Genomic DNA, 72,089 nt, shown 5'->3' on the forward strand with positions numbered 1-72,089 from the left:
ATTTTTTTCAATTTGAAATATTTACTAATTGATTTGTTTTGTTTCATCTTAGACGAATCATTTCATAATACAACGACAGGAATATGAAAAAAGTTGGGTTATCACTTCGACTGTTCTTTATCTATGTTGAAAATGCCTTTTTAAATTGTATTAAAGTGTAATATTGCTTATTTTATAAATTCATGACGTTGTTGAAGAATTTGTTTATTGGAAAAGTCTGCTACCAAGCATGCTTAGAAAATAAAGTAATTGCTAGGAGATTTCTCGAGCGATTGCTTCAGATTTGGGCTTTATTCATACCGAACTAGCTTGTTCTAAAAGTAAAAGCTCCTGACTGAGAAAACAGCTGTCAGAAAAAACTTTATTCATATCAACCGGAGCAATTGCTTTCTGCGACAGCCCGAATGCTCGATTTAGTTTAGCAAAAGCAATTGCTAGGGGTTTTTCATACCACCTAATGTGTTTATGTTTTTTGAAGAAAATTTCTTGGAAAATGTCATACAAGACTTGCATTCGATGATCCGTTCACTATTTTTAATTTTTTTTGCTAGGATTTGATCCCCAAAGTATGCAAGGGTTCATCGTAAGATGAAATTTTATGGTTGCAGAATTGTAGCAGAGCAGTGGGGTTATCTTTTCGAATGATCATGAATGAACAAGGTTATAGTACAAACTATTAGATAACCCAATGAAATATTTACTATAACGTTCCGTAATCAGAGTAATTTCGCAAAACTCAAGAATATTTCCACTCTTCGTTCCGAATCCCTTTTTGAGCTTGCACTTGAGAGTCAAGCACAAATTACCTTCGATAGTGATCAATTATGCCATTGAGCCACTTTTCAAATTCTCACAACAAGTGGGCGCTTCCGCTTTTGCAGCTGAGCACACAAACTGCAAAATCACAAACGAAAATTTTCACAGGAAAGGCCTGGATTTTCGTTTGATTTGCCCGGATATGGCCCGGTTATTTAACTGAAAATTTTAAAATTCAATGCCGGATTGTGCCAGGTTTTCGGGTAGCAATGCTCGGATTTACTCGGCTCAAATACGCTCAGAAAAATTTCTGGAAAGGTTGGGAATGACGTTTATGATAATTAAAAATTTATCATGATTACTTTACAACTAATGAAAAGAGAAAAGTCAGAGGCTGAACCTAATTCGTTTTTGGATTATTCGAAGGAAAAATAGTGTTTGATGTAATGCTGACAAACCACACTAAACCCGATAAAACACTTTATTGAAAAAAAAGAAAAAAAACAGTAACGTATATTTCCTTTGATTAAGCAATATATTAGAATTTTGTGCTACGAAGCATTTGAGAATATTGCTTTTGTGCTCTTTAATAACTGTTTGGAAGTTTATTGCATACTTGCGCTTTCCGGGCTCACTATAAATGACGATTCAAAGGTTATGAAGGCATTCGGGAAAAGAAGAGTACGGCCATCTCTCAATCGAAAACGAGTACATGTACTCTTAAAAGAGTACGTACGGTAGGGTGTCCCAAAATTGCATAACTTCTGGGAATCTGGGGGCTCACCCTCCAAATGGTAGATTAGGATGTGCAGAACAAACTTTTATATGGGGCCGACTAAAAAAAAATCATGTTTAGAGGTTCCGCAAGCGCGATCTTTAAAAAAAGTCCACTTTAAAAATATTTGATTTTTAATAAGATCTGGGTCCAAAAATTTTCATAAAATTTATATATTTTATATTTTTTTAATTTGGTTTGAGTTAAAAACTACACGTAAAAAATATAAAATGAACCGAATTTGTATCAAAATGTAAAACTAGCATGCTATTTTCAAGAAAAAAAAATTTTTTGGTCCAAAAATTTTGAATTCAACTGACCAAAATGTGTACCAAGTGTAGAATATTTTTAATACCAATGCCATCAAAAGATGCGGATTTTTGTGCACTTAAATTTTGCTGAACAAAACATGTAGTTTGTATCAACGTGTGAACAGCTATTCACGATTGAATGCTTAACAAAAATCACAATTTAGGATATTTTTTATTTAATTTATCAAATTTGCCTTAATAAATACCTACTTTAAAATCAAAATACTTGCAAAAAAAGACTTTGATGGTTTAGGGGAGTCATCAGAAGGCCATACGCCAAATTTGAACGGAATCGGACAACAGGAAGGGGTTGCACTAAATCTCAAGTGTGAAAGGGATTCTGAGACAAAGAAGCATAAAAAACTGGTTTTTAATCATACATTTTTGTCTTTATCAATCGATTGCTTGATTATGTAAGTTTTATTAAAATTTCAATTAAGACTAACATTTCACCTGAAGACTGCAACTCGATTGGACTTAAAACAAAAAAGTTATGGCTGTTCAAAGATTGTATTTTGGTTACAAATTGTCCTGTAAAATGCAATGAGTAAAAAGTACTCATTGAGTGTTAAACGACAATTTGCCACAAAAATACAATCTTGGAACAGCCATAACTTTTTTGTTTTAAGTCCAATCGAGTTGCAGTCTTCTGGTGAAATGTTAGTCTTAATTGAAATTTTAATAAAACTTACATAATCAAGCAATCGATTGATAAAGACAAAAATGTATGATTAAAAACCAGTTTTTTATGCTTCTTTGTCTCAGAATCCCTTTCACACTTGAGATTTAGTGCAACCCCTTCCTGTTGTCCGATTCCGTTCAAATTTGGCGTATGGCCTTCTGATGACTCCCCTAAACCATCAAAGTCTTTTTTTGCAAGTATTTTGATTTTAAAGTAGGTATTTATTAAGCAAATTTGATAAATTATATAAAAAATATCCTAAATTGTGATTTTTGTTAAGCATTCAATCGTGAATAGCTGTTCACACGTTGATACAAACTACATGTTTTGTTCAGCAAAATTTAAGTGCACAAAAATCCGCATCTTTTGATGGCATTGGTATTAAAAATATTCTACACTTGGTACACATTTTGGTCAGTTGAATTCAAAATTTTTGGACCAAAAAAAATTTTTTTTTTGAAAATAGCTTGCTAGTTTTACATTTTGATACAAATTTGGTTCATTTTGTATTTTTTACGTGTAGTTTTTAACTCAAACAAAATTAAAAAAATATAAAATATATAAATTTTATGAAAATTTTGGGACCCAGATCTTATTTAAAATCAAATATTTTGAAAGTGGACTTTTTTTAAAGATCGCGTTTGCGGAACCTCTAAACATGATTTTTTTTAGTCGGCTCCATACAAAAGTTTGTTCTGCACATCCTAATCTACCATTTGGAGGGTGAGCCCCCAGATTCCCAGAAGTTATGCAATTTTGGGACACCCTAACGTACGGTTACCCCAAAACAGACATACATTTTTCTGTTATTGTTTTGTTTAAGCGTCCTTTTTAAGGTGGTCATTATGCCCTTATCTCTTCTATCTATTCCCGTATTTTTGTAAGTTTGCGAGGCAAAAAATAGAGATATTTCGTCTTTTTTTTTACTTGCTAGAGAACTCAATGACCCACTTCGGTACGTTCAGATGAGAATTGCAATATTTATAGGACTAAAAAATCGTACTTTTTGAGGAACTTTGGTGATGATCGAAATCTTATAATTTTACAAATCTGAACGTGGGATTTCGAAACTGGTTCTAAATACTGATTTTTTAAGTAAATAGACACGGCGTAAAGTTCTCGGTCTGAAAGTGATTGTATTCCTATTTTTTCCTGATTTCTGATTCGATATCTGGAGGTTGGTTTAAACAATAGATAAATAAATTCTGATTCTAAATTTGAATCCTAAATTCAGATTAGATGTTGATTTATTTGTTACAAGAGATGTACCGGCGCCGAATACCGCTCATAAATACTTATACCGAATATTCGGCCGAATAGGCCGAATATTTGTTTTAAAAATTCATACAATAACAGATTTATCAAATTTTTCAAATGATATTGGATTTTTTACAAAATATCCATAAGTAACGTTGAAAAAGCTGCACAATCATCAAAAACTTATGGTTTCAGTTCAACATCTTAGGTGTATCTGTATATTTTTAAGTGTAGATCATACAGGAGAATGCTGACAAGTATCGCTTTATACTTTTATTATCGTTTATTCCATATTTTCTTGAAATATCTAAGCTTGCCCATAAATCCAATAAAAAATTCGAGATATGTAAAATCTGGGCCTAAAGGTGACCAGTCATCTGATGTCCTTTCAGTTATTGATGACATTTTTTAAATCTGAGAGACCCCTACTAGAAAAAGATCTTGTATCATCTGGTTATATTATCTGATTGAAAAAAAAAATCGACTCAGGAACACGAGGGGCATTAATATGAAAGGAATAGATGGAAATTTAAATAATTGCTTTTGCATTTTTATAAAAAAAAAACCTTACAAAATATTCAACCGAATATTTGTTTTACCGAATAGTTGAAAAGGTCAATGTTCGCTCACTATTCGGTACATCTCTATTTGTTACCTTATTTTTAATACGACGCGGACTCCAAGAATCCCTTATGATTGGAGACTCTATTCGACTATGGAAATTTGTAAAACGAAAATTTGTGTTGGAACTTTGTTTGCTGAAACAATAAACTGGGGAAATATGTTTCAAAATTTTCGATGTTCAACATGAGAACTTATTTTATTACCCTTCTGAATGCATTCTGCTGATTCAGGGATCAAAACGCCATATGTAGCTCAATGTTATGGTAATGATTGCGAAAGATCTGCACTTTATCAAACTATAGTGGCTGTTTATTGCAAATGCTTCAATGCGTTGAGTCATTCTACGATCGTATGCTGTCTGCAGGAATCAAATGCCAAAGGTAGGAAAACATTTGGAATGATCTTTAAGTTGCAACATACTCAGATAGGCCTTCATCTGGACACTGTATCGAAAGTCCATAAAGATTTTCAAGCAAATGGTTTAATAGCTGAACCCCATCCCTATAAGCTAAACGAAACGAAAATGCAATCAAAAACAAACAATTCTGCACACATTCACAGCAAGTTTTTCTGGATTTTCCCCTGGTTCACGATGGGGCCGAAAACTGCTGATCATCATCACACTTCGACGCTAAAATCCCTCGAAGATTACCGCTGATCTGGTATGGTTCAGCACTGAATACATCGAACTAAGAGCAAAGGCCGAACGTACCCTAAAAGCATCACACCAATAAACAAACAAACTGCATTTTATTTCGTACATCCCCCCGGTGTCCGTTCGTTTGGATTTTCTCCTACGGGAGGGTTTTGGTGCTTCCAAACAAATTAAAAGTCCTATGACGTCAGCTACTTTGGGGTAGTGCGATTTTCTTTCTGATCCGAAAACAAATATTTTTACTTTGAGACAATCTCTGGCCAAATTTATTGGATTCTAAAGTGCAGAGCAATCCATAACATTCGGTACAAACTTTTGAAAATTGCCAACGGCCAAACTGTCCTGAGTCTTGGCCCTAGTGCGTAGATTTTTACGCACGTTGCTTCCGAAAATGTCAAAACACGCAACGTGTTTAATATTATTTCACAAATACGCAATCCGCTAAGCCGGTAGTTTGAACCCCTTTTTTTATCTTCTAAGTGTAAGCAACACACCAGCAACCCAAACACATTTCTATGTAGAGTTGTCTTTGGCTGCCTTGGGATGATGATGATGATGGCGATGATGAGAAATTGGGAGCGGAAAAGGCAAATTGCTTACCCGCGTGCAGTTCTAAAAATATTCCCGATGAAAATTGCCGCTGCCACCACGGACGGTTCTCTGTCGCTCAAGAAACCCCCGTCCCCCAAATCATTTGGGAACGAAATATTGAATCGGAAGGTTTTTTCAGATTCATTCAAAAGGGGGAATTATTAAAATAAAAAACAGCAATAACAAGTTAACCCGCTACTGTTGGACTGAATCCATTGAAAAAAAAAATTTTTTTTGTCAATGGAAATAACTTTATTGACCTCTCTGACTAAACAATGTATGTCAAAGAAAAACATTTTTTTGTATTTTTAAATATTCAAATAGTGTAAGAAATAAGAAAAAAAACTTATTTTATCCAGGTTTCATAATTACTAATTGAATTTTGATGCATTTAATTGGTTCAAATCTTTAATAGTAGGGAGAGGGAGGTATCGTGGGCCATGGGGAAATGTGGGCCACTCTGAATATCTCAGATGTGTGTTGAGATAAAAATCTCAATCCAACTGTCATCGTCGTAAGCATGTTTTTCTATATGTTGTTGACTTAAATACGCATCAAATGCTTCTTTTATTTATCTAGCTTAAAAAAGTTTTAAAAAATGTATATAATTAAACAAGCACTAGCTGATTGCATCGATGGGGAACCTAAAGTAAACCCTAATGAAAATATGCTCATACGCTTATAACCTTAGTATTGTCATGTTCTTTCGCGTGAAAAAGGATTTTTTGATGAACCATCAATAAGTCACACAAACGCAACCATTTTGCAAATCATAGCTTGTGGGGAATCGTGGGCCACACTTTGTGGGCCACCTATATTTTGGTGTTTTATACACATTCAGAACTTAAAATACGTTTTCCCTATCTGTGAAGTTATGCCAAATGAAGAGTTATGAAAAATATTTTGTCCATCCTATATAAGGAATTTCGCCAAAACTTTCGCAAGCCAGGTTTTTGAGTCTATTCGATCATACACAACTCTCTTTTTTATTTTATCATCTGAAGTTACTTTAAAATAACGAAATGAATTTTAAATTACAGTTTTGGGTCAACTTGGGTCAATTTTGCATGTTATTTCATATGTCCATATTAACTGTTCATTGTTTTTGCGATATTGACGTTATTCTTTATATGTACATTGGATTGAGATGAAAATGTGTGGATAAGGGTTTTAAGGGACGGACAATTTATTTCAGGTATTTAATTTTGGGTCACTGGTTTGCGAAAGGGCTCGTTCACATTAACTTTTCACTGTTTTTGCAATACATTATATTCATTTTTAAACAGTTGTTGTGTAGGCGCGTCACGGTGTCTCTGGGAGAAAACTTTATTTTCGAAAATTAGCATCGCTCGATAATTTTGGCACCATTCGAAAGCTGGGTCTTTCCCCTTTCATTTGAGCCCAAATTTGAAATAATCCATTTTTTTTTTCAGATAACCAAATTAGACCGCTTTATTAAAATAAATAATGCCAAAACAAAATTTAACACCCAACAGAAACACTCCGCTCCGGCTCAGCTTAGTCGAAGTATTTCTTGAACTCGGCAGCTCCGGCCTTGTTGATGGCCGTTCCGAGGGCTTCCTTGCGCAGCCGTGCGTACCAGCTGGAAACGTTCGAGTACTTGGCCAGATCGACCTTGGCCACATCGTAGGTGGAGATCGTCGCCAGGATACTCAGATCGGTGATCGCCGGCCACGTATTTGCCCCCGGCCAGGAAGGTGTTCAGGAACTCGAGCGCTTCGTAGATCTTCTTCTCCAGCTCCGGGTTGGCCGGCTGCTTGGCGAAGACCTGCGGGTAGAAGTAGTCGGCGAATCGCTGATACAGGGTTCCCTGGTCGAAGTACAGTCGCTGGTTGACCACGGCCCGCTTCTGGGGATCCTTCGGGTACAGGGAATCGTCCTTGCCGTACTTCTCCGCCAGATAGGCACAGATGGCGCGGGATTTCCACAGGGAGAACCCATTATCGACCAGGGTTGGGATGCAATGCTGGGGGTTGAGCTTGAGGAATTCCGGCTTCATGTGCTCCCCGGCCATCAGATTGGTGAGCTTCAGGTTCAGCTCAACGCCAACGGCAGCCGCGGTCATCTGGACGGCACGACATGGAGCAGATCCTGGCAGGTAGTAGAAATCCATTTTGCTCTTTCAGGGGGGAGATGATTAGGCACAAAATTAGAAAGTAATGATCACACTTGGGGAGGCACAACGATGATAGATCGATCCAGCGATTCGGCGAGATCTTCAACCGGTGAAGTTCACAAACAGACTGACGATCCATCAGGGGGTCTAGAACAATTTATTTTTTTGTGGATTTTTGAACCTTTTGAATGTTTTTTTTTTTCAAAAAGAAAATCATACTAATCACTGTGAAATCACTCGTCTTACTTTTAGTGTTAGACCAATCCCATATGCTAATAACATAATTTAATAGGAAATTTCCTTTGCTACAATTTTGTAGAATTGATGTCTTGTCTGTGTCTGTGATTGTCTAGTGGTAGAAATTAAGCGGAAAGAGTTGTAATGTGACAAACAGTTTGATATTTTATTTACATTAAAAAAACAATCTTGCATCTTCCATGTTCAGGATAATCTGAAGTAAAGAGCATTTGAAGGATTTATTCTGAAAAGAGTGTCTCCTGCTTTTCTTGAAAATTTAGTCATTTATATTTTAAGCTAAGTTAGTGTGTAGAGATGTACCGAATATCGCCGAAAAACTGTTAAGCCGAATATTCGGCTCACCGTATAGTTGAGCTAAGTATTCGGCCGAATAGGCCGAATATCTACTACAAACTTGTAAATTTTTCAAATAATTTTGGATAATTTATAAAATATCCAAAAGTAATGTTGTAGAAGCTACACAATCATTAAAAATTTATGGTTTCAGCAAAACATCTAAGGTGTATGCGCGTATCTTTCATTGTAGATCTTACAGGAGAATGCTGAACGGTATCGGTTTATACTTTGATTATAGTTATTTTATTCCAGATTTTCTGGATATATTCAGGCTTGCCCATAGATCCAGTAAAGAATCCAGATAAGTCAAATCTGGCCGAGATGTCCAGATATTGTTCAATTAATCCCGAGTTTTGCTCGGGTTTATTCAAATTATTTGCTAAACCAAATAAAAAAACTCAAATTCCTCTTCAAAATTTTTTATATTCTGTGTTCAATTTTTCAAAAATTTCAAAATATACATAAATTTTGCCCTTTTTTATTTTTTTTCAAAAATCGTTCTAAATGCTTGACCGTCAGGATACGTGTGGTTGAAAGTATTGTATGCTTAAGGCTTAAGGTTAAAGATCATCTATCTTTTCAACAACTATTTTAAAGGTATCTTGCTAAAATTCGACCTTCATTTAATTCAATATCAGAGAAGCAATTCCAAAACGCTTGGCACCTGTTTTGACGTGTTTTATCCCAGATTTCACAGGAACGAAATCTCTTTGTGTGATAAACGCCCTAGAAGCGACTAATCATCTGATGTCTTTTCAGTTATTGGTGACATTTTAATTTCAGTAAGACCCCTACTTAAAAATATCTTGTAATACATCATCTGATAATATCATCTGGTTGAAAATAATCGACTAAAAACATGAGGGGCATTAACATGGAAGAAATAGAAAGCATTGGAATAATCGCAAAGGTTTTTTCATTGAAAACTCAATAGAATATTCAACCGAATATTCGGCCGAATATTCGTTTGGCCGAATAGTTGAAAGGTTAATATTCGGTATTCGGCCGTTCGCCGAATACCACTATTCGGTACATCTCTATTAGTGTGAGAACTTCATTAACAAATATTTGGGACTAGGAAACAAATTAGACTAACTTCTTACATTTAAGCCCAAATTTTTAATAGTCCACCTGGATTTAAAAACCAAATAGCTTTGTTGAAAATCTTCATCCTTTTTGATGATTTCTGAAGGTTTTCATACTTTATACTTTTAATTGATTGTAAAACCTTAGACACGGGTACCACAAGAATGATAAAGTGTCATTTATTGAACTAAAAAAATCAACCTATTGTTTATGTTTGATTGCATAAATCAGTGTTTTTGGAGGCACAAGCTGAACCTAATGTCTTTCATTGAATTTATTTCGATAAAAAGTAATAAGAAGATTACAAAATCTCAACATCAACTTTGTTTTCAACAATTTCAAGTGGTTGATTTTATGTAATCCTATTATCTGAAAATATTCTTTCAATTAACTAAAATTTTGCATTTGTTAACATTTATGTTTTTCAAATTTCCTAGACAAAAATAAAAATGGGTTTTTATCTGGTAGTATGGAACAATGAAAACATTTGTCTGTGGATTTCTGCATTTTTGGCTTCCCCCTGGAATGTTATTTACTTATTTCTGTAAAAACAAAATATAACAGCGTGTCATAAACAGAATTTAAAGCAGTGTCTTGAAATGCTTAAAATAATTTCTCTAGATTTATTTTCCTAGATTCTGCACATATTCAAAATGTTACATTGCTCAAAGTATGAAATACGAGTAACAAAATTTTCAAGTAAAGCAAGTGCTATCTTTTTTTATATGGCCGGAACCTAGGTCAGGAAAATAAAAATTCGCTGCAGCATTTTTGCACCTTTTTTTTTAACTTTTCGGCAAAAAAACTGAGCACTTTTTGAAAAGAGTTGTAATCGTTTGAGATAAAAACTCGTGCCGAAACCAAACAAAATAAACAAAACTGTTGTTTTATAAATCAGGTATGCTCAGTTTGGTGAAATTCGTAAACCAGTTCCATGCAAAACTCTCTTAAAGACTTAAAAAAAGTTTTAATAATGACTGAGCCCTGGGCCGGAACAAATTTGAAATCCATCTTTTGTCACTTGGAATTGAAACATCACCAGAGGAAGGGAAGGGGAGGGGGGGGGGGTCGAATAGATTGGAAAACAAATGGACAAAAGCTGGCTTGCAACAATCTTGTATACAATCTACATTGCACAAAATCGAAAAATCGAGAAAATTTAGATCCATCATTTGAAACAAAATTTGTAAACAACAGGTGATATCACTCCCATCTTCTACGGTTTTGCTTTCGTTTTTTCAACTGTTTGAATTTTCGAAGAATGTATAAAAATTTTGTTTAAAATGTCTTAAAATTTATTTATTTCCCATATAGGAATTTTGAAAAAATCGGAGTGACAAATAAGAATTTGATATTTATTTAGAAATAATAAAACCCCATAATTGCTCATTACTTCAGATAATCCTGATCAAATTTATGTTAAAAATTGATTTTTTTTATGTAAATAAACCATTTGAACATTTATACACTCTACAATCCATAACTTAGCTCGTAGAATACTATTTCTGGTTAACACAATCAGTGATGAGAAATTTTATTAGAAATTCCAAATGAAATAATAATCACACTGTTTATCACATTACAACCATAGATGAATAACAACTCTTTTCGCTTAATTTGTATCACTGTGATGTCTTCTAAAAAACTGTAGCCAGGGAAATTTTCTATTAAATTATGTTATTGGCATATGGAGTTGGATTAACACAAAAGGTAAGACTAGCGTTTTCACAGTGATTAGTATGATTTTCTCTTTGAAAAATCATTGAAAAGGTTAAAAAAATTAATTGTTCTAGACTCCCCGATGATTTATTTCAAATTTCGGCTCAAATGAAAGGGGAAAGACCCAGCTTTCGAATTGTGCAAAAATTAGCGATGCTAATTTCTATAAATAAAATGGTTCCATCAGAGACACCGTGACGTGTAAAAAAAGAAATAGTTTAAAAACGTTATAAACCGGGCAAAAATCAGTGCGCATTTCGAGAAAAGTGGCCAACTTGGAATTCAGTTGATTTTCAAATAATATTTTGGAATTCGAAAGTACACCTAGATCCTCCACAACGGAAACTCGTTCAAGAGTGGAATCTGGGAGAGTGTAATTCCAAGTCAGCGAATTCTTTTTCCGATTAAAGCTGATTTCATTGCATTTCGCCACACTGACCGTTAAACAATTCAAATTACACCACTCCAGAAATTTACTCAACATTTGCTGCAACTCCAAGCACTCACTGTAGCTCGCAATTTTCCGATCAATTTTCAAGTCATCAGAACCTGCGCATGACCCTCATTAGACCGGTTGTTCTTTACGGGCACGAGACATGGATATTGCTCGAGGAGGACCTGCGTACACTTGGAGTATTCAAGCAACAAGTGTGGAGGCGAAGGAAGACCCACGAGCTCGCGTGAATCCATGGTGAACCCAGTATCCAGAAGGTGATGAAGGCTGGCCGAATACACTGGGCAGGACATTCAAAATTACGAACGACTGTCCTGTAAAACAGGTGTTCGCAAAGAATCCGGTAGAAACGAGACGAGACATTAAACCACGACATTTTATCAGCGTTTTTCCAGTAATAAATTTTTTGTTTGTAAAGAAAACCATGTAGGAAGCGTTACCTATTGTTATTATTTACTCATGGGACTCTTGTGATATCTCGTTGGGAAAACGAAAACGATTGTTTTTTTTTTAAATTGGTCGTATTGTTATTATTTTAACATTAGAAAATAATTATAATTTTCCAAAAAGAAATAATATAAGTATGTACAGAAATTTACACAGCATTTACGGAGTAGAACTTTTTTTGTTTTTCTTCTTTTGTTTTTTCTTCTTTAATATATTTTTATATTTATACTTTTGCAACCGCTTTCTTTTCCTCTCGCGCGCTCTCTCTCTTTCTCTCTATCCATCTTTCGACTGTTTGTTTTTTTCTCTCCACCATCATCATGTTCATCATCAATGTATGTATGTATATATGGGTTACATAATTGATCATTTTCATTGTAGTTTTAGTAGTTTTTTCCTTCTTCCATTGCCAAAGCTACACATATTGTTTCTGACGGTTTCTGTTGTAAACATTTTTCTTCTCAAAGGGAACATTTTCAGTTTTCCGTGCATTTTTGTTTTCGCTATCTTCCTTATACTTCTTTCTGTGTTTTCTTGCGGGGATGATAAGTATTGGTATCGGGATGATTTTAGGGGACTGGTTTATTTTTTTATCGGTTTCGGTTTGTGTCGACAAAAGGTTTCAACTGTGATAAATTGAGTTTTGTTTATGTAAGTTTTTATTTCATGAAAATGTGGCTTGTCTTCAATTTTTATCAACCATTCAAACAAGAGCGATGCGCAAGAATTATTAGAGGAGTTTTCGTGGGAGTATTTTTTTTATTTATTTTTTGCTTACTTTCAATGTGTATGTAACCTTTACCTTTGATTTTTGTTTGTTTATTTGCAACAGCTATTATAATTGGATAAGAAACTTTGTTAGAGGCTTTGTTAAGAATTTAAATTTGCTTGACATCATCCTTGATTTGCTTTGAAATTTCGTTTATTTATTTTTATTTTTAAAAATATAACAGCTTAGGTACAGTTGACAATGTAATGATTCCACTTTTATATCATATAGCGCTTGTTTTTTTTCATTGTGTGTATTTATGTTTTATGTTTATCCTTCTTTTTATTTGTGGTAATGCTGATAAGATTCTATATGTGCTTTCTTGCTGTCTGACATCGAGATTTTGGACATTTTTGCGTGTTTTATTTAGCTTCTCTTTCGACTTTTACTTTTTTATTCTTGATAACCTTAAGAAGCGAATTTGCATCTGTATTGGAACCAAAATAGTAAACAGAAAACAATTTTTTTTTCGTTTCAACAAATCGACTTTTTTTCCAAAAATATGTAACACTAGATTCTAAATTTTTGCTTCTTTTATCCTTTATTTTCAGTTAAGTTTAGTTTCTCTTGTTCTACAAAACACATCTTCGATTCGCAAAAGTTCTTGAGTAGCGTTCAACGTTTTAGGTTTCTCTTTTTCTCTCTCATCTCTAATAGTGTACTTTTCTCATATTTTCAGTTACATTTTTTTCTTCCTTCTGCTAAATTATAATGCACGACTAGATAATACTGGAAATTAAATCCTACACGAAATCATTTCATATTTCCTTTCTTTTCGACTTGCGATTTGTTTTTCCATTCCTATATAATCAATTGTTTTGTTGTTTGTCCTACAAAATTGAATTTGTTTCGCTAAAATAAATGTTACAATCAGGCGCGCTTTTCCACACTCTCACTCACTCACTCGATCGGCAACTACTATAGTGTAATCCACACATCTACGGAACGTCTTGTTTCATCTTATTCTTGATCTACTACTACTTCTTCTTGACTAAAAAGGGAAAGAAAGGGATAAACTTGCGAGGAAACTAGATGATATCTGATTTTATGTTCCAATTTCGGACGAGCGCGAATACATAAAAATTCATAAGTTCTGGTTTTTTGGTTTTCTTTGTCTTGTCTTGTTAATTAGCTCAATAAGGCAATTCAGTTTGATGTTGTTTTTTAATTTTATTTTTCGTCTCTCTCTCTCTTTCTCTTTTTTCATTTTAAGTTTTTTTTCTCTACTCATAACAAATCACGTCTATAAAATATATCTGCAATCTTTGTGTTTTTTTATTTTTGTTTTTAGAATGATTCAAAAAGATTTATCTACTGCCTTATTCAATTTGTTTTCTGGTGTATCATTTTCGTCTAAGGATTTCTAATAGTTTACTTGCTAAGGTACGTTATTTTGTTCTGCTTGGCTCGATTTGTTTTTACCTTATTTGTTTGCTTTTTTTAATGGTACTTTTGCTACATCAAAGTTGATTTTACCCATCGACACAATCATCAGCTATATGTATGAATAATAAATAACGAAATGTACTCTGAGAACATTTTTATATTGCTGCTTCTTCGAAGATCTTTTTTTTTGCTTGGGCCACGTTTTGCGACTTTCAACGCTACCAACAACTAGCGTCAGATGTTTGTCACCGCAGTTTTTTTCCCTGCATCGCGACGACCATCATCAGGGTCTTGTGAGTGCACGTTCTGCGACGACGAAGACGACGTTAAATTTAGCACTAACAATTACAACATCCGTTTTATTTTCATCAAATTCGAATAAAACTTTATGAATGAATTTTATTTATAAGAGCGCCCGAAAAATGAAAACACACATTCACAAGCATCGACGGCAGAAAACCGGGACCGTGTCCGTCGATTCTCGGCGCGCGCGTTCTTGGTGCCAATGAGCGCGGAAAGTCGAGTCGAAGGATGATGATACAGATACAGACCGGGGTAGGTTAACGGAAATGTGGAGCGGAGTATTTGGAACAAGCGGCGTCCTCATCGTCGTCGTCGTCGTTGAGCCGGGCCACAGCTCTTGGGGGGAACACAGTTTGTGTATTTTGGCAATCTCGGGCAACAAATTTAGAGCAAGCAGCTTAATGTCGATCGGTTTCAAATGAGGAACCATTTTTTAAGGGGTAAATTTAGCTACCGAGCGATTCAAATCTAACGGAATCATGAGTTTTTCGGCACAATTTTTCTCCATTCAGAATTTTTATCAGTAACTTTTTTTTTTGTTTTTTTTTTCGAGATTTCCCAGTACTTGGAAGCATGGAATGCTCTCTGAACCGATTTATAATTACGGTGCATCACTCGGATGTATTCAGGGTTAAGCTGAACATGCTGTAGTCGGTTCAACTTTGAAATGGACTCCAATAAGCTGAAGTGGTGGGACCGAAACAATCATCAGTTTTTTTTTTGCTAATTTCAAGCTGTAAGACCTCTGTAGAACAGAATCCCCATCTCCCGATTATTTTTGGAAACTGACCAAAACTTTAACAACGATTTGGACCCAAACCTTTAAAGCAACGGTATTGAAATTAAACGCCTGAATCTAGGCAACGCTAAAATGTGCGACGAGCGAGGGGTCCCATTCATGATCATAAGGACACCCACATAGTCCAAGATACCTTCTGTAATTTAAGTTCGATTAATAATCTCATGTTTAGCGCTTTCTACCTCTTTAGGTATGATCTTAGACACTAAGCCAGTCGTAGACAAAAAGTAGAACGAAACACGATCAGTGCCACTGCACTCGTGTCTATATTTTTCCCCACTCAATTTCTAGTTCTCTGTACCGATTCATGTCACGCGAAAGCGAAGCGCTTGGCGACACCAAGATCAAGTAGTAAATATTTTTCAAAATTTGCGACGCAATTTTTCCTTCCCTTGATCCGTGGTTATCCAACTATAGTGTGTTAGCCTAGGTTGGAGGCAATAATACATGTGCGGAGTATTTTTTTTTTCTCTGCTGCTCTCTACTAATGTCAAATGGTGTCGTCGTCGGCTCTCGAACGATCCGTGTCACAAGCTCACAAAATGGCGATACGCACTTTTCTGGCAGAACACGACACAAGTTGGCATTTTAAATGAATGAACATGCCAGTTGTTTCCTTCTTTGGCCGCGATCGCGGATACACCACCCTCAATTTCGTAACGGGAAATGCATATGCGACGGAGCAAAATTCTAAATTTCTCCAAACGCGATTCAGGCGTTCTCAAATGACGCCTCATTAATGGTAAATCAAACCTATTACGAAACAAAATTTGCAAAACATTCTAGGTATCATCAATCGACCGGTTTCCCAGGAATTTCGATGGAATCATCGATTTGTTTACGCATAAAGCCGTACCTATAGGATTTTTGGAACCAGGAGAAAAACTTATGCAAGATTTTTTTCGAAAAAAAAATTGAAAGAAGAAAAGATCTTTGTCTCTCCGGTCTCAACCGGTAGATCTACGGAAAGGGAAGACGATCGATCGCCGCATGTTGCTGCTACTCTCGTGCAGGCGGGCGGATGGATGGATTGGATCGAACCGGATCGGAGAAGGAAGAATCTTCCATCCATCCATTACCATTATGCTTCGCATCGGGATGACCCTTGAAAGTATTTCATCTCGAATTCCAACAAAAGCAGCAGCATCACACACTTCCCTCCCGAGAGCTGCTTGCTAGTGAACGAGTCTCGTTCCAAGACACAAGGCCTTTTGGAAGGAACAAAACAACGCGCAACGCACACACCCGACCCGAGCAACCAAAACCGGCAGGGTGAAGAAGAAAACTATTTTCCTGTGAAATAAAAAAACCCTCTTTCAAGACTCACAAACTCGCATAACAGATGGTTTTGATTTTCGTTCGTTTGGTTGGTTGGTTTGTTCGTCCTCATCCGTCTTCCCACTACTCCACCCTGCGGACCATCTTGGTCCAGGGGCAGCGTGTGTTTTTTCCTCATGTACGGTGTCAAGCTTTCATCGATTCGTTTAGGCCCGGCCCGGCACGATTCATACACTTTTGTGTGTCAGGAAATGAAACGAAATGGTTCATAGTTGGTTGGAAAGAAGAAAAACACATTGAGTAGTGCTGCTGTTGCTGGAAGCTTCTCAATTTCCTGGAAGAAACGATTCCCGCCAGCCGACAATGTGCCGATTTCCTCCCGTGTAATGTTGGAATTTTGAACCGTTTCGATCATAATTTCTACATCATTTGTGTAAAGGTTAGACAACGAAGCCACGTGGTGACCCTCATAAGAAGGCAAACGTAGAGGTTGCACAAATTTCACGATCTTTCTCATATCGGGACAACATCAACCAAAAAAAAAATGTCAAACACGACCAGTACGCGTAGTTATTACCAGTCAGTCAGTAGTAGAACCAGTAGGTACTAGGTCGCCGTCGCCGTTCGATTATTATCGCTTACATATTTGTGTTCTCCAGCCCCAGGCGTATAGGTTATCATCACTTGGCCGGGCTCGGATCGGCGGCGTCTTACGGCTACTTGCATGTCTGCCCGTCAGACTATTTGTCGAAAAGAATCCAACGCGCGAGTCGAAACTGGGAATTTAAAAACTTCTCACTGAAAGGTTGCTTCCTGATTCTTTCCTGATCTGATTGTATCAAAATAATGGCAAACTCCGACTCCGGTCATTTCCAGCAAAAAAAACTTTCGAAGAATCAGCAATAAAAAAGGATACCGAGTCTGGGTTATATTTGGCTTTAATTTTTTATATTTTCTCTAATTGTGTTTTTTTTCCTGCAATGTGGAGAGACTATTATAAGGGGTTTCCCTTCCTTATATGTTTACCGGTTTCTCGTATTTATTTTCACTTGTTTCTTAATGTTTTTGGAAATGCAATTAGGTGTTCTCTCTGTCTCATATCGGATTAATGCTGATTTGTTTTCATTCTTGCTTCCATTTCTTTCCCTTCCTGTGCGCGCGCGCTCGGTCCAATATTTACACAAAAGAATAACTACACTTTGTACACACATACAAACCGTACACACATACACAGTCGAGACTATGACTTTCGTCTGTCGCCTCGCCTCGTTCTGACTCGATCATACACTTGCATGCATGCATGGAACGATCGGTGCATATACTACATTATATTACCCGAGCGATCCAAAAATATATTACAATTTATTCAGTTGTTCTTTCGCGTGGGTTTAAATATAAATATGTTTATGATTTCCCCTTGATTCTTCTGTGCACCTTTCTTTCCCGCGGCTAAGTTCCCTATATACACATAACCTCCTTTCTACTTCTTCGTTTGCACAATAGTGTCCTTTCTCTCATACAATTATTTTTCTTATCTTCTTCGGTAAGGATATAGTTCTCTCCTCATTTCGCGTTATATTCCTATCTATATCTCGACATCCCCTTTCCATTTTGCAAATTCGCAACAGTTTGTTTGTTTTCTTTTCGTGTTTTTGCTTTTTAAATTAGTTATTTGGATAAATATGTATAGTTATTTACAAAATTTTGTTCAACTCGTTTTTACACCTTCTTTTCTTTGCCTAGCTGGATCCCCCGCGTTAGTTCTTTTTCCAGCGCGTTCTTCTCAGTGTGCTCCCACAACAAGTAATGTTTTTAAAAAAGAAGAATGTTTCATTGCGCTTTTTCAAAACGGTATTTTTAAAACACCGCTGAAACAGTCGTGCTCCTAGTTCTCCTGCGCGCTCTCTCTCTCACTCGCCCTAGATTGACCTTTTCCTCACACTTTTGCTTGCTTGAACCCAAAACTAAAGGTAGGAAATAAATTACTCGGTTAACGGTAAACGGAAACGGATACAGAAACTAAAAAAAATAGATTCGACGTTGAGTCAACGCCTATTGGAAAAATGTCCTATCTAATTCCCTAAAGCTACCGCAGAAAACGCTGTCTGTCTGGATGCTGCTGCACATCTCCCCCTTTTCGAAAAAAAATTTTTTATTCATCCGATGAGTGCGCCGAAAAAACTGTAAAAATAATTTTGAAAAATTTGACCGAAACACAAAAATTTCCAATCGAACGAAAAAAAAAAATTCAATAAGTTTTTGTTTGTATAAAAACAGTGCGCGCGCGCACCCACCGGAAGATTAAATGGCTTGTTTTCACGAAGTCCACCCGCATTCGTCCCATTTCCCGTGTGAGTCCCAATTTCGTTTGGGGCGAAAACACAAAATTGACGAACGTTGGTCCACCGCATTGCAGTATTCTACCCTTTCCCAAACGAAAAACGCGGGAGGTGCCGATCGCGCACGCTCAGCTCAGCGGTTGACATCGCATCGCGTCTATGGTGTCACCACCACATCACTTGTGCGCACACCACTCGAGCGCCAAAATCGGCAACGGAGGAAAAATGCAGCAGCAAACAGCTAGCTACCTTAGCAAACTTTCTGCGGCATGTGTTCTTCTTCTAATTATAAAAAAAATCGAACCTCTCTGGAAAATTGAGAGATTGGCCACGTCCTCCTCGCGTCCCCACCTTTCTTCTTACCAACGCTTTTTTCTTGTTTCTCAGTTTGTTTGTTTTTACATTTAGAATAAATTAGACTTGCCCCGCTTCCTCTACCTAGGATTTTGTTTTGTTTCGATTTGTTTTAATGCATCCTCCTACAACATTCTTCCTAGCCGTGTTTTGTTGTTGTAAAAAATTTTGTGATTGAATTAATTTGGGTTGATTTTTTTAAATGAAAAACTAGCTCGATCGATAGTGTGTTTTTTGGGTGGTTGATTGTAGTAATGAGTAATAGAAGGTAGTAGCAGTTGGGATGTGGTTATATGTGCGAATGAGAACGTGTGTTGTGACCATAAGGGTTATAATGTTCGACTCCTGTCCTCCTCCTCCTTAGAAAAAGGTTACCGAAGATAGTACTGTACTGTTTTCTGTAGGTTATTGTTACGATTAGAGACTGTTGTTGTTGTTGTTGTTTTGTAAACTTATAGAAAGATGCGCAGAGCAACTCTCCCTACTTCATCTACATATATTTAACGCACGATTTACATTGAAAATATTATTTATATCAAAATAAAACATAACTCAATAATAGTCTGCAGTCTTTGGTTAAATTATAATTAAAAACATTCCTCCCGCTTCCCTATTTTTATCTTCGCTCTAAACTTTTTTTCTGCTTCTTCTGTATATCAGGATGCTCGATGCATCATGCATATGCATTGTCTGTTGTTGTCCGCGCCAAGTTTATTATTATTACTAGACTATTGTTTACCGTTGAATGCCGGATGTGGTCGTCCGTCGATGTGATCTCTGCCAGCGGGTGCATTTCGTTGGTGGTGAAATAGGCGGCTCTGGTTCTCTCCGTTCGATGGTAACGCGACCCGGCCGCGTTTCGGGAGAACTACTGGCCACCGCCAACACCCGCTTACAGGTACAGCATATATCAGTATTCTGGACTGGAGTCGAGCAGACGCTTTTCGGGCGTAAGATCGTTATGGTTATGACTATGATGATGATGATGATGGTGGTGGTGGTGGTGTCCTTTGCCTCCGAAAGGGCTGGTACTGTTGACGGTGGAGAATTTACTGCTGATGTTGCTCCCGTGCAGATGATGATCCGAGGCACCACCACCCAGCGGGGAGCCACCATTGTTGCCATCGTTGCCACCGCCACCGAGGCCAGCTCCACTGAGAATACTACCGGCGAGGCTGCTGCCATTCTGGGACGACTGGCAGCGGCAACCGTGTCGGGAATGTTTAGCGTAGCATTTGGCACAAACCGCAACGCAACCACGCATCGGCCAGTAACACCACAGGCAGGGCAGTGCCAGGGACAGTGCCCCCAGGCAGCCCCATCGGGTCGTTCGCTTATGCGGCAAACAGGAACAGGGATCGTCGGCGCAGGATATCGTATCACTGTCCCGTTCCAGCTCGTGGTCCTTCGAGCAGTGGTAGTACAGGGCTTTGACACAGCACAGGCACGAGGCGTAGTCGATAATGGTTTCCGCACTGCAGAGACAGGTATTATCGCAAAGCCACCGGGATGGGAGTTGCCGGGGCCGCTGGCACTCTTCGCATCGGCACTTTTTACACGTCGGACAGGTGATGGAGTTAAGTAGATCACCATTCGAGGCGGGATGCAAGTCGATATCCAGCTCGTGCGCTGACGAGTCTTTACTAAAGGTGGTGGTGCTGTTTGATACTGGTTGCTTAGTAATGGGCAATGTTGCCGCCGACTGCAGCGTTGGTGATCCGGGAACCCGGGGAGGGCTCGGAACGGTCGCCGGTGTCGCCGTCTGTCCCAGCGATAATTGATTTGGCCTAGTATTGATAGTATTATTGTTAAAATTTCTACTGCTGCTATGCAGCGTGGTGGTCGTCGCTGTTGATCCGATTGGCTTGCCAATTGTCGACACCGCCGTACTATTGCTACTACTGTTAGTGCTAGGAGAATGTAACCGATTATTACTTTGCGATACTGATAGTTGTTGTCGATTTTGTTGTTGTTGTTGCTGCAGTCCACCACTGCCACTGATGATGGGGATGGACGGCGTTCCGGTTCCGGTTGCCGCCGTCGTCCTGGTGGCCGTCGGGGATCCAACAACATTCGCCGGAAACCGCTGACGGTTCGATCCAGGCGACAGTCTACTAAACGGTGTATCGACATACTCGTTAGTAAGCCTTTCGTTCTCTGGTCTAGGTGCAGCCAGGGTGACTGGGGATGTAGCGGCCGGTGTCGTGGTATTCGACGCGGTCGTATCTACACTAGTTGGGGCCAAAATGCTCGGTACCGAGATTGACGGGGGTAAAGCTGCCGGTGGTCGTCGTCGCGAGAAGGTACTTGCTGGCTGTGCTAGGTTATTACTACCGCTAATATTATTGTTATTATTACTACTAGGAGAATGATGGTGAGTACTCTGGTGAAGGAGATGATGACTGCTGCTGTTGCTACTGCTGCTATTGCTACTGCTTCGCGTGTGTAGCGCCGTGAATGGTACGATTTGCGGGGCAGGTGGCAACGGTGGTGGTGGAGTAGAAGAACTAATATTGCTACTAACGATACATGCAGGGGAACTTGAAGAGCTTAGATTCCTAGGTTTTGGTGATAGTTGCGGTACGTTGTTGTTGTTGTTGTTGTTGAGACTTCGATTCGTAGTCGTACTGATCGTCGTATTAGCGCTGTTGAAGTTACTGTTACTGTTACTATTACTGTTGGCAGCGACGGCGGCGGCGCTCATTATGGTCGGCTCGGGAGCCCTTGGACGATGAACACGGGGCAGAGACTTAGGGGGCCGAGGAGGCGCCAAAGGATCGCCGCCATTTCTGCGATCCATGTAGCTCGATACACTAACGGCTTCGATGTGTCGTCTTCAGCCGTGGTCCACCAAGATCCGTCATCGTTTTTAATCGCCTTCTGGAAGGAAAGAGGAAGAGAAGAGGGAAAAATCAGTCACAATGTTTCTAGAGACTGAAAAAAAGTTTAACAGGTAGCTGTTCAGTTTTGATACACTCAGTCTTAACATTCCATCGCAAAAATGGGCTATTTTATTCCACAAACAGTAATATAATTTTGAATTCAACTGCAACATGACGTTTGGTGAGGCAGAATTTTGATCCCTGGAAACTTGAATCGCTAAATTTTTGTGTATTGATTCAGTCAGATCATTCTTCAGTCTTCAATCGATCAGCTCAGTTGTAGAATGTTGACAAATTTAGATTTGAGTTGGTCGATTCGATTAATTTTATTACAAGAGTTTGTTAAATCATCCATTTCAGTCGACAGTCGATGAGAGTAGACCGGTAAATTTGTAGTGAGTCGTCAATTTCAGCTGTAGTCGTTCAAATCAATGATGGTGTTTCGAAACCGCCAATGCGTCAATGAAATGGAAGTGTCTTCCAGAATTGAATAACACTTATAAAAAACAACCGGCAACAAGCTGGTCGGTCAACCAAAGGTGGACGAAGGAGATCAACTCAAGGGATAACGAAAAAATTCTACGAATGTTTAGAATTGTTTCCTTTGTTTTTCTTTCGTTCGATTCATCCCCTCACTGCCGTTGAAGCTCGGGCTTCGCTACTGCTAATTCTTGGCGATTGGCTTTTTGTTTGTGCGTTTTGTGTCTTTGGCCCGGCTTTGGTTCCGATGAGTGAATGACTCGATTGGCAGCGCGCGCCTCACCGTCGACACCAATGGAATGTTGACTGGTTTTGTCGGGTCTGCGCGCGGTGGAAGGAAAGTGGAAGTGGCGGCGACACGGGGATCCCAAAAAAACCGGCGCGATGACCATGGCTTTGTCTCTAGAACGACGCGTGCTTGCTTAGAGCATTTGTTAATCATATGTGTGGACTGTTCTAGTCTGGGGACAAGTTTTTGTCGATAACGCGCGAAACTGGCGTCAGTTTATTTTTTTTTCAGTTTTGAGACCATCCTAGCTAGCGCCATCATAGTTGGCTGTTTTCGCGGATGTTATTAAAGGTTTTTTTTTTCTAAAGGAGGACTCAATCCAGAATGCTACCTTGGCAACTAATTTACCGAAAAACCACGTGCAACGGCGGCTTCCACGCAGTAATCCGGTAGGGCGGGAAACATCCACGTCAAACGGAATCCTCGTGATCGATCCGAAGCGCGGGGGCGTACGTCTCTCGTTGAAAAGCTTGTACAGTTTTGCCAAGTGGTCGTCGTCGTCGACATCTCTCTACACGACAACGCGCGACATCCTACGCACCCAGTCAGTAGTGTTGTCATTTTTTTTCTGCCGTCGTCGATTCCGATTCCATCTCCCACTGACCGGACGACAGCACAGCTATGGACCAAGATTTGTTAAGAAAATCTCACCAAACACGTTCGTCCATATCCAGCGGTGACGGTCGCCGTAGCCTTAGGAGTGTCAAAACGAACACGAGATGAATTTGGAGACGCGTGGGTGGATTGATTTTCCGCGCTTCTTTCCCACTTCTCTCCAGTCCAGGAACCCTGTATGATGATATAAGCAACGGCGGGCAGAAGGTCAACCTCGACGCTCTCTCGGACAGAATAGATGCAATTAACATTACACCTCTGCACCCGGACGAACAGAGTCCGCGGTAAACGTCCCCGAGGTGACGGACGGCTCAACAAGGTACACCTGTCCGTCTGCTAGTATTCCCCCCAAAACGAGCGTGAAGCAGCAAAAAACGCGACCTCTGGTAGGGGAAAGGAAACCGGACGACCGCCGGACGAGGACGGTTTGATTTCTATTGTTGATCCCCGGAAAGTGGGGGCGGGCTTTGATATTTATTTCTCCTGAGTCCGACGACCAAATGGATGGCTTCCATTTGCGGGAAACCGCGTAGGAGTTATATTTGGCATTAAGATCTTTGAATGGTCCTCTGCCTTGAAATAAACGGTTTCTTTCCCCCCGGCTTCCCTTAAGTCCCAGAGCTTCGACATGTGCCATGTAATTCGGAAGCGAAGAATGCGCTGCGCGCGGCCTGCTATTGACGTAGTAGGATAGGAAATTTCATCAAAATGATCCGCGGCCGCTGTTTTCGGGCGGCTGCTATAGGATGACGTCCGGCAGGCAACAAGAAGATTCGCAGGTGTACCACACCACACCCAACGGACGGAGGTGTTTTCTCTTTGGGGCGATATTTTTGGACCCGAGTTTCCCAAAATAGTTGAAACAAGCTAGCGAAACCGAGAGAAAGAAAGAGTGAGTGGGATTTTGATTGCCTTTTTAAAACAAAAGTAGAATCTTTCGAGAACGGAAGCCCCATCGAGAAAACCTTCTCAACCGAACAGGTGAAAATTAATCGAACCGAATATCTAAGAATGAAATTTGTTTAATAGGTTCTAAATGGCCTACCGATTGGTATGGTCATAAAAATAACACCACGCCACTTGGTTCTAGGAAACGGACTAGCGAGGTGCGAACCAGTTTGGCATACAAAGATCCATTCATTGAGGTGGAAATTATATTCCCCGCACGTGTGTACGTTTGACAAAATTCATCAACCATCCCTAAGCGCCATACTTCAGGTAAGGGTTTTTCGAATGAAATATGGGAAGTTACAAATTCCAATAAATGACGATTATTCGACCACAAATTAGACATTTTCACCAAACTAAAAATATATGACACCACCAAGCGATTTGTTTTCCATAAATCGCAACTTCTTTCATGAAATTTTGATATGTCAAAATCGACCGACACTTACTGCTGGAGCCATCTATTGACAAACAACGAGTACTTAGTTACCAAAATGTTCTCGTGAAACTTTCTTGCTAAAGATGGAAAACGGAATTGCGACAATGATATAGCACATTCGGTCCGGAACCAACTCAACAGTTCCATGTATGTTTAATCCCTTCAAAATTTGAGTCCTTATTTATGAAAAAACCACATTTAGTTTCCTCCTGATTATGAAGAAATCCCATTTTTATTGACATGCACAAGTCACGTTAAATCCACTAAAAATCTCTTTTACATCTTTGTATGTTCGAATTTGAGCATTGGTACCTACCTTTAATTCAGCTTGAACGGAACTTTAAAAGCTCACATTCAGATTTAGACGAAACTTTTGTTGCTAGGATCAAAAATCTGAATTGATTCAAATAATGTTAGAATTTAAAGTTTCCTTTGGAACCCCTCGAGCCCTTGACATCATCGTGCAATTAATTTAGATAACTTTTTTCTGGGGAAAACTTTCACTAAAGACCGACAAAAAGAAACGACTCAAAACGGGAACTGTGAAATTCGACTTCACAATTTGCAATTTTCCGCAGCAGCAGCAGCAAAATGTCAAGAGCTAATAAAACTCATCCAATCTTGATCTTTTTTTTTACAGCCGGACTAGCTTCAAACTGCAGCAACGCTTCAAGTGTTTATTATGGGTCCCGATGTATTGGGATTTATGAGCCCGGGTCCGTACCTTTTTGGGAAACGGAATTTCATTGACCGGCCGGCTGGAAATTCCTGACCCGGAGAAGAAACTGTGAAAGAAATCAAAAGAGCTTGTTGTTCCATAAAACGGTTTCGGACTCTCGCCGTCCTCTAGGCTTTTAGAGACTTGGAAAGAATGGCGCAGTTTGAGGTCTCTCGGCTGGCTTTCGAGTTGCTGAGCTCGGTGCGCGTCTGCGGGCAGGTAAATTTTGGCACCTTTTCCTGGCACTAGAGGTTTCCATGTTGCTACCCCCGGTGTTCCCGAGAGCTTTTGTTCCCGAGTTTCAAGTACTCGGCAGCATTGTTTCGCAAACGAGATACTACCAGTGTACCAAACCGATATTTGTTTACAGCCCCGGTGTGCGTAGCAAGGTTATCTTTTCGAGCCCAAGCTCCTCGGCCCGAAGATTGGACTCGGAATCTCTCGAGAGCTGTGTAATTATGATTATTATTATTATTAAGGGTAAATAAAGCGCTCGGTAACAAACGAACCGGTACCTCGTCGGGTTACCCTCAAGTGCGCATACACACACGGATAAGATACTGGACTTAGAGGCTAGAGGAGATGTGTCATAAACCCCCCGATAGGAAAGGTTACCTACGGTCGGCGATACTCGAGAAACTTTCCCCTCGGCGTTCGGGTGCGCTCGACGGGATGCGGCCAACGAGAGATACCACGAAAAGAGGAAAGGATGAAAGGAATAAATTTTACGATTTGACACATAGTAGGTCTTCCCTCCATTTTTTTTTTTGGTTTAGAGGCTTATTTTTTTTCTTCCTTTAGATACAAAATTATTCGAGGTTGTGCCATCCGATACCTAAATGGCTAGGGGCTCACCTGATTCAATATTATTGGTTAGGTTGGGTCGTGATACAGAGAGAAAAGGAGGAGGAGGAGGACGAAAAAACAACGATCAACACGCAAGGAAGGTATCCCGGTGTATGGGGGCGAGGACTGAGGAAGAGGATGCATACAACATTTGATAATCTGTCTCGTACAACGGGGCACGACTACGTTTACATCTTCGCTGGCTGGCCGCAGCCACAGAGTCCGGGGTATCGATTTCAACTTGATCTTCGGACGCGCGTCTCGCCACTTAAAAAAACTCCTTTGAAGCGTTCCCTCCACCAAACGAGGGAAAGGAGAGAGGAGCGAAAAGAGGTCATCTAGCCAGAAGTAGCCCCGAAAGAATGAGGAAAAACAAAATTTTAAGCTTCCCAAATCGGCTGAAATCTGTCGATCATCAAATTAAATTAGATTCACGCACCCTTGAATCCCTCCACCGCGGCCGTAGTTAGTTAGTTAACGAGGGGGTCCCGCGGGACACGTATGAAGTATGGTGGAGGAGGTGTTGGAGTGGGACGAATTCGGGTCGAGAATGCGGCCCGTGTTGTCATCCCTCGGTCTCCCTTTTTTTCCTCTGTTGCGCTGAAGTGAGTAGTATAGTAGTTCAGGCACAAACACACAACCCGTCCTCCAATTTTGCCTTCTGGGGCCTAAGCGATACGCGCAAAACGAAGAAAGCAATCTCATCTTGATCATCATCATTCGTAATTATGTCCGCGCAACGCTCAGCTCAGCAGTGCTGCTCCATACAGCTGGTACGCAGCCTTCCTGTCCTCAGCTGTGTGCCCAGGCCAAAGAAAGAAGCATGTGATTAGCGCAGTGAGGAGGCAAGATTGGATGCCCGGGCTGCTGGAAGATCACTCGCACAGCACACTCCAATCGTCTTCTTCTGTCTGTCTGTCTTTCCACTTCTTCTTCGCGGAGATATTGCGCGAATGTGTAACTACAGAAGCTGCAGATCTCGAGAAATGCTGTTGTGCTGCTGCTTCGTCCATCCCGGCTCCATTGTGGTGCCACAAGAAATGACCTGTAGCAGTCCCCTCTTCCCTGGGATCCCCACCAGCTCGGGTACCTACTAAACGATTCCAATTCATACCCGGGACGAGCTGAGTGTGAGCCCCAACAATAAACGTGTGGTACAGAAGAGAAACCCTGAAACGAAACCGGCACAAAGGTTGTGCTGTGGCACATTGAGGCCTATACTTTTGCGCTGACTGGCTGCTTGCCACAGATTTTTTTCTGCTGTGCTAACACGAAGACTACAACAGCACATAAAAAGTCCAAGGGCTCAAGTGGTAGTTTGCGCGGGGACGCTCGCGCTGATCAAGTGTATGTACTTGACCAACAACCATGAGGCCGCAGAACCGGGTGCAGCATCAACTACAGAGCAGACCCACTACTTAATGTAGGTGGTGCTGCTGCTGCTTGGGTATAGCGCTCAGAATCACCAGGAAGATTTCCGCCGTGTCAAGGTTGTCGACCTCGGCGAGACTCTGGTTCGGCAGTTTTGGGGTAAGTATTGTAATCTGTTAGATTTTGATGATATTCGTCGTTGTTTTATGCAATTTAAAAGTTCTATTTGGAGAAACAACGTTTCTCGGAGATGCTTTTAAGTTCTCGCTAAGGCCCAAAGTTTAAAACCGGAATAGCTTTACATTTGTTACTTTTTCCTTAATTTAGAATTATGAAATTCCTCAGTTTCGCAGGGAACCCACCTTGGTCCACTTGTTTTAAAATAGCCTTGGCTGCCAATTTATGACTTTTAAAGCTTATTAAAAACAGAAGCAACTTTTCGTACCTCCTAGGGATTAACTTTCTGACGTTGGTCCGCGTCTTAATTGAGACTGAGTGTTATACGAGCTGACCATCAATCGATATTCAATGATCAGCATTGCTTACATTTGCTATCATTGTGCTAAATTCTACTGTACATTTGTTCGAGTACTCTACACTATTGCCGAAATCCTCTGCACTTGAGTCAAGTGCACGCGAAAACCGCGAAAAAGAGCTCCGTATTAAGCTTGGCACAAGAATGACGACACTGCGGTGAGAGAAAGTATACCATAACATAACACGAAGAGATTTTTTTCCCTCTCTTTCTCTCATATAAGACAACAATGACAATAACAACAAGTTTATGTACAAACGAAAAAAAAACAAACTAAGTGATGCTCCTCTACACTTTTCAGCAGTAATATTAGCTTCTAAGATTTGATACCTTATATTGGCATCAATGTGTTCTCAAAACCTTAGAAAAACAAGCTATAGTATAGGTCCGAGTTTTAACAAAACTTGTCATAACTTTGCTAACCACGTATGAAAATTTGTGCTCTCATTTTTAATCAAACTTAGAACAAATTTGGTTCTCGGGGCTTGCTAGCACAATTTTCTATAAATTTGTCACAAAAGTCGGCTCGTCCTGCTCTGCTTTCACCGTTATGTGGTTTAACCCTAATCCGATCTTGAGTGTTTGACGGCTTGTAACTTTATTCAGGTGCAAAAAACAATTCCTTATGGGATACTCAAAAAATTCTTGAAATCTTTATTTTTGCATCATTACTTCTTTATGGACGCACCCCGAAAGCCCAGGAATCCCCAGCTCCCTAATCAGACCTTGAGTGTCAATTTGACACTTCTCACTTAAAACCGGAATGCTCAAAAAACATTTTACTTAGTGTCCAAGAAAGCTGACGTTAGAAGCTGTGCGTTCCACATAAGGATGAGAAACATATTTGAGTTACATTACGAGGTCTCCAAATCTATAAATTTTGTAAAAATTGGTTGAGAAACAAGAGAAATATATTGGTTTTGGTCAGGAGTGTCAAATTGACACTCCAGGGACTGTAACAGGTTAACATTTCAGGGTCGGATGAGGGTTTAATCGCTCTTTAATTTCCTGTACCATACTCCAGGCGTTTTATTTTCAAGGGAGTTTAACTGCCAGGGTCATTCTTCCCTAAAACTCCAGGCGTTTCTTCACAGTTGGGCTATTGTGGCTTGAAAATGCACTGAGATGCGTTTTTCAAGCTGCTCAAGTAGGTATTAAACAAACTTTTCTTTCGAACAGATATAGTATTTTCTTCTATTGACTCTAAAGTGTTCTGAAATTATGCGTTTTTTTTCTAGTGGAAGGCCTAGAATTAGCTACAAATCCATTTCGAGGAAAGTCTATATTAATTCTGTTCAAGACCACCTGATTATCTTCAAATTTGGAGTTACTGTTTTGGCATTTAAGGCGATTTCTGACCACTTTTTGTTACTTTTTAATAAAATCTTAACCCGTTTAAGGGTCATTGTCTCTCGATTTATGACCTCTTAAACAATTACAACCCCGGAAAATTTTTCATCTCCGCAAAAAAAACGAACATTGAATGAATAAGCGAATTTTCATGCTTGTAGAACTGTGTTTCCTAGGAAACATAAAATCGTATAAGAAATGATAAATTAAGTCGTTTACAATGGTGTTGTGAATTGCAATTCTAAATGCATAGTGAAAAGATCGTAAAAAATGTCGTCTGAAGTCAATTTAAATCGGATATGATAGAAAGTCCACCATGTTTGTAAATTTTAAAATGATTTTGCTCCCGCACGAGGTTCAAATGAGACCACCATCGTCTTGTGCTTTCTGCAATCAGCAGTGCATCCAGATGGCTAAAAATCAGATGGGAATTGAGTAATATTGACCAATGAGAAAACTGGAAAACATTGTCGCTGGCAATGATTTGAAGGCTATTACCTTACTCGTTTTCACCACTCGATAGTGTTGCACCGCCCCGGCAAAAACGGGATTTATGTTTTCGCTTTCATACAATTTGTTTACACCGGGAAGCACGACCTGTCAAAATTCACGATAGTTTTGGTTAGGACAAGCAACACTGTATATTTTCAGAGTTTGCCACCGTCGCCATTATGTTGCACTACCAGTAGACCACTTATCGTGAAAACGAGCACCAAGACATCAAAAAGTGCACTACCGGTAGTGCACCGGTGCAAAACTGGACGAAAACGAATACGATATATAACAGCAAAATTTCGTGATCTCTTGCATTCTTCCGATAGGTACGAATAAGGTGTCGAATAAAGCCCAATTGGTGTAGTTTTCGTCACTTTAGAAAGAAATAAAATTTATGTATGTATATTGCCTCCACTTTAGTAGGTAAATGCTGTTTTTTCAACTTTCATACGATCATTTTATAAATAATGTATATGGAAAACTTATATCAAAACAGCAAATGAATATAGCTACAAAAATGTTTGCTGAGTTGTGATTTATTTTCCGTTAAGTGACAATTCATTATGAAAGACCAGAAAATGTTCCCCGGACCTCCCTGTAAATTGCTTTATTCCTGGCGACGTTTGCAAGTCTGTTATCGGACGCGTTAATCTGAGTGAAAGCTGTGAACCTGTATAAAACTTTGGAACTTCCAAAGGTTCGTTTGTCGAAATCTGTTAGAATAGTCTCAATACGACTGATAATTATTCAAGCCGGATATCAACTGACAAATTCTTCAGACGATGATAAGAAAATTTTGGTTTCTGCGGAAGGATTTAGCATTCCGTACAGTCGAACATAATGTTTTTGATATACGTTTGTAAATTTTCCATTTATATGGTGTGCCTAATTGCGCTAGAAGTCCGATACTCCTATCATTTTTGTCCTTAGAGTTATCCTAACTCTTAAGTCCAATGGAGCATATGTTCCCTTTTGTCAATAAAAACATATTCTCTTTAGCTGAAATAACCTCGAAACCATTCTTGAGCAGCCTTTGGCAATAAAGGATGATCCCAAGGTCTTGTTTAGGTGTTTGATAACAATATTTGTTTGAAAACTCCGTCAAACTGTACTTCAATATGTACCAGTAAAGTTTTGCGAAGCTTCTTAATTACATGTTCGCACTATTCTAAAGAAACTATTCAAAGATTCTGATCATTACCATCACCACTTCCTTTCAATGATTTAGGCATGAAAAACTTCTATAGATTTAAGTTTGGTTTTCAGGTTAATTTGTGGAAAAAATAGTTTACTGCACAAATGGGAAAGGAAATAGCTATGTACTTCCTTCGAGTGTCAAACAAACGAACTTCAAGTATATCTCCGGATATAGTCCTTCTCGAAATTGCACGTGCAGTTTTGTTCTTCGATCTTCAAAAAAAAAAATCCAAACATCCTTGAACCTGCAAGGCGAAACACCTTTTGATCATATCAACCAAACAGCACTATCGGTGCAGAAAGAACAAACTTAACGTTTCAAGTGTGCGTATCGTGCGGAATTTGGAGCCCAAAAGAGGAAGCTGGGAGGAGCCGATACGATGCTATTTCCAGGAAGCAGTCCAGCACCTGTCCCGTTTTCCTTTACAGCCGAAGGATCAATTTTGAGTTGATCTCTCTCCCTTTTCGCATAGGAAAAGGAGAATTAGGTTGGCTGCTGGTGTTGTTGTTTCAGGAAATGCACATATGTATTCCCACGGTTTCGGTATCCATTGGAAGCAGCAGCAGCAGCTGCAAAAACAGTCGGTCGATCGTTCGACCTTTTCAAGTAGGGCAGATGATGGTGTTTTTCTTCCATCCGTCTATCCATGCACATCCTAGGAGGGCTGCTGCTTTCCTGTGAAATCCGGGACTCGACGAGGGACAGGAAACTCCCACGCTCGGCTCGCTCGAGAGCGATCGATCGACAATAGACCGGAAGTCAGGTTTCTATTCGGCACCGGAATCCGAATCTTTTGATCGAAAATGTGTGGAACGAACGGAGGAAAGGAGAAATAAAAACAACAAAGATTGGTACCGGGTATGGTACTCTCAACCGTTCTCTTTTGAGCGAAAAATGACACCCACCCACCAACAGCCAGCCAGCCAGCCAGCAGCTCTTCAGAAGGGAAGTAGGCTTTGAAACCAACCTCGTCGTGTCGTGTGTAGGTTGTCGTCCCTGTCCCCTGTGAGGGGTGATTTGCATTGTGCCACTTTATCCACTTTACTAGAATAGAACAGACAACAGGGCTGCTTGCTGCTGACGCTAGTAGTGGGTAGGCTTCAAGGAAAATTCTTGCCGTCTCTCTTTGGGACCAAGTTTTCCGAATAGCTTGATGGGAGAGTAGTGATTTTCCAGTCGCATCCCTTCGACTCGTTCTTTTATACACACCCTGTCTGTGGATAGATAGTGAATGGATTTTTTTCTTTTTTTCCAGGTTGTGCAACGGAATTTCTCAGATGCAGGTACCCAATGATGGCAGAATGCAGCAGCAGCATAGATTGCGTAGCATTTTCCGCTGTTGGCAGCGTTTCGCAGCTGCGCAACGGAAATATGCTGCGAAGTGATTGAGTAAGATTTTTTGTTGCTGTGCCTCCACAATATTTAAACCGAAACGTACCTACTTAAGTGGCAGCAGCAGCAGCAAAAATATTCAATCAATTCCCACGTACTCGTCTCTCGAGAGTCGTCGATTTCATTCAAGAAATCTAACAGCAGCAGCCCCGATGAAAACATTCACGAAAAGTAGTATGAAGGCGGCCGTCGTTATTTGTCAGCCGACCGACCGATTGAAGGAATGAACGACGAGATTCACACCTACACAGCAAGGCAGGAAGTGGGATATCGTTGTGTGGTGTCTCGGCTCGCCGAAGGGGAATCAAGCAGCCGAATACCACTACTATCAAGAGAACGGGAATCCGGCTCACTACTACGCCAACGACGGACAACGCAACACGATTTCGCCCAGAACGTGCGCGATAAGTGGGCGACATTTGCTACCCATGTGTGTGGTTGTGAAAGATCGGAGCGGAAACATTAATTCATTCAATCGCTCGCCAGCTCAAAACCCTCCCTGTGTGATCAATTACCAACACACGGATATGCGTGGGCATTGCGGATTTTACAGCTAGAGGAAAAATTTAAAAGAATGCTGAAATTTATCCCGAAAGACACGGACAGGTTAGCCTTTATGGTACTTTTTCATTGAAAGACTTGAAAATTATGAGGAGAAAATACCTTAATGGTTTTTGGTTGCATTCCAGATCGTTTGGAAAGCGCACACCCAGTTTCAATCATCATCATCAGCACCGTCATCGTCATCGTGTAATTGATGCAAAAAGAGCACCATTCAATATTTCTGACCGCCTTGAGATGATGGCACAACTACCATGGGAGAAACCGAAAATATGTTCAATGAATTGCACACACCACTACAGGTGCGATTCCTTGAATGGACAGACCGAGCCGAACACGACGACCCGATGGATGGCGCGTCGCAGTGGTGTGCGCGGGATCTGACCCAGTCCTTCCCCCTGCACTACCCCTCCACAAACAAACCAACAACGGGGTTCGAATATTTCCAAACCTCCCTCTCTTGTCGGCCTTCCCCGACTTCTCACTTTTCTTCCACTCAGTCAAGTTGGTCCATCCAAGTCTTTTCAACTTCCCCCCATGGTGGGTGCCACACCAACCAACCAGCCTACCAGCCAGCTAGGGGGTGCACCATCAAATCAAAAGTATCGGCGCGCACCCAGCCACCCACAAACACACTTCCAGCTCTACGTCAGCTACCAGCTACTACTAGCTACTGATGCTGATGCTGTGCTTCCAAAGTGAAAGACGGCGATCCACGATAGTGATCGACCGACCAAACCAAACCAAACCAACCCAAGGGGGAGCCGAGTTTATTTTTAACTCACTTTCGATCAGTTTATGGTGAGAGTTTCCCGTTTGGTTGGGTTCCCCTGTCGTCGCCACCTGAACACCCCAACACCAGCATCCTTCCCGGCCGCGATCGGCCCCCAAAGCAAGTCACAACAACTCTGCTGCTGCGCTGATCTACACCACTACCCTCAATCGCAGGCCGATTTAAATGTCCAACTAAAACAGTGAGAGCGCAGAAAACGACTAAAGGTGGAAGTGATGGCGACGGGAGGCAACGACATTTTGCAGGTAAAAACAATTAAAAGTAGGTGAATTTTGATTACTCTTCCTAAGATCATAACAATTTTATCAAGTAGATTTCCTATAAGGGTACCTACCTGGTCAAGTCTTAAGATACTACGCACATTGAAAACAACTTGAAAAAGGTCAGGCACCCACTGATCATTCTTGTACACCGACTCTTATCGTAGAGAGAACATTTGATGCCAAACAATTTGAATCCTGAGAGGGCAGATTGTATCAAAACGAGATTTTCAATGTTTTAGGTAGAAAAACAGCTTTCAAGAAGACCGACTTTGTTTTTGATGTACCTTCTGCTAACCTGGTTGAGGAATGAGGACTGTTCTCAGGTCTCTAACATGATTAACCTGAGATTTGACCGGAGGATTGCAATAGAGAGCGAATTCTTTGCTTTTGAAATGGTAATGATCAAAATTTCCCACATGCTTCACAATTTGCAAAAATTCGCACATTTTCTCTCTTTGAGCACTGGTTTCTCTCACTTTGACTCAAATTTACTCATTTTCCCGCACAATTGGCCACAATTTATAACAATTTCAATCATTGGCTGCGTGACGCGAAAAACCCCTGAGAGCGTCAATAAACTATTAAAAAAAATCATTGGCTGCACAATTTATGTGATCATTTTCTCTTTATCCCAGTCCCCCGGAATTGACTGACGAATGCAATTCCCAGGCAATGTTTCGGACTGGACATCTATTGACAGAAATATGTACGAGTTTCAGAAACTTGACTTATAACAGTTTTATAGCAGTTTGTTATTTTACTTAATTCATAATTCAATACCCGGCTCGAAGGATCACTTATTACAATAAGGAACTGAAACGTCTTCCAGTTTGACAGAAAGATGGCAATACTACGATTATACAATACACAGTTATATCACGATTTGTTTAAGTGTGTATATTGAGTGGCATAAAGCCGATCAAAAGTTAAAAAAACGTCTTCAAATGTTACTACTTTTCAAGACTTACTTCTATTTCAACAAATACCGGGTGAATTCTAAACATTTTCCTAACATTGAAAACAAACTGGAGAAAGACATGCACACACTGAAGGCATTCCGATCCTTTTTGTTTACGGAAAATGTGAGAACAAAAAAATCAGAGCCATAAAACCAAGCTCTGTGAATTTGATACTTCGAAACTGGAAGATCTATATTGAAAATGGTAGCTACACTGTTGCTGTGTTTCTGGATTTTAAGGGAGCATTTGACGCGATTGATAGGTTATTGCTGATAGATGTACTAGTGAGAGTTGGAATCAATAATACGGTTCTTCACTGGTTTAAGAATTATTTGTATAAAAGAGTTCAAAGAACAAAATTTGGTTCATGTTACTCGTGATACAGAGAAAATTACTTAGGTGTCCCCCAAGGAAGTGTCTTGAGTCCATTGTTATTTATACTGTACATCAATGACATGGAACAACAGTACGATCGTTTTAAGCTGATTGCGGATGATTCTGTCTCCTACTCGAGTGAAAAAGCAAATGCTGATTTGAAAAATATTGCAGATTTCTTAAAACAGAGAAAATTTTGGCTGAATTTCAATAGAACCAATTGTATGATCATTAGCAACCGCAAAATCGGAGAGTGTTCGAACTTGTTGATTGACGGTTGTGCAATCGAAAGAGTACATCAGGTTAAATAGCTAGGAGTACAAATAGATGAAAAGTTAAATTTCATAGCTCACATAGACTACACTATTAAGAAGATTGCCCTGAAAAAATGGAGTACTTTGTCGGATAAGCAGATATATGACTTTCTGGTAAAAAATTATCTACGTGAAATCTGTTATTATGCCACACTTTGATTATCAGATACGCAGACAAAGCATACATAACAAGAATACAAAACAAGATAATCAAGATAATCCGGGTGTTGATACGATGCAACTGATATACTTCTAGTACTCTCATGCTCGCAATGGTTGTCAGTAAAGCAGAGGATTGCGTACAACAGTATGATTTTTAACTACAAAATGAAAAAAAAAATGTTACCATATTATTTAGTGGACGGTCTGTAGTACGGAATTGACATACACGGATATAATACAAGGAAAGCCCAAGATTTCCGATTACCTAATACGATAAAAAGAGATGACCAAACGATCTGTGTTCTAAAACGGAGCATCAAAGACAGTTTAAACTTGAAAGTTTTTAAGAACTATAAAACATACAATTTGCAACAAGGGCTAATCATGAAAAGGATGATACAATAGTGATGAAGATCTGAGGGAACATCAGATAAAAATTTGTATGGTGATGGACATACGCGGGAGTACGACGAACAAGTCGTACAGCAATTGACAACATAAGTAAACAATACATATTTAGTGGTATGAATAAGGTTTAGCAATTGCTTCGGTAGCTTTTACTTAGCTCGAAATCAATCAAAGCAAAAGTCCAAAGCATTTGCTTAGTTTGGTATGAATAAACATTTGCTTAGCGGATGTGTACTAAAGTCTTAGAACATAGCTTTTGCTTCGAAAAATAGAGCTATCCAACCAGCAGAATCTGAAGTTTTCTAAAGTAAAATGAAAGAAGACGATCAGAAAATTGAAAAGTACGGCGAAAGTAGCCTTGAAGTCGACGAAGCGGGTGGTGCGTGTAAGAACGACCGGAATTTTTTGTTAATGCGTGCTCGTATGTTGATGTTTAAAGAAAAATGAATACATATTCGAATATTGTCAAACAAAAAATGGCCTAACTTTAATATTTATCATAAGCTCTCCCACATGTATTCGGATCGGGATAATCCGATGTATAAAAAAATAGGCAATGGGCCCGCATTTTAATTTAGATTTTTTTTTAAAATCTTAGGATTATAAAGAGTTATTAAAAATGAGAGATCTGTATAATGTTTTAAATTATTACAATTTATTTCTTACTTTGAGCCAATTGGGACTTCTTCCACTAGAGCCGGATTTTTTTTTAATTTGAAATATATACTAATTGATTTGTTTATTGTCATCTTAGACGAATGATTTTATACAACGACAGGAATATGAAAAAGTTGGGTTATCACTTCGACTTTTCTTTATCCATGTTGAAAATACCTTTTTGAATTGTTTTGAAGTGAAATATTGCTAATTTGATAAGTTCATAACGTTATTGAAGAATTTTTTATTGGAAAAGTCTGCTACCGAGCATGCTTAGAAAATAAAGCAATTAGTATGAGATTTGTCGAGCAATTGCTTCAGATTTGAGCTTTATTCATACCAAACTAGCTTGTTCTAAAAGTAAAAGCTCCTGACTGAGAAAACAGCTGTCAAAAAAAACTTTATTCATAACAACCGAAGCAATTGCTTTAAGCGACTGCTCGACTGCTCGACTGCTCGATTCAGTTTAGCAAAAGCAATTACTAAGTTTTTTTTCATACCACCCATTATCCTAAGGATAAATATCCCTCCTTCAAAAGATGCCTATGGAGTGGAGGAAAAACCCAAATGAGCCTGTGGGACCATCACAAAAGAGGTCTTTTAAATATTTAATAGGTTCTCAGACATTTACTAGAAGAGAGCACGGTGAAGTGTGGTGATGACGTCGCTAAAATGAAAAGACATGCTTAGTTCTCAGGTGTTTTTTGGATTGAAGGTAAACAAACGCAACGAAGCAATCAACATGGCTCATTCTGAAAATTGACAAATTGAATCACCTTCTTTTTAGCCCCCCCCCCCCCCCCTCCCTTCCCCTATTGCAAAAAACAGTGTCCAGGAGACATTGAACTGTACAAACGAAAAGTTCTTTCACTCTGCATTGCATTGCAATACATCGATTCAATTGAACAATTCTAGGATCAATCCATCTGGAAAATCGAAGAGTTTTTTTAGCCCTTTTAGCACCGAATCGGTACTAAAAATTGGAACTCTCCTAGAAATCGAGAGTAAAAATCAAATAATCGGTATTTTTCAGGGTAAAAGGAAGTTTTAAAAAAACGAAAAACATAGCTGATAAGTTTCGTTTTTAAAGATCGATCAATTGACCAACCCTTGTTGAAAAAAAGATTTAATCGTAGTTCATTTGTCAAGATGCTCAAAATATCCGATTCGAAGGACCATTTAAACAGTTCGATTAAAATGGTCTTTAGAGCAAGGTTGCCGAAAAAAATTCTGTTTTTTTTTTGACAAAAAAAATCCCCAATTCTGTGATTTGAACCTAAAGTTCATTAGAAAATAATTCGAAACATAACAAAAAATTGAAACTTTTTACAGTTTTATTAGAAAAAATCAATTCACATTACCTTGTTTTCATAATTTCATAAATTAGGGTCACAAATAAAAAGTCGATGAAAATTTATAATTTTGAAAATATGTACAAAATTTGAAAATCGGCGAATTCTGTGAAAATTTTTTAAATTCTGTGATCTGTGACACAGATTCTGTGAAAAAAATATGCTCAAAAATCTGTGGTAATACAGATTTTTCTGTGATCTCGGCAACCTTGCTACAGAGGTCGAAAAAATGGCATTGATAAGATCAAACAATGATCATAATTAGTTGGTCCTGGTCCTGGTCGTTTAATGCATTATTAAACAGGCGAGGAAACAGCTAATAACAGAATTTGGGAACCCAATTATAAGGCATTTTTTATTAAATGAAATAAACGAATTCATGAATTCAAAATAAAGTTTTTTGAGGCATTTAAATACAGATGGGAAAACCGATACTGAAAAGAAAGTAAGATGGATAGTTCAAAAGAAACTTACAGTTTAAGCAGACAGCTTAAATGCCTTAATCCTTAAATCCTTAAACACATTTGTAAAGTAAAATAATTGTAACATAAATTCATCAATAACTGTCATTCTTCTTGATATTGTCAAAAAAACAGGATTGCTTTGTAGGATTGCTTTTGTAGATCTATATATTTATTCGTTGACTTAAGCTTTATAATTCTAACATATTGCCGTTTCACAACGTGCTAAAATTGCCTCACTAATCCTAAAGTGTTACCGAAAATTTCTCTTTTTATTTTCAGACTTCCACTCTTGAAACCAGGGGTGGTATGAAAAAAAACTTAGTAATTGCTTTTGCTAAACTGAATCGAGCAGTCGAGCAGTCGCTTAAAGCAATTGCTTCGGTTGTTATGAATAAAGTTTTTTTGACAGCTGTTTTCTCAGTCAGGAGCTTTTACTTTTAGAACAAGCTAGTTTGGTATGAATAAAGCTCAAATCTGAAGCAATTGCTCGATAAATCTCATAGTAATTGCTTTATTTTCTAAGCATGCTCGGTAGCAGACTTTTCCAATAAAAAATTCTTTAATAACGTCATGAACTTATCAAATTAGCAATATTTCACTTCAAAACAATTCGAAAAGGTATTTTCAACATGGATAAAGAAAAGTCGAAGTGATAACCCAACTTTTTTCATATTCCTGTCGTTGTATAAAATCATTCGTCTAAGATGACAATAAACAAATCAATTAGTAAATATTTCAAATTAAAAAAAATAAGGCTATAGTGGAAGAAGTCCCAATTAGATATTGGTCCCAAAGTAGATATTGGTCATCCAGCTTGGAGTTATGATTGTGAGATTTACAAACGCAAAGTTTCAAAAGCTAAAAAATTCATAGACTACGGTAAATAGCAATCAAAATCTGATATTGTGTATCTTAATGTGTGTGGTTTGACAAGTAATTTTGAAGAAATTTGCATATTGATCCAGGATCTGAAACCAGCTGTTGCAGTTGTAGTTGAAACTCACTTGACTGAAGACTCAAATTCAAATTCTTTGAACATAAGTGGTTACACTACGATACATTGTTTCTCTCATTCAAGGCATACTGGAGGAGTCTCAATGTTTGTTCGGAACATTTACAAAATCGTCATTTTGCTTAATGCTAACGTAGAAATGAATTGGATTCTGGCAGCAAAACTGAATGATGGAAAGAAACGAATAGTCGTTGGAGGAATTTACCATTCACCGAGCGCAAGTAATCTTCGCTTCCTGGATATTCTTGAGAATCATTGGCTTAAGGAAACAGTTGAAGAAGAAATCGATAACATTTTTTGTGGCGATTTTAATATAAATTTCAATAAAGAAGCAGAGTGCCGGGACTTGAAACGTGTTATGGAGGCATATGGTTTTCGACAAATTGTCACTGCAGACACCCGTATAACGGTTTCCAGCAGTACTAGAATAGACTTGGTTTTCACAAATGTGGACAGAGCTGAAGCGACAATCATTCCAGATTATCGCGTATCAGACCATGAGTCAATAAATATTTTTGCGGGGTTAGGACCTGAAGCTGCCATACCCGAAACACATCAAATAATTAATGACTGGAGTCAGTATAAAAGCAACAAATTACGTCAACTTCTTGAGGCAGGTTTGCCAACCCTGAGATGCGCAGACTTTAATGAGCTGGTAAGACGTTTCGATTTATTGTTAAAAAATAGTGTTAATGCACTAGTAAAGCGGAAAAGTGTTCGCCAAACATCGGTACTAAATGGTACCGGTTCGGGTACTAATTGGTACTCTAGTAGTCTTAGTGAGATAAAAAAACGAAGAGATAAGCTTTATAAACAGTTTTTAAGAACTAAATGCGAAAGAAGTTGGCGTAATTATAAAGTTGTAAGAAACGAATACTCGCGTAAAATAAAAGAAGCGAAAAACCAATCTATTCAAGAAGAACTAGATAGAAACAAAAATAATGGAAAGTTATTATGGAAGTCGATAAAACGACTAATGAATCCGAGTGGCACCAAATCTGACTCGATCTCGTTTAGCGGTGTTGAAATTACAGATGAATCTGAAATTGCTGAGAAGTTTAATGACTTCTTTATCGATAGTGTCATGGAAATTCATGACAGTATTCCAGCAAGCTCTAATGGCTGCTTGAATCAGCTAACCTACAATGGCAGAGATTTTCGCACTTTTGAACCATTAAATAGCCAAGAGTTCTTTGAAATAGTGAACAATATGAAACCAACGGCGGGTATCGAAAATGTTTCTCTAAGAGTTTTTAAAGATTCTTTATCTGTACTAGCGAGCCCGTTACGAGATGCTATAAACACAAGTCTTCAAACAGGGATAGTACCTGATACGTGGAAGTGTTCAACTGTAGTGCCTATAGAAAAACAGAAAAATGCACGAGAGGAAACGTTATTCCGTCCTATAAATATGTTGGAAATCCAAGAAAAAGTGCTAGAATTAGCAGTAAAAAAACAGTTTTTGAACTTTATTGAGTCCCAAGAAATACTTATTGCAGAGCAGTCTGGATTTAGGAAACAACATTCAACAGAAGCTGCTGTGAATTTGATACTTCGAAACTGGAAGATCAATATTGAAAATGGTAGCTACACAATTGCTGTGTTTTTGGATTTTAAGAGAGCATTTGAAACGATTGATCGGTTATTGCTGATAGATGTACTAGTGAGAGTTGGTATCAATGATACGGTTCTTAACTGGTTTAAGAATTACTTAGATAACAGAATGCAAAGAACAAAATTTGGTTCATCTTACTCGCGATACAGAGAAAATAACTTAGGTGTCCCACAAGGAAGTGTCTTGGGTCCATTGTTATTTATACTGTACATCAACGACATGAAACAATGCCTACAGTACGGTCGTCTTAAGCTATTTGCGGATGATTCAGTCTCCTACTGGAGTGGAAATGACTTAGAGCTTGTTATTCAAAATGCAAATGCTGATTTGAAAAATATTGCAGATTTCCTAAAACAGAGAAAGTTGTGTTTGAATCTCAATAAAACCAACTGGATGATCATTGGCAACCGCAAAATTGGAGAGTGTTCAAACTTGTTGATTGATGGTTGTGCAATTGAAAGAGTACATCAAGTTAAATACTTAGGAGTACAGATAGATGAAAAGTTAAATTTTATAGCCCACATTGACTACACTATTAAGAAGATTGCCATGAAATATGGAATACTTTGTCGGATAAGCAGATATATGACTTTCTGGTCAAAAATTATCTACGTGAAATCTGTTATTATGCCACACTTTGATTATTGCGCTACAATTTTGCTTCATGCATCAGACACGCAGACAAAGAGGCTGCAAAGAATACAAAACAAGATAATGCGAGTGGTAATACGATGCAACCGATATACTCCTAGTGCTCTTATGCTTGATATGTTGCAATGGATGTCAGTAAAGCAGAGGATTGCTTACAACAGTATGATTTTTATCTACAAAATGAAAAAAGGAATGTTACCATCCTATTTATTGGACGGTCTGCAGTACGGAGTTGACATACACGGATACAATACAAGGAGAGCCCGAGATTTCAGACTACCAAATACAAAAAAAGAGATGACCAAACGATCTGTGTTCTACAATGGACTGAAACTGTATAACAGCCTACCACGGAGCATCAAAGACAGTTCAAACTTGAATATTTTTAAGAAGCTGACAATAACTTACATAAAACATACAATATGAAACAAGGACTAATCCTAAAAAGGATCATGCAATAGTGATGAAGATCTGACGGAACATCAGATAGAAATTTGTACGGTGATGGACATACGCGGGAGTAAGACGAACAAGTCGTACATAAATTGACAACATAAGTATCCTAAATTGACAACATAAGTAGTATTATCCTAAGGATAAACTGTCCCTCCTTCTTCAAAAGATGCGTATGGGGTGGAGGAAGGACCCAAATGGGCCTGTGGGACCATCACAAAAAAAAAAAAAAAAAAAAAAATTGGCTCAAAGTAAGAAATAAATTGTAATAATTTAAAACATTATACAGATCTCTCATTTTTAATAACTCTTTATAATCCTAAGATTTTAAAAAAAAATCTAAATTAAAATGCGGGCCCATTGCCTATTTTTTTATACATCGGATTATCCCGATCCGAATACATGTGGGAGAGCTTATGATAAATATTAAAGTTAGGCCATTTTTTGTTTGACAATATTCGAATATGTATTCATTTTCCTTTAAACATCAACATACGAGCACGCATTAACAAAAAATTCCGGTCGTTCTTACACCCACCACCCGCTTCGTCGACTTCAAGGCTAAAGTAGCCGTACTTTTCAATTTTCTGATCGTCTTCTTTTATTTTACTTTAGAAAACTTCAGATTCTGCTGGTTGGATAGCTCTATTTTTCGAAGCAAAAGCTATGTTCTAAGACTTTAGTACACATCCGCTAAGCAAATGTTTATTCATACCAAACTAAGCAAATGCTTTGGACTTTTTCTTTGATTGATTTCGAGCTAAGTAAAAGCTACCGAAGCAATTGCTAAACCTTATTCATACCACTACAGAAGCTTCAAGGTCAGACAGAACTGATAGCAAAAACTTTGAAGGTTAGAATTCATACTAAGAAGTGACACTTCAAAGTTTTTCCAAACCTTTTTAACGGACTCAAGTAAACGGACTGATTTTCTACACAAAATGCTGTGTCAATTGAAATGAGCTGCAGCTTCCATTTTCAGTGGGTCGATTTTGTTCTAAATTGAAAACAGAAATCCTTTCGTGAGGTTGTTCAAGCGAACGATCATACGAAACGATGGCCTTGTCCGGTTAGAACTTGCCTATCTTCAACGGTGCAAAAATAAGTCATGGGCTTGGAGGCCGTTATTTTTGGCGGATACTTACATACTTCCTAGAAATTTTGATGCCTAAACGAAATTAAATCGTTAAAGTTTAAGACAGAGAACAAGCAATATTTTTCGTGAAACAGACTCATTGACAGCTGTTCGTAATTCAACCAAGTGATAGACTCCCTTCGAATGATACAGGGAGCGCCCCAAATCAATTGATAGAAGAACCACACATCGTTGATAATTCTTTATGGCATGATTCAATGAAATTTTCCCTACGACAACGCAGTATTTTATGACCTAATGATATCGAGATAGCAGCAAGGAACGGGGGGTTTCCCCATAATAATTGCACTTTTTAGTTTAATTTCCTGTTATTTTTGTCTTTAAAAGACACGAATGCCATAAAGTGTCTCAAATAAAATTATAATAATAATTTGTCTTTAAATTGGTCATATCTTTATTCGATCGAAATTAGATTACGTACGTCAAATGATGGTATAGATACCCTGACTTATTGATCGATAACTTTTTCAACCATAATTATGCTTGACTTCCTGTTTTAACCTTCATCAGGTCTGTTCTTTCAGCTCAAATTTACATAAGCTGACCAACCGACGACGCTCGCACTAGTCAGGGCAATGTGCAATTGCAACTGCAACCTAAATTAGTCCAGCTTCCAGAACCGTTCATCATCAACGCACATCCGCCTTGCTAGATCACCATCATCATCAGCTCGAAGCGCAGATGTCGTTAGTACGTTTTCCATCCATCCATGCACCAATTCCCACAGCCCGGTTGCTTAGCGCTTAACCGGAGGATTGGCTTGGCCCGGCCAAGTCCCTGGATTCTATCATAGACGAGGCCATCCGTGAGGAATGTTCCAAATGGCGGCGACTACAAGTCGTCGTCGCTTTCAACCGACTGCAGCCGTTTGACGACGACGACGACGAGATCTCTCCGTTAGTTAGTGCCTGGAGAAAAATAATCTCGCGCACACACTTGAAGTTGCAGCTAGAAACACCCATATTACATTAGTAACTTCCGGCTGCACGTTTTGAGAGTGCTGCTGCTGCTACTGGTTTTCTGCGATTCGCGTTGATGACGTTTGGTTTTGCGATCATCATCAGCGCCTCGAGTGCGATCGCGCGTTTCGGAATCCGGACTTATTGGAACCGAAAACTACTCTTCTTTGGAGTCCGAGCGCCAGCTCAGACCGATTTACGCGAGGAAAAGATGGTGCGAATGCATTCGAACGCACTCCGCAGCCGCTTCCAGCCCTTCGCTTTGAGTTGATCATCGTTAAGGCTGGCAAGCCAAATGCGGATGTTGGAAATTAATGGTCCAGATTCAGCTAATTATTGTGAGCTCCGGACAGCGAGCGTAGAGTTGTTACACACAAGCTTCGCTGCTTGAACGGAAACCTTCGAGAAGGGAAGCGAATGTAGATCAGTAACGGTGTAGGGACTAGATTTGTCTGATAAGAAGCGATCAAACTTAAAAAAAAAACAGTTTTGGCCCCTTTAAAAACGTCTTCAGTATCACCGTCTAAACGAACAACTTCACGCTCGTTTGAGGTGTTAGCAAATTTTGATTAGATTGAGAAATTAAATTTGTTTATGTTTGTTTGTTTTTTTCCTCTCTGGTTCGTTGTTGTTTCCTCCTGTCGATCTATTTTTAAAACGGGCCCCGTCGTCTTACGCGTATCTGCAGAGAAAATCCGTGCGCGGAGGGGAAGAATCGTTGACCTTCTGTACCGGTTTTTGCGTGTCTGTCTGCCCGCCTTGCTGCCTGTTAATAGCTCTTGCTAAGCCAAGTCGAGCTAGCTGATTCCCTGCACCAACTCACACTCGCTAGCTCTGGAGTGGTGATGAACTGAATCGACAAACGACGGCGGCGACGCGTTCGGATTTTCGCCTCCAAGACGCCGAAGCTTTCTAGTTGTGATTGCCAGCCAGGCAGCCCCCTTTAGGATGCTGCGACTGACTGCTGCTATTTGGATGGAATTCGGACCGGAGGGCTTGTTTGGCTTGCCTTTTGAAGGAAGGGGCCAGGGGGAGGTACGGGGTGGAGGGGGAGATCCAAGACTCCCCGTCGAGGAAATAAGTGTCGAGACGAGGCCAAATTTGCCGTATTTTAGAGGAGCGCTTTTGCGTCGGAGGAAGATTCACGCAAAACAGCAGCGGTCAAAAATAACTTGTTTGGTTTACATAACCATTAGAGTATTACAACCGTCATTAGTTTTTCCAGCGGTCCAAAAACGTGTATCTATGTTGATGTGGAGATGGTTTTTTTTAATCATCCAAGCTGTTTAAGAGTTTATGAAAAAAAAGCGAAATGGAAATCAGTACTAACTTCACATGCAATTTAGCCCTAGCCTTGCGTCTAGTACAGGTGCATTTTGTTACTCGATCTCCAAGCATTTTGGGAAAACTTCAAAGTGCAATAACTTTCTAGTTTAAACCCCAATTGCGACGCGATGTATTGAAAAAATGTCAGTTTTTGCCTAAGCTTGGAGATAAAATAATACTCAAGATAATTCCATCGGTTTTAGAGTACAGTATACGGGAAACGTGTTTATTAAGGGTCACTTCAAAGGGAATTTACTGAAAATATTACTTCTGCCTTCCACTTTTTGATCTTATTCGTCTTACATTTGACAAAAAACATCAAGTTTGCTTGAAAAACGACTGTTATGTCAATGGTGTTTGAATTTTATGTTTACAGTAGAATGTATATGTATGATTTTGGGAAAACTTTGAGGCGTTATATCTTCGCGAGTTGAAGTCTAATCGCTACGCGATCTTCGTAAAAATTGTTGTTCATAACCTAAGCTTCAATACTAAACAAATTCAATAAGATTCTTTTGTTTTAAAGTTCAGTATATGGGGAAATGTGTTTATGTTTTTTTGGGGAAAATTTCTAAACATTGAAGAAAAATGTCATACAAGACTTGCATTCGATGATCCGATCACGATTTTTAATATTTTTGCTAGTATACGATTTTGATTGAAAGTATGCAAGGGTTCACCTCAAGATGAAAGTATATGGTTGCAGAACTGTAGCGGAGCAGTGGGGTTATCTTTTCGAATGATCATGAATGAACAAGGTTATAGTACAAACGATTAGATAACCCAATGAAATATTTACTATAACGTCCCGTAATCAGAGTAATTTCGCAAAACTCGAGAATATTTCCACTCGTCGTTCCGAATCCCTTTTTGAGCTTGCACTTGAGAGTCAAGCTCAAATTACCTTCGATAGTGATCAATTATGCCATTGAGCCACTTTTCAAATTCACACAACAAGTGGGCGCTTCCGCTTTTGCAGTTGAGCACCGTTTGCGCTTGTTCTTCTTCCCAAAAGCCCCACTTATCAGCTGACGACGATAATTACTCCAATAGAGTAAGTCTTGAACCGACGAAAGCAGGAAGCGCAACACTAGAGGCAACAAACCACACGGCGGCGTGGTCACTTCTCTCGGAGTGCTTAGGTATTGGTGCGACCACGCTTCTTGTCCGTCGTCGTCCCGTTGTAATCGGTTACGACCTGATAAGGAATGAACCGTTCTCGGGGAGCAAAAAATCTTTTACGGAAAAAAAGGAAAGAAAAGTTCTGTGTCATAAACCTCTTTTCTTGACTCACACGATCGCCCCGTATTCATTCATTCATCGAAAGCGGGACAGCTTTAAGGTTAGTTGAAAAGAGACGGAAGTCGAAGTCGAAGACGATAGAAGAGAAAAAAAAACCACACCGGAAGTGGTTGCTTCCGTTTCAACTGATAGCAGCAGCGTGTCCCCATATCAGTTTGATTGGGGAGCAATTGTTGGTTGGATTGCTGCTTGCTTACTCTCTACTACAATTTGTAGCTAGTCTGGTACCATACCGGAGACAGCAGCATTTAATTTTTCAGCTTTCTCCCCTCTGGACGCGAAAGGAAACGAAATGTGTGTCAGCCGCCGCTGCTCCGTTTGGACCGAAGATCCATAACTTTTTTCATCTATTTTTTCAGGCGCCTTATCGGGATAGGAGCTTCCATTTCTTTTTTTGCTGGAGCTTCTACTGAAAGGAAGAAGAAATATTTAGCGACGCGCGCCCGCGTTTATTCAAAATTTGGCAACAACGGGTTTTCCCCGGACCGAAGCTCTTATTATTGTAAATGAGATAACAAGGTGAATGGATCCAAACGGGTGGACCGGTTTCTTGAGTTTCTTTTTTCCTGCAGCTTCGGATTGTTGTCTCCTACCGATAAGCGTGTGCGCATCGATAAAAGAGAGAGATCACAACATCCGATTGACGCGGGAAGTTTGATACCTACTGAAAAGGTGCGTCAGTTATCTGGAGATGTACAGATGTCTGAGGACACTTTGTACTGTCTATAGAAAAGGAACGTCACAACTCGAATTCGAATCAAATTGGACTACGCGATAAGATTAGATTCAATGTTTTTTTTTCAATTGCCTTAATTCGTAGTCTAGTTTGGGAAAACTTCAAAACGTTATAACTTTTTAGGCTGACTTCCTACCGTGAAGAGGTCTTTGAACAGAATGTAAGTTTAAGTTTGAGCAATGGAATAAAACATAACTCAGTGCAGTTCCATCGATTTTTGGATGCAGTATACGAAAAAATTCAACCCAACTTTTTCATCGAGGCATCGCTTTGAATAAGTATTGGAAGCCGTTCTAGGATATTAACAACAAAAACATAGAAATATGGTGGGGTATTGATATTTTCTATTAAATTACTCCTGTTTATGGTCTAAATGGACCTGTTGCATTTTGAAAAACTTTCTATAACTCTTAAAGTTGACCTCCAATCGAAATGTGTTCTTTCAATGGAATGTTAGTGATTGTTTAAACATTGATATATAGTATTATCAAAAAAGATTCTATCGATTTTCAACTGAAATGTAGGGGAAAATGAGTTTTTTTGAAGTCCTTTAAAATATCACAGGAAAAAGTTTGTCTTGAACTAATACATACTTGATTTCAATGAGACTTTAAGGTTGGTCCTTAACGTTCATCAATTTTTACGTTTCTAGTCATCAAAATAAACGTCTAACTGCATCCAATATGTTGTTGCAGCAAGCTTTCCCCAAACCAAAAATTCCATATTTTCTTTCAGCAGAATAAAAAAAAAAACTTCACACGTCAAAAAACTTCCAGCAGCCGCACAATTCCTCCTACGTGTGCTCCACGTGCGCACAACACCATCAAAAGGAGGTACACACGTGGCGTGGCGAGCATCGACAGATAGACAGTAACGGACAGGCAAAAAACCAGGCTTCAGAAATGGAACTGCTCTTCGGCAGGTGGGTCGAAATAATCAGTTTAAGCATTTCCGAAGGTGTCCGTCCACTGCTGTCGCCCACCTTTTTCGACACAGCAGCTTTGGGGACACAGCTAAAAATATGTTGCTGCCAGCCCAGCTGCCGTTGTTCATTCAAACTGTGATGATGATAATTCTCCAAGAACCAAATCAGGTGTGTATGGTGAGGCGAGCATCAACATCGTCGTCGTCGTCGAATCGTCGAAAAGCGGGGAGCCCCGGGAGGCTCGTGTGATGTAACAATTTCGAGTCGTGTCTCGTGTGGGCAACATACTCTTGCTTGAATGGCGGAGCGCCCAAGTCCGACTTCGGGCATCCCACATCATAACTCGGAATACACCACAACAACAAAAAAAACTGCTCAAACCTTGGTTTGGTTTTGTTGGAAGCAGCGCGCGTGGGCGGGAATCAATTTTGCCTAGCATTTTTCCATTCAAAGGTAGGCAGCACGAAGCCACACGCTAGGCTAAAGGGAAAGCCTTAAAAAGCAGACCAAGTTGAAGGAAATTTTCATCTACTGGAATATTCCTTAAAAATCGCTTCCCGAGTCTTCAACAACACTGACTTGGAACACTTTTGATTGAGGCAGGTGTCGAATTGTCCGGCTTCAGCACTTCTAACTAAAAGTTGATAGACAGAGTCCGGGCACGTTTCTTCTATCAGCGCAATGCTGATGCCCCTCAGCTAAAACTTCTTGGTCGCAATTGGCAATTCCGTGCACGGCACCTCAAAAAAAAAAAGAATACTTGAGCGACTCCAGCAAACCGTATGTTTTGTGAATCGAGCCGACGTAATCGGTTCACACTAGGCACATATGAGAACTCGTGGAAGCCTCAATGTCAGCTGAATTGTGGTGCGCTCGAAGTCTCTGCAAACGTGGGCACAATTTGTGGTGCGCATCGACGACAACACCGGGCCATCGCTTTCAGGAGGGATTGGTTTTAAATTAATCATTTACTAATTTATTCCTGCGCGTTTCATTGTGCGAGGCGCCGCTCAACGGTGCACGATAATCAATTGTAAAAAAGTTCTTGAAACCACACCATTCAGCACCGAGCAGAGCTGGAGCTAGGACAGGTGTTTTAACAATAAATAAATGGAAATAGGAAAAAAATCTATATAAGTGCCTTGAGGGGCAAGCTTAGTTCACTATCGGAACTAGCTGAGCTGAGCTGTGCTGTTAAAACAGTCAGTGACGGATGGGAAAGCTGCATCGCTTATTGCGGCTGAGCTACTAAACAGGAATAATTGTAGAGTCATTATTGCTGAGCTACACCTGGAAATTGCTTCAAATGAGCTAACTATCTGAGCTAATGTATAGCTGAGCCTGGCGCTTTATTAGTTAAAGTCACGGGACTGTTTTCACGATTTGTTATTCACTTTAATGTTGATGAGTTTCTAGAAATGTCAGCATAAGTTCAATTCAATCGTTATTAATTGTGTTAAATTTCACGTACTCAAAGCTCTCCGAAATTCAGGCGTTTATAAATTATAGTAGGCATTGACTATAAGTAGATACGAACGTTTATTGTAAACGTGCGGGAAAATGGTTTGAATTCAAAATAGGCTTGTTGAAATACAGGCAATAGGTCTAAAATTACGTGTCAAATCATTAGAGCAAGTTCACTGGTGTTCGGAAAAAGTAGTAGAAATTTGCACATTTTGAAAATTTTACCATGCAAAAATGTTTTCAAGATCTTTGGGCGTTGTATTTTTTTTACAGGACTGTTTATATTTCAGCCGTATGTGATAGAAATATTGCTATTTTTGCATCACAGCATGCGCAACTACAACACGTGTTGTTAAAAAAACTTAAAGGCCACAGATCTTGAAAAAGTTTTTGCATGGCAAAATTTTCAAAATGTGCAAAAAGTGACAAAATTTCAACCACTTTTTCCCAAAACCAGTGAACTTGCTCTTAGAGATAGCAGAAAGTGTTCATCCTTACACATCCCCTCAAGATGTGAATTTAAACTTATTAACCCTTCGTTTCATAAAGTTACAAATTTGCAACAATTAATGTATGGAAAAATGGAAAAATCGTATTTTATTTTAATTTTTTTTCTTGATGTACTCATTGTTTACAACTGTTTAAAATGATTTTTTAGGAAAAATAAAAAATCATGAAACGAAGGGTTAAAGTAAGATTGCCAGATTTTTTTCAGTACGTATACGGGTCGGGCAAATCCGAGCTATTTTCTATAAAAACCTGGCAAAATCCGTGCACCTGATTTCAACATCCGGGCAATATCCGGGCAAATTGGGTCAAAACCCAGAAATTACTCAACAAACTTCAAGAAAAAAAAAATTGTAATGAGATTATTTTCATCAAAATTTATCGACAGATTTTAAATCGTAATTGAGGCTTCCAAAAACCCTTTCATGATTATTCCGACAAAATTGGCTCAAAAACTTTTGTTTTGAAGCAGTATAAATAAAAAAAAATACAACACAATTTGCTTTTTTTTTTTTTTGTTTGAGTTACCAAATAAATTGAATAAATCCGGGCAAAATGCGGGCATTTTTCATTTTTTTTAGCTATGGCTAGTTGCCATTTTGATTGGCAAACTACGATTGTCAGGAATATTTGAAAAAAAAAAAAAATTAGGGAAAGTCTTAAGGAATGAAATTTGAAGAATGCAAATGACCTTGTGGAGATGAGATGAAGAATGTACAGAATAAAATTTAAAAAAAAAAAACAAATATGTGGCAACACTGATATAGAAGCTTCAAAGTGTGAATAAAAACACGAATTAGTTATTGGTCAATGAGGTAAAAAATTTGGGCTTTTATGAAAATCACAACGAAATCAGAGACTGTTTACGAGGAAAATACAAAAAAAGTCCGAAAATATCAGAGATTTCCAAATCTGAGTTCATCGAAGTTAATCGAATTCTTGTTTGTAATTGTATGTGAATTAGCATTGTTGATGAATATTTTACATTTTTTTGATAACTTCACCTAATTTAAACCAAATAAAAATAAGCATCGTTCGACATGCAAGAAGTTATTCTAGAGTTAGTTTTGAAAATTTCAGGAATGGCTTTTGAAAGAAGTTTTTAGAGTTATTTTCATTAACAGTTCTGTGAAATTTAATGAAAAGTGTAAGGTAAGAGAATTGAATAATCCCAAAATTTTAATCAAAATTTTCACAAATTTAGTTAAAAGGTCTTTAATAAATATTATTATCATTATTACAAACATCTGCGGGAAAATAGTCAGATACCATTTGTAGACTGGAAAAAAGTGTTTTTTAAGAAAAATTTATCCTTTTTAAAATATTACTTCGGCAATCTTCTCTTACAAATATCGATTGTTGTGTTGATTTTTCTCGTAGAAAAAAGGATTTCGTTGCTGTTTTTTTTAATATAATTCATATTTCAGAAATATTGAATGTTGTAGACACTCTATTTAAGCTTTTATATTTTTATAAACAATTCAACAAGCGCCGCTCTTAATTAAAAAAAAAACACCGATGCCCAGAAAAACTGGAAAGCAGCAACGAAAAATCTTTCATATTTGAAAAAGGATACACAAACTAGCTCCCGAATAAATTCTTAAAAAGAAACTTCAGAGATATAAAATTGAAATTGTTAACAAGGTTGTCGAAATCACATATGTCTTTTTTAAATTTAACATAATTTTGAGTAAAGTTCCATCACAGAATCTGTGTCACAGAGCACAGAATTTTGAAATGTCCACAGATCACAAAGATTTTTTTCAAATTTTGAAGCGTTTTCCAAAATTATAATTTTTTTTGACCAATTTAAATTAGAATTTGAATTAGAAAAGTATATGATAAGATTGTTAGTGTTAGTTGATTGTTCCCAACTAAAATGTGAAAAAAAACCCAAATTATCTTGAATTTTCAATGAAATTAAAGGAAATAGCATCACAGAAAACCAGCAATGAATTCTGAGTTAAATAAAAGAAAGTGAGATTTTTTTTTCTCAAAAACACAGAATATTTTTTGGAACCTTGATTGTTAGAAACAATCAAGAATCAAAATTTTAACTGTAGAGGTATAAATTCGAAATGAGTATCCAAGTTTAAAATAAAAAAAGTAATTTGAGGATAACAAAAAAACTAGAATAAAAAATCGCAGATGATGATTTAAATCTATTTGAAATAAGATAAAGATTAATACTCATAAATCACCAGAAGTAATAGAAAAAAATTTAAAAACCGAAAGTCAGAATATAAAAAAAACAACTTAACTAACATTTAGAAGTCTAAAACGGAATTCAGAGCTCAGAATAAGCATCTGAAAATCTCAAAAATGGCATTCAGAATAAATCTTTGGAAAAAACAGTTAAAAAGGAAAATATTTTCCAGAACCTAAATATAGAGAATAAAAATTTAATTTAAGGTCCATATTCCGTGATTTGAATTTTTAATAAAAATAGCGCAAAAGCAGATTCGGTTTAAAATTCATCATCAAGGTTCAGAAAAGGGATACACGATTCAAATTTAGAAAAATATTTCAGATTTTAAATTGTGAGTAAGAATTCAGGTTTTTAATTTTCGAATTGAAAAAAAAAATAGAAAAAAAATCGCAATTCACGACATGACGAAACAAATGAACAAACTAGAATTCATAAGCTAAAATTCGAAATGAGAATTCCAGATCGAAGCACGAACAAAATGCATAGTTCAGCTATTTTTTTTTATAGAAATTTAAGTTTAAAATCAGAATTGGATCGCACAATTGATTGTAAAAAAAAAAGCATTTAGTTTAAAAAACAATCAAAAATTAGACATCGGATTAAAAATCCAAAACCTGAATTCTGAGTTACAATTAAGAATCAATATCCCAAAATCATAATCAGTATCACAATCCAGAATCAGATTAACAGTTCTGAGTTAAGAATTCACAAATCTGAACTCAGAATGCAGAATCGAATTCATCATCAGGATTCACAATCTTCTGATTGAGCAAAAATTTAGAAATTAGAATCAAAGTTCGAATGCACAAAGAAGAAATAATACAAAAAGCAGACTTGGTTTAAAATCCGAAATCAAGATTCAGAAATAGAATCCACGATTCAAATTTAGAAAAAAGATTTCAGATTTCAAATTGTGAGTAATTATTCAGATTTTTTATATTCGAGTTGAAAAAACAGAAAAAAAATTCGCCATTTACGACATGACGAAATAAATGCATAAGCAAAATTCGAAATGAGAATGCCCGATGGAAACACAAACAAAATGCAGAGTTCAGCCATTTTTAATCAAAATTTGAGTTGGATCGCACAATTGATTGTAAGAAGAAAAAGCATTTAGTATTAAAAAAAATTATGAATCGGACATCGGAATAGAAGTTCAAAACTATAATTCTGAGTTACAATTAAAAATCAATGTCCCAAAATCATACTCAGCATTGCAATCCAGAATCGGAATAATCAGTTCTGAGTTAAGAATTCATAAATCTTAACTCAGAATGCAGAATCTGAATTCATCATCCATCAGGATTCACAATCAGAAATCAGAGCTTAAATTTCAAAATGAGAATTGAAGTTCAATTCCACAAAAGATAGTTCCGAATTACAATATCAGTTTTAAGTATCAAAATTTGGAGTTCAGTTCAATAACTTCAAATCCAAATATAGAACTTGGATTTCAAATTGAAAGTCACAACTCCAAATCCAAGTCTAGAGTTTACATTTCAAATTTTGAAGCCACAAAACAGGGAAAAAAGTATCGAAACGAAATTCAAACTTGAAAATTGAAAATCGAGTTCAGAATTTGAAATTTCAAAACATATTCTCTTCCAAAAATTGAAAGACCGACATCAGAATTAGAATTTACGACTAAATTCGGCATCGAAGTTTTTAATTGAAATTAAAGGTTGAAAAATATTCTAGCCAAATTCGAACTGAAACTTACACAGTTTCAGATCCGTCCGTTCGGCTGATAGTTTTGAGTGTTCCGAGGAAAAAGTATCTTGAACAACCCCCTCAACGATACACCACACATCGAGAGTTGGTTGGTTGTCGATCGATCGATCGACCTACGAATTTCCATGAATAGAAGCAACCCATCCGCTAGTAGGTCTAGTTGATATAGAAAGCTAAGAGAAATTCACCAGTCGCTCGGACCCATAGAGTCGCGGGACAAAATCCGTGGGGCTGCCCACACGGGGATTGACACTGTGTATGGATGATGAAAAAAATAACTGAATGAAATCCAGTTTCCGCTTGGCGCGAGCGCCCTGTTTGTGGGCAACACCAACGATACTAACGATCAACAAAACAAGTTTAACAGGAATCCCGTCGTCACTAGCTAAGAGCTAGCCCGCTTCGGGAACATGGACAATCAGACTTGATTGAAATCGTATGAAGCAGCTCGACATCTCCGAGTTTTGGAGTCTTGTCACAAGAAGTCAACTCATTCAAAACGAACTTCTATAAAGTTGTGATAAGACATTTTCAAATAGTACTCCTCACATGACAAAGCGGGAGTTACGAGCTAAACCGCAATGAATTACACGGAAAAGCTCCCTCCGGCCTCCGTCTTCTTCAACCACAGCACGCCTCCAAAGAGCCAAGTGGCTCACAACGATATGCGATCGCAGATTTCCACAAAGCAGTGATACTCGTCGTGTAGCTATCTATTTTGTTTGAACCGCCATAAGCACAACTTTGATCTGTGCTGTGTGCTGCTGCTGATCTTTGTTGTCGTTTGAAAGCGAAAAGGGGTAACGGAAGCGAGGGAAGCTGAGATTACGCGGTCAGGTGAATCGAGGGAGGTCAACCGGTCCACGTCCGTCGCTCGACCAACCTTTTCCCCTTTTCCGCGAAAGCCGCACCTCTCTGAATCGTGTCACAACTTCTAGCAGAGCTCGTGCTAGGTGTTGTGTTTTCTCGAAAGCAATCTCGCGCGAATTCTTTTCATGAATGAAAAATGTCAATTACAATTCTATAATTATAGATTGTAAAACAGGTCGAGAGCGAGCGGTAGTTTGTGCACCACAAGTTTAGAACTTATCTGGCGGCAGCTCGTTGTCCCAGGCAGAAGGGATGAGTCCCGGTCGATTTGATTTGTTGTGAAAGGGGATACGCGAATCCTTTCCGAGAGAAGCTGTTTCTTGTTAATGAGTTTCTCCAAAGTTCGATTGAAGTTGTATTGCCAAAGGGTAGAAACGCGGGGAGCAACTTTTTAATCAATGTTGGTTCTCGATCCGTTTGTTGGTTGTAAACCAGTTTCGGAATGTGCGGCAAACATACTGGCATCGATTCATAATTATTACTGACTCTGTGACGGACTTGTGATAGAGTACAAATAGATTCCCATTCCAAGGGCTACAACATTTTTTTTCCATCCAAGCTGTACCCTCTTGGTTTGCTTCTAACATGTCCTCCGGATGAATCGAAATAAGTTAGAGAGCAGAGCTCAGACGCCCACAACTAAAAATTAGACCGGTACCGCAGTTTTGTTGGGGCGTTGTAAAAATTTGTTTGGAGAAAAATTTTCCATGATGCAACGTAAATTTTTATCGGACAATTAGTACCAATAGGGACACTTACATAATCGATGAGCAATTAAACCGAGGAGTTCCGGTTGTTCGCGTTCGTAATCCAAATCCGGTGATCGGCGGTCGATGCCACTAGGTTTCTCTGCTAGATGAAGATTGCTGGTTGCCGTTGGTTTTGCGGCGGTACATCCAATGATAATGTTATTCCAACCATTCAGCGGCGAAAACACAAGATACATGATTTGCCGAGATGATCGGCCAAACTTTAGTAAAACACTTTTTCCAACTTTTTTTTGTGAATTTAGGGTATACTGTATAAACTTTCAGGCTTTCCGATCCTTCTTCACTTTTTTATCTGCTGGAAACTTTATTGCCGTAATTTATATTTTCTCGAGATGTATTTTGTTGTTTTCATTTAGAACTTCGCACTTTTCCAAAAGGTTTTCACTAACTTTTGGTGTAGATTTAGACCCTCCTTGCTTGGTTGTTGTTACCATTAATTGTCGCGCACTTTGCCTTCAATCCCACCTTGAATCGGGACGCACTAAACCAAAAGAAAAATCACACCGGGGACAAAAGATCTTGGCTTTGCTGACTTTTTGCTTCTTCTCTTTCTTCTTCGGCCCCGTTATACTCGGTTGTTGTTTTCATTCATGAAATCATTGATTCACTTTGAAGACAAAATCTTTTGCTCTCTGCTTGTTGTCGTCGTCGTTTTGCTTTACATCTTCACACACTCAGTGATTGCATCTTTTCACATTCAGCTTTTTTCTTCGGTCGATTTTTTTTTACTTTTTTTCTTCTCGACTGCTCTTCATTTGATTTTTCATCAATAAGAAACTTTTATAATAATATTTTCGTACTCTTCCTATACAAGCCGTGATACTTTATGTTGCTCTTCGGTAGCCAGAAAAACAGATATGATCGAAAATAAATCACTTTTCAAAACATTTTCTTCGCTCGGCCGTCGTGTTTGGTAGTAGGACTCGTCGTGCTGCTGGGGTCGTTGGCGTTTTTTCAGAGCAATTTTCATGCTTTTGCTCCGGCCGACGACGACGACGACGTTGTCGACGATGTTGTTTTTCTGCTGCCGCTGATCTGACGGCGATGATTTCGATGATGACGACGACCAACAACAAGAAGACGGTCGCCTAGTTGCTGGTGCTGCTCCACGGAGTAGTCGACGACAACGACGTTCTGCTGCTTCTGCTTCTGCTGGTACATCTGCCGTCGTGGTGCTGCTGGTGCGTCTGTGACTGTAACGGCATGCAGCAGTGTGTGTGCCGCGGCGCGTACTGTTCTGCATGAAAATGCTGCCGCGTCGCAGCCGCGCCAGAGATTTTTCCTTTCCCAACCAAAACCAACCCAAGGGGGGTTTCTTCACTTAGACTTGACTTGATACTTGACTCTCGCTCGGCGAAACGCGAAGCAAATTTCGATTTTCACTCGATCAGATATTTGCTGCTGCTGATCGTTTGTCACATCGCACTTTCGATCAAGTGCCCCGAAAAAATAACACTTCCGTTTGCCACACAATCCCGTGTGCTGCGGTTCAAGTCGGAACTCCCGAATTAACCAGATAGAAGAAGGTATCGAAAAAAAGATACTTATCACACACCCCTTCTTCGCGTTTGAACTTCCTCTTGCGTTGCACGCACTTTATTACATCCCGCACATTTGCCTCGGTCAGCACGATTAATCTATCTTGCACCTCGTTTTTCCTTGCTTATTTGTTACTACACTCTTCAATCGCCTTTTCTAGAGATTACTTCAGCAGCTCTACAAAAATTCGTTCACTGTGCTTTACAATTTCTCGTATCTCGCACTCCTTTCTTCGTCGTGTTTCCTTTCGACCGTGTGTTTTCGCTCTTCCTTTGCGTGGTGTATGTGTATACACAATGGTAATTATAGTATTTTTTTCTTTTATTCATGAAAAAACCTACAAAGCAACGTTATGAATACAGTCCGTCTACGATCAAAGCTCTAAAACGACTGATAAATAATTTCGTTCCAATTCGTATATTTAGAAAACGTCATGCGCAGTCAGAGGGGAGGGCGTTTCCGACTTCGGCTTTTGGCTTCGGGTTCGGCAATGGCCTCCCAGCTGCTAGTAGTGGTGACAGGAAAAGCCTATCCGTACACGTTGTACAACACGCGCTCTCCTGAATGTTGGTGCGGCCCATTCATGCAGTGTGCGTGATTTCATTCATTCGTCCCTAAGTAGTGGTGCGTTCGGGTTCCGTTCGGCTAACACACACAAACAACGCCGCCGACTTCGGTTTTCCGACGACCGACCGAACCGAACCTGTTGTACAACAATGCCACGCAGCGGACATTTTCGCTACTACAGCGAAGGTTTTTATGAATGAAATCCTCAGCCATAATGAATGGAGTAACGCAACGAGCGATCCAAATGTGCCTTTTCCTCTCGGACGCTCTCACTCGTACCACCGGCGAGCCTAGCTATCTATGCGTCGCCACGTCGTCATCGTCCCAATCTCTCTCGCTCGCTCTGTCTCACACCCTGTCCCGTATCTTATTTGCTGCCCTCATGGTAATCCTCCACAGGCCATACCATACTCGCCTGCTGCAACTCAGCCATATTTTTATTTTAATTCATTCGATCTACCATTCAATATTTTCCCTCCCATTCACGCGACTTGCCGAGAGCGCGCGCACGCTCTCTCACTCCCGTCTCATGTAGCAACGTCGGCCGAGTGTCGGCCGTTCCGTTCAGTCAGTCAGTCAGCCAGCAAGCCAAACTTAAAATCCTAACCATTCCCTGACTGAATCGAGCTGAACTGAACTAACTTCCATCCTACCCAACTGAAACCAACGAAGGCAAGCAACCGAACCAAGATCCGATTCAATCCTCACCTCACTCAAGAAGTGCTCTGCTGCTGAGCTGAACTGAGCGCTTACGACACCATCCACACCATCCCATTGTGGTTTCCTCGTTCGTTCGCTCGTTCGCTTCCAGTACAAGGTACGAGGGACTGCCTGGCAGCGGAAAAACTGCGCTCAACCGACGAGGGATCAACCGCCGCAACCGTCACCGTCGTCTTGTTTTTCTTCTCCTCCTTTGCCTTCTTCTTAGCGTACGTACGTTTCGATTCATGTACCCACCAGTACTCAACAACAACAACAACTACTACAGTGAGTGAGAGTCACCAACAACAACCAGCAAGCGTCCAACACACTCGCTTGTGAACCGGGTGAGGTGTTGAAGCGGAGCGAGGTAAAGCAGAAGGATCGGATTGGAGCGGCTGCTGCTGCTGCTGATGCTTGCGGCTTTTACGCTCGATCGTGCAATAGCTAGGGTTGATGAGGAATACCGGCTGGATGGTTGGTTGGCTCGTTGGCTGGATCGGATACGACAACGTTACTTATGTTTGCCGTACCGCGTGAGGAAGGTATTGTGGCGTTACACTCTAGATAGGGACACGTGCCCACCATGCATCGCTTCGTGATTGATCAATTTGAAAAAAAAGCTGACTCCACGTTGGCTTGTTTGGGCAACCTGGTCAAGTAAATTTGGAATACCGAACCTATCTTTAACGTAACAACTAAAGAACAGTAATTTTAGTAAAATGAAGTATGCTGAGTAAAGCATACTAACCGATGGCAGCATAAGCCTGTTCCATTAATTCCATTAATTAATAAGAAAACTCGATCACACCTTTGGTGAACCGCTGAACCCATTTCAAATTCTCCTTCGTTCCTTAGTGGTCATATCAACCTCGAGTTACATATCCTCATTAACACAGCTCTGGAATGTACACCGGAGCATTTACAAAAAAAATCCATGATCGAGGTTCGAGGAACTACACCGTCGGTGTCATCTAAAGGGTACTAGAAATCGAGATTTGGGAACGTAAGTAGAGATAGATTGGGCACAAGCTGCGGAGAAATGAGAACGAGATTTGCAGAGAGGCGATTGAATGGAATCCAGAGGGACATCGAAGGAGAGGCACACCCAGAAACTCGTGGCGGCGAAGCCTAGTCGCAGAAATCCGAACGCCCTCCTCGGTTAAATATCGCATTACTAAAGAAAACTAAAGAAAAGAGGTCGCAGTAGACTACGAGCAATCGGTCGAAGCAGCGTTGCCGACAGAGGGCGAGCTTGACGAGACCCCTCTCGAGGACTGTTGGGATACCATCAAGACAGCCATCTACAGCGTTGCGGATTGTTACGTGAAGAAATACCGATTTGATAGCTGAGTTTGTACAGCTTCAAAGCTGAAATAAGATGTGTATTTCGTTACTTTTAAAGGAAATTATTAGCTTAATATTAGACTTACATTTCAGTACAATCTACGTGTTTTTGCCCAGATTTCCAACTGACTACAAAGTCTGAGGCACTTTACTGATTGCCTTATCAGCGTTCCCTATTTAGCAATTTATAATTAGTCATTTAATTTTATAAATTTTATGTTTAGTGCTCGCTCACCTTACGCTACTAATGATAATTTTGATTATAAATATGAAAACCACTTTGGTTTAACTGTAGCTCATGTGTATTCGTCTGGTACGAGACTGACCGACTGTGAGGTTAGAATTAGGTTAGGCAAATTTACAATATGAAATATCGAAAATCCTTACAACTTGGAAGAAACTCGTTGGCCTCCACGGGTCCACTAAACTTCACTTGATTTTCACAGAGCTCAATAAAACGAGGAATCCAAAACTACCAAATATTAACTACTGATATTACCGACCATGTGAATTGGGAATACTTGCGAAATGCACGGTTGCAAAATGAGGAATAAGGTGACTTGGCAAATTATGACAGATTCTAATCGCTTTCTGTTTTGGTGCTGTTTTTTTTTTCCTATACTTGACACTGTACCGAGGGGTGTGTGACTAATCTAAATATACGACTTACCAGATGTGTCGTAACAAACCCCGGCCCGTTTGGCACCAAGTTCCTCAGGTACTTACTCTCTGGAGCCACTCTTGCCTTTAACGTCTAACACAGCGAGTCGAACTGTCGGTCGTTCGAAAATCCCGGTGTTTGTCTGCACCAATGCTCGGCGTACCTGCCCATCTGCTCCGGGAAATGTCTTAACAACCCGACCTTTTGTCCATGAGTTCCTTGACGTCTCATCCAGGATTATAACGATGTCTCCTTGTTCCAACGGCTTCACTGCATCAAACCATTTTGCTCGTCTAGTGAGCATGGGTATATATTCAATCAGCCAACGACGCCAAAACATATTTGTCATCACCTGTGCGATGTTCCAGCTATCCCTTAGTGTTTTTGGAAATTGACAATCCGTTGAGGGTAACTTGATACATTCGGAACCACGCAGTAAAAAATGATTCGGGGTGATTGCTTCTTGGTCCGCATTTTCCAATGGCACGTAAGTAAGAGGGCGTGCGTTCACAATGGCCTCTGCTTCAAGAATAAACGTTTCAAGTGTTTCGTCGTTTGGATGTATTTGGCAGTCTGCAATCACCTTCATGGCCTCCTTCACTGAACGTACCATACGTTCCCACGCCCCTCCCATATGGGGCGCCGCTGGTGGATTGAAGTGCCAAGTTGTACGAGTGTTGGTAAATGTCAGAGCGTTTGTTTCTGTTATTTGACGAGTTTGTGACTTAAGGATTTTGTCGGCTCCGACGAAATTAGTTCCCCGATCCGAGAATACATCTGTAGGAGCTCCTCGGCGTGCCACAAATCTTCTGAAGGCTAGGATACACGATACCGAAGTCAAACTGTGAACCACCTCCATGTGTATTGCCCGTATGGTTAAGCACGTAAAAAGTGCTATCCATCTTTTTACCCGGCTTCTTCCTGATTTGACCAAGAGTGGACCAAAATAATCTATCCCTACAAAAGTAAATGGTTTAATGTAAGGCGTCAATCTGATCTTTGGTAAGGGAGCCATCATCGGGGGTTGTGGTTTTGCCTTTTTGATTTTACAATATTGGCACTGCCCTGCTACTTTTCGTACCATCTGTCTGAGAGCTGCTATATAGAACCGCTGCCTCATTTCATTAAAAACGGTTTCATGATTACCGTGTGTGAATTGTTGATGGTACATGAGAATCAGAAGGACCGTTACGCGGTGCTTACTCGGTAGTATAATGGGGTGTCTTGTATCATATGAAGTGAACGGAGAAGATGTTATTCGACTTCCCATCCTGATTATTCCGGCGGGGTCCTTAAAAGGGGCTAACTTGTAAAGAGGACTTACCCCTTTTCTTGCCACGGGTGATGTCTGCGGTGAGTTGAATTCGACCGGGTAAGCTTCTTTTTGAACCATTTTAAAGATAAACGTTTCAGCTTCTACCAATTCGTCCCGAGATAGAAAGGGAAATATCGACGATGTTTTCAAATTTTTTGTAAAAAATTTTTTAGATGCGTTCAGTATGTAGGCTACCGCTCTGTTTAACCTTTTGAAATTAGAAAACCTCTCAAAGTCGATGAAGCTTGTTGTTGTTTGATGTATGGATAACGATTGAATCTGTTCTGATTCCGACGAATTGGGTTGTTGGAATACTGGCCAAGTGTTTTCGGGATTGTATAAAAAAGCAGGACCGCTATACCATTCATTTTCGGGTTGGAAATTCGGAATACTATTCCATTTTGTACCTTGATCGGCAATATTTGCTTTTGACGGAACGTATCGCCAATCGCTAGCATTTGAAGTAGTTAGAATTTCTCCAATCCTGCAGGATACGAACGGATGATATTTTTTAGAGTTGGAGTTTATCCAGCAAAGCACCGTATATGAGTCGGACCAGAAGAATTTATGGGAAATAGGCAATTTTAAAACCTTGCAAATGTTTTCCTGAAGTCTGGTTCCTTGAACTGCAGCTTGGAGCTCCAACCGAGGGATTGATAATGTTTTGAGTGGTGCTACTTTGGTCTTCGATGCCACTAAGCTACACTGTATTCCGTTTTGTGTAACTCCACGAACGTACACAGCACTACAATAGGCGGAATCACTAGCATCCGAAAACGTATGTATCTGTACACTATGGATCGCCGTTGAACTCCCGTAGAAGAGGTATCGAGGAATACGTATGGATTGCAGATCAGCTAAGATATCGGTCCATTGTACCCACCGCACATAAAGTTCGTCGGTAAGGTGGTCGTCCCATTCGGCACCGCTTTTCCAAATATCCTGCAGCAAAATCTTTCCGTGGATAACGTAGTGCGATATAAGACCGAGAGGATCGAAAATCGACATTATCACACTAAGCACCTCGCGCTTGGTGGGTTTTCTTCTGGAAGTGATTAACGTGTTAAGCGCAGGGTTGGAAAAGCTTCCAAAAGAAAATACATCCTCAGTTGGACGCCAGAGCATCCCCAACACTCTTTCGGAAATTTGAGGATCAATTTTCAAGGATCTGACTGCTTCTCCGTCTACCTCGACTCCTATTGCTCGCAGTACCTTCTCGGAATTTGAACAGATGTGATGCATGGTGAACTTCGCTATTTCGTGGATCTCTCTTACTTCTTGAATAAGTTGTATTGCTTCTTCTTCTGTATCTGTGGAATCCAACCAATCGTCGATGTAGTGACCTTCCACTATGGCTTCTACCGCTTTTGGATATGTTTCGGAAAATTTGGAGGCATTTGCATTTTTTACATGTTGTGCTATGCACGGGGAGCACGTGGCTCCAAAAATTGCTACGTCCATGATGTATGTGCGAAAATTTTCAGAAGGATGTTTACGAAATACGAACCGTTGGGATTGATTATCCGGTGCTCGAATTCTTATGCGATGAAACATCTCATGAATATCTGCGGTTATTGCTATTTGTCTCTGTCTGAACCGTATCAATATCGCAGGTAGGGAGTTGGTGTAGTCTGGCCCTTTGAGTAGAAGATCATTGAAAGAGATGTCTTTGACTCTTGCCGCCGCGTCCCAGACAAGCCGTATTTTATTCGGCTTTTTGGGATTTGTCACAACCCCCAAAGGCAGATACCAGGTTTTATTTGGATCTACGTCGGTCAACTCGTTAGTACTGGCTTGATGAGCGTAACCCTTTTTAATATATTCGTCTATGAGGTCACATACCTTGATTTTAAGCGGTGGGTCCTTTTCTAAACGTCTTTCGAGGCACTTAAATCTCTTAACCGCCATACTATAACTGTCGGGCATTATAAATTCGTCTTGCTTCCACAGGAGGCCACACTCATAACCACCATCCGCTGTCATCAATGTCGTTTTCTGCAGGATGGATAGCGCTCTCTCGTCGTCTTTAGATTGGAGTGTTAAGGAGCATAGCGCTTCTTCCGTTTTAAAGAAGGTTTTCATCAAATCAAACAGTTCACGGTTTTTTAGCTCGTTATGGGTGTGGACGTGAATTGGCGTATTTCCAGGATTATTCGTTTCTTGTCGACCGTAAATTGACCATCCTAATCTCGTTTTTGTGGCCACCGGACCCTCGGTACCCCCCTCTCTTATCTTGAGGCTCGTCAACAGATGTAGATGCTGGATACCAATTATCATTTTGGGAACGACGTTTTGATAACTTTCAACCGGTAATCCGGACATATAGGGATGTACGTTGCATAAATACTGATAATCCAGAGTTTGACTTGGTAGACATAAATTACCCACTGTGCGTACGTTTTCGATTTTGAACTTCTTATTACTGTTTCTTCCAGATATCTGTAGATTGACCCTTTTCGACGCCTTTTCTTCTCGGCTTATTTCACTTGTCCACCCCAACCAAAGTGATTCATGGACACCGCTTACTCCGAGTTTGGTTACTACAGATGCTTCCACTAGAGTTGAGGACGAACCATCGTCCAAAAATGCGTATATCTCGATTCTATTGCCATTTCCATATAGTGTAACGGGCACGTATCTGAAAATCAACTTTGTTGGGGTCATGTGGTGGTTTTGGAGCGCTCTGTTTTCTCCTTCATTATTTGAAGTTGGAGAATCAGAAACATTATGCAACAATGTATGATGATGGTATCTGCAGTTCTCGATCTGACAACTTCTTTTGGATCTGCATGGCCAGTTGCCATGTGAATTCAGACATATTCTGCACAAGCTTCTTTGTCGAACTATTTTCAGGCGCTTCGAAGTATCCAACGCTTGGAATTCGGGACACTCGGAGAGGTGATGATACTGATCGACGCATAATAAACAACATCTTTTCCTTTGAACGTCTTCTTTGTTGTTAGTTGACGTATCATCTTCTGCGTGAGTGAATAGTTTTTCTTTAGGCTCCCTCCTATCATGTTTGGCTTGCTGCATTTGCATGTTGGGCAAAGTTACATCTGAAACCATGTTGACTAAACCTTCCATAAAATTTTTGAGCGTAGTCAAATTAACCTTCGGCAAGCCATACTGATACTCGGCCCAGCTCATTGTGAGGTTTGTTGGCAGTCTGCCAACTATTTCCTGAAGCAATGCTGGATTATTCAAATGATCGGTTTGGTCGGCAATAATCATATGATCTATCAGATTTGTTATGGAGAGTCCAAAGTTGATAATAGATCTCAAGTCGTTTGCTTTCGGAGCGGGGGTCGTGCGAACTTTCATCAACAAAGAGTTTATTATTATTTCCGGTCGGCCATATAATTTCTTCAGCACCTCTAAAATTCGGGGCACTGACTTTGGTAGATATAGTTGACTTCTTACGGCTTCCAAAGCTTGACCGCTCAAGCATCTTTGCAACCGGGCCAAGTTTTCTGTATGGCTGAATCCGCATGCTTCAGTGGTATTAATAAAAGTATTATAAAAGATGGGCCAGTCCTGGGGGTCCCCAGAAAAGGCTGGAAGATCTTTTTGCATCACTTGGCGGGCTGCCAGCTGTTTAGGACTTGGCTCCGGTTCCTCATCCTCTTCTTCGGTTAATTCTTCTAACGCTTGTCCGTCGGAGAGTAGGTTAATGGCTCCTCGAGTCATTCCTTTCTTGCCCGCAGGGTGTGATTTGTGTATATCTACCTGAGCAAGATCATGTTGCTCCCTTTTACCAGCTTTATTCAACAACGATTCGAAAACTTTGGTTAGCTCTTCAACGGAGATTTGCTTTCTTCCAATTGATGTTTCTTTTGATGGTCCCGGTTCCGGCACGTTTTCCTCTATGATTGCTGGTAAGAAATAATTTTTCGGAGTTTGTTTTGGTTGAACGCTTCGCTTATCGTGGACCTCATTTTGGACCGGTTGCAATAGGCTACTTTGTCCAATAGGGTGTCCTAGCGGATTGTCGGGTATAACTACATTCTTAAGCCAATTTTCCACATCATCCCTTTTCGTTTTTACGCTAACGTCGCTTCTGATACTCTTAGCATCTTCTGCGTCTTCCAATCTCTTCAGTAGCTCGAAGCGTTTTCGGAAATACTCATCCTCTTCCGCTGCTCTTCTTATTTGGATTTTTCGTTGTTTTTCCAGCAAGTCTAAACTTTCCTCGATAATTCGTGATTTTCTGCTCTTGCCGGAGTCTTTAGAGATTTTACTAGCTGCTTCCGAGGGTGCTTTATCCTCCTTACAATTATCACAGCGCCAGCTTCTATCTGGATCACCGATTGAGCTATCCACCCCAGCACACGGGAAGTGCATCCAGATATCACACATGTCGCAACCGACCATGTTGGCCAGGGAATCCGTCTTCGAACATTTTTCACAGTTCCTATTATTGGTTGTAGTCGTATCGGTGGCATCTTTCATCGTGCTCGAGTAGTCAGCTGAAATCTTTGAAGTTTGTTACGTGAAGAAATACCGATTTGATAGCTGAGTTTGTACAGCTTCAAAGCTGAAATAAGATGTGTATTTCGTTACTTTTAAAGAAAATTATTAGCTTAATATTAGACTTACATTTCAGTACAATCTACGTGTTTTTGCCCAGATTTCCAACTGACTACAAAGTCTGAGGCACTTTACTGATTGCCTTATCAGCGTTCCCTATTTAGCAATTTATAATTAGTCATTTAATTTTATAAATTTTATGTTTAGTGCTCGCTCACCTTACGCTACTAATGATAATTTTGATTATAAATATGAAAACCACTTTGGTTTAACTGTAGCTCATGTGTATTCGTCTGGTACGAGACTGACCGACTGTGAGGTTAGAATTAGGTTAGGCAAATTTACAATATGAAATATCGAAAATCCTTACAACTTGGAAGAAACTCGTTGGCCTCCACGGGTCCACTAAACTTCACTTGATTTTCACAGAGCTCAATAAAGCGAGGAATCCAAAACTACCAAATATTAACTACTGATATTACCGACCATGTGAATTGGGAATACTTGCGAAATGCACGGTTGCAAAATGAGGAATAAGGTGACTTGGCAAATTATGACAGATTCTAATCGCTTTCTGTTTTGGTGCTGTTTTTTTTTTTCCTATACTTGACACTGTACCGAGGGGTGTGTGACTAATCTAAATATACGACTTACCAGATGTGTCGTAACACGGATAACGTCATCGGACATGTGGGACGACCTCGACGGAACGACTTGTTCGACAAAGAGTGTAGGAGGGTGATGGACGAAGAAAACGCCGCACGGGGCACAGTAGTGGAAGGAAGCACCCGTTGAAACCCATATAAAAGAAGGGCGACAAATTCGACTGTGAGAACTACCGGGTGATTATTGTTCTCAATGCCGATTACAAAGTGTTGTTCCGAGTCCTACTCCGCCGTTTAACGCCACAAGCAAACAGATTCGTGAGAAGTCATCAGGTCGGATTCATGGAAGAACGGTCCTTAACGGACCAGATCTTCCACTAAGACAAATCCTCCAAAAATACCGTGAACACAATCTATTCATCGACTTCAAAGCCGCATACGACACGATCGACCTTGACGAGCGATGGGAAATTATAAAAGCTAACAGGATTTCCGGGAAGCTGACTAGACTGAGCAAGTTGACGATGGATGGAACGCGGTGCTGTGTGCGGATTTCGGGTGAATTGTCGAGTTTATTCGAATCGCGCGGGAGGCTTCGACAAGGCGATGCATTATCCTGCATGATGTTCAACGTGATGCTAGAAGGTGTTATTCGACGAGCGATGGGCGAAATGCGGGGCACAATTTTCAACAGATCCAGTCAACTGCGTTGCCGACGACATTGACATAGTGTAGTCGGCAGATCATCTGCGGCGCAAACTGAAACGCGAAGCCGGAAGGATTGGGTTGATGATTAATACGCCCAAGGCGAAGTATACGCTGATCTGCGGATACTAGACTGACCGAGTCTGCTTGTCCAGTACTAACAAAGCCAGGAGGACCTGCGCACACTCAGAGTATTCGAGCAACGAGTGTTAAGAACCATGTTCGGCGACGCGACGTGCAGGAGAACGAAGTCTTAGGGTGAAGGATGAACCACGAGCTCGCGTGACTCTACGATGAACCCAGAATCCAGAAGGTGACGAAGGCTAAACGGATACGCTTGACAGGAAATGTTGCGAGAATGCCGGACGATTGCCCTGCATAACAGATGTTCACTACGATTCTCTTTTGAATCCAGTAGGAACGGGACGACCCGGGCGAAACGAGTGAAGAAGTCCAAGCTTTTAATAGAGTTTGATCTCTGGGATTTGGAAGTGAGCTACCCCGCTGCTCACTCCGATTCGTGAGTTCATCGACAACTCTTTCCATTATCGAGCCAAATATCTTTGGTATAGCGTAAATAAAACCAATATCGCAGCTTTTTTTGGTACTATCCGTTACTCATTTGGTGCCACGCCACCTGAATGTTTTGTTACTAATGCCAGGTTCAACTAAGTTGCATCGCTTGGGTTTTTTTTGTTGCTCCCGCATGTTACGCATACCAAGGTCACCGAAATACTGAAGCTTTTCAGTAACTACTTGCTACAGCTCATCATATCACTTCGTCTGCTCAAGCCTCTCAAATTTTTGACCATTCGTCAGACTTCCTAACACGTTCGTCGTAACGCTCATTTTGGAAGTTTTACTAGCAGGATCCAAAGAAATTCTCGGAGCGAGAAAGTAAAGAAGGAGAACTCCAAGCCTTGCAACGTGCGGCTTAACTGAGCGGCTAACTTGAGTAAGAGAGCGTCACACGTTTTTAATGTGAGGGGGTCACACAAAAATGGGTTCCATGGCGACGAAGGTGTTAAATATATGTTAATTAAAAGTTAACCTCTTTTTGGCTCGGGTTCATCGACCTCCCATCGACACAAACGCTTTCCAGCGGCTACTCGGCTCGACGAAATTGCTGGCTACTGGCTCACCAATTTTCAAATCGCTTCAGTCCGGAAACCTGTCATGGCACCGGTTCAATGACCTTTCATCTGACTTCGGTTCGACGATTTTCCATGGCTTTGGCGCAAGAACTTATTCCGGTTCCAAGACCTGTGAATGGCTCTGGCGACGGACGACGTTCCACGCCACCAAAGGTTTCAACACGACGCCCTTTCATGGCCTAAGTGAAGACCTTTCACCGGTTTGATGTCTTGCTTGAAGTTCTGGCCGAAGACCATTCTTGGCTGTGGCTCGATGAATTTCCGTAGCACCCGGACATCCCTGTGGCGCCCCGGTCCAAAGACTTCATAAAGATAGCCAATACAGGGTCATTTGTACAACCTTCCATGACACCTGTTTCAATGGTTCTGGTCCGAAAATCTTCCAGAGCATTGCTTCCCATACCTAAATTTGGTTCCGGGTCAACGACCTTCCATGGCACTTTTATGACTCCAGCTGAATAGCCTTCCAGCGGCCTTGGTCAGACTACCTTCCAGTGGACCCCTTTCCGTAGTTACGGTCTGACGATCTTTTAGATTCTCTGGCTAATGGACTTATTATGGAATCCAATAACTGCTTGTCCGACGACCTTCGAATGGATTCCCGGCTTGAACGACCCTTCAAAAATTTCCCATCTTGACGTCTTTCTATTGCACTATTTCGACAACCTTCCTTGGTCTCGGCTCACATTACATCCATTCGGTCAAATAACCTTCGGCCTAACGACGGATAGGTCGAATCATCGAATGAATACGAAGAGAATGTGAGTAGTATTGAGCATGCAATCAATCTTTATGCTGCTGGGTGGATTGATAACACACCAAACTAATTTTTCTCGCTCCCAATGTCGTCGTTCGCCATTCGTTGCGTTGCGTTCTCTCCCGGTCGATGCGAGGAATGGAAACCGAATGAACGGGTCGAGTTGTACTTCCTTGCTTTGCCTGTTTGCTGCTGCTCAGCGGAAGCGAATGCGTGGCCACAAGACGTCCCATACGAGCGATGGGGTCTGCTGGCTGAACTGAAATCAATTTGCAGCGCGGAAGGAAGAAACGACGCGGCTGGATTGTCCCCGGTCCAGTTTTTGGAAATGTGGCGGCCTCTCAGGCTGGCTGGAAGTGTGTGAGTGGGCCCACCACGAGAACCAGGGTTTCTTGTCCTGTGTGTAGGAAGCGGGACATGGACGATTTTTTTTTATTTTGTTCAAATATATTTTCCTCCTCTTGCTACTTCATCTTGGCGCGGGGGAAGCAGCCTAGAAGGCTGCTGAAGTGACTACGAAGGCGAGTAAGCGAATTGCGCGCGCGTTGGAGGAAAGAACTTGCTGGCTGGACCAGCACGACTGACTTTGCCGATGCGACGTCGATCGAAGAATGGATTGTGTGGTGGCTGGCAGGAGCTTGGAAGCAGCAGTATCGTTCATGGATGTAAACTCTGGAAGAATCAATAGAGGCTAGGAAAGCGGACGGCCGTAGCAGAACAGTTGAGCTGAATTGGTTCGATTGAGAGTTGCTTTTATGTTTTTTTGCTGGTTCTGCTCCTGCCTTGATCCTCTGCTGCTTGAGGCAGTTCTACGACTACGCGATATCAACGACGACAAGATCCAAATGAATGCGAGAACCAAAAGTTCAACAACAAGAAGAAAAATGTGGAATAAATATGTTGACTATATTCAGATGCTGTACGATTCATAACTCGACTGCTTACTATACAATTTTTTTCAGCTCTCGGATCCCGGTTGGTTTATTTGAACAGAAGAACCGGAAAGTGTCACTTTTTTTTCCTTTTGGACATCAGAAGCAAATCGAAGAAGCGATTTTCTTATGTTAATTCGGTAAATTATGAATGAACGGGTGAAGAAAGAGCACCTTGGAATCGCTACTCTGATAGAACTTTTTCCTTCACCTCGCGTACCCATGCTGTAGGATCGCATAATGGAAACTGTTTTCGAGCATTATGTTTGAACTATCTATGTACTTAGGCGTTTGACGACGTTTGCTACATCGCTATTTTACTTCTGGTGTCGTATAAGTTTAGTAGCTGCAATCAGCTCCAAAAACAAATGTCGGAAAGATAGAAAGATAGAAAGATAGAAAGATAGAAA

General features: G+C 39.8%; 2 protein-coding genes and 1 pseudogene across 3 annotated transcripts; all 3 read right to left on the reverse strand.

Moving 5' to 3' along the window:
• Positions 1-7,154: 7,154 nt before the first annotated feature.
• Positions 7,155-7,916, reverse strand: LOC129750726 (glutathione S-transferase 1-like; annotated as a pseudogene).
• Positions 7,917-12,163: 4,247 nt separating this feature from the next.
• On the reverse strand, positions 12,164-58,874 carry LOC129750659 (protein sprouty). Of its 2 annotated transcripts, none has more exons than XM_055745666.1 (2): positions 56,858-58,874; positions 12,164-22,193 (listed from the first exon to the last, which is right to left on the reverse strand). In XM_055745666.1, the coding sequence occupies exon 2, from the start codon at positions 22,114-22,116 to the stop codon at positions 20,227-20,229; it is 1,890 nt and encodes a 629-aa protein (XP_055601641.1). In that variant the 5' UTR covers positions 22,117-22,193; positions 56,858-58,874; the 3' UTR covers positions 12,164-20,226. The 2 variants fall into 2 exon arrangements, with proteins under 2 accessions (XP_055601641.1, XP_055601640.1); XM_055745665.1 differs by having other exon boundaries at positions 12,164-22,196; positions 56,858-58,844.
• A 3,758-nt stretch (positions 58,875-62,632) lies between these two features.
• Positions 62,633-67,448, reverse strand: LOC129752510 (uncharacterized). The gene is made up of 2 exons (XM_055748282.1): positions 63,588-67,448; positions 62,633-62,638 (listed from the first exon to the last, which is right to left on the reverse strand). Exons 1-2 carry the CDS (start codon positions 67,446-67,448, stop codon positions 62,633-62,635), a joined length of 3,867 nt encoding a protein of 1,288 aa, XP_055604257.1.
• Between the last annotated feature and the right edge of the window lie 4,641 nt (positions 67,449-72,089).

Source organism: Uranotaenia lowii, chromosome 3 (assembly GCF_029784155.1).
Source record: "Uranotaenia lowii strain MFRU-FL chromosome 3, ASM2978415v1, whole genome shotgun sequence".
In the NCBI taxonomy this organism is placed as follows: Eukaryota; Metazoa; Arthropoda; class Insecta; order Diptera; family Culicidae; genus Uranotaenia; species Uranotaenia lowii.

What these genes read in the sequence shown, in the direction of transcription:
- LOC129752510 (XM_055748282.1), bottom strand. Translation starts at nt 67,448, where the DNA reads ATGAAAGATGCCACCGATACGACTACAACCAATAATAGGAACTGTGAA.
- LOC129750659 (XM_055745666.1), bottom strand. Translation starts at nt 22,116, where the DNA reads ATGGATCGCAGAAATGGCGGCGATCCTTTGGCGCCTCCTCGGCCCCCT.